This window comes from Anabrus simplex, chromosome 6 (assembly GCF_040414725.1).
Source record: "Anabrus simplex isolate iqAnaSimp1 chromosome 6, ASM4041472v1, whole genome shotgun sequence".
NCBI classification, from domain to species: domain Eukaryota; kingdom Metazoa; phylum Arthropoda; class Insecta; order Orthoptera; family Tettigoniidae; genus Anabrus; species Anabrus simplex.
Genome location: NC_090270.1, coordinates 177,951,981 through 178,024,069, shown reverse-complemented (window position 1 = coordinate 178,024,069; position 72,089 = coordinate 177,951,981).

Genomic DNA, 72,089 nt, shown 5'->3' with positions numbered 1-72,089 from the left:
GGAAACGTATTTTGAAATAACCTTAAATCAAGTGAATGACTTGAAGATGCATTCTGGAAATCTTAGTTCATTTTTCAGGGGAATATGTAAATGTTAACGTAACGATTAAGGGGACATATCCGAAGGTAATGGATTTTACTGCCACAAAGTATTGTGAGCATTGTTGTTGTTGCATTATTTGACTTTGATTGATGGAGCAGTAAATGTGCTGGGGTTAGTAAAAGTGGAAACTTCGGTCATCAACCGATGTACCTTAATCGTGTTTAGCCTTCAGCTTAGAAACTTGGATGGTCATGGGGTCATCAACCTCAGTGACTTAGAGTAGGGCCATATGACACCGTAGCATCATTTTTCCTTGCGGTCATCATCCACAATGACTTTAAAGTAACTTAGAAGTTTAGATGTCGGTCCATGACATAGTCGCAGGTCACATCGATTCAATTAAGGGTCCATGCCGTATAACCATTGTGTGGCACACACCGACTGGACCGCCTTAATTATACCCAGAGTCCAGAGTTCGTGTTACGAGGACTGGACCATAAAGAATCACTATGATGGTACATGTAGTCTCACGTGGAATCCGAATCTAAGGATTTCCAGACTTTCTTTTCTTTAATTAATAATTGAGACAATGGTTTCTAATAAGGATGCCCATCAGGCAGTTATGTCAAAGACTCACACCAGTGTTCTGGCCTGTGTAAAATGATTGTGGTGTCCAGTGGACACGATTGGATCCCAAGGATACCGATGATAAATGATTAATTCTTCAGAGATTACTTGAATAAATAGGAATAGTTTTAAACAGACCTTTCATTTGAGTAGATAGATTAGAATTACTGAATCCTACCTTTACCTCAGCAAGTGACGAAGAACCCGATACGAGCCAAGAGACAGATCTCATGAAATTTTGCTGATAGGTAAGGAAGGTAGGTATTCTTCATAGTGGACCAAAAGGGTTCAATACATACATACATACATACATACATACATACATCTATACATACATACATACATACATACATATATACATACATACATACATACATACATACATACATACATACATACATACATACATACTTACATACATACGGTTTACTGTTCTTCTAATACTAGTTTCAAATATGAAAAGAGATAATTTAGATAAAAACGTTTCTTTCACAAAGGTACGGATCTCGTGAGAAATAACATTATCCTAACGATCGTTGTCACGACCGAGGTAATTTACATGACAACAACTAGGAACTAAAGGCCTCTATCACTCATCATGCAATGCAATATATGGCAATATTTGCACAATAAACATTAGCGCACATCCTGCACCGGAATGAAAAGTTCAATAGTAGAAGAATTTTCAGCCGAAGGGGTATCTCGATCTATCATCAGGAGCATATCGACGGCCTAGAATAGAAACCTCGTAAGTCAGATTTCTGAAACTTTACAGGAGGGACTAGAAGCTCATTTGCCATCGGACGTTGTGTTCTACATGAACTTGAGTGGTATTAATATTATTGTTCCTTAAATTATTTTAATTAAATGTGTGTTTTGAAGCAATTTTGTACTTGAAACACTTTCAAACAGATTAACGAGGTTTTCATACAAATTTATGACTAGGTTTCGAATGTTCAGGAAATGTCATATTATTTTCCGCCTTCCGTCTTGTCTATTTGTTCGAATTAACCTTTTCCATCCCATGCCCGAGTTAACTCAGATCTCAGCATATCTTCCGGTGTCCCAAACACGAGATAGGTCGGATTTCTAGTAATGCGTTCTTTTTCTCTTCCAAGTTTAATTTGACGCTGTAGTTTTGTTGTTCATCATATGCTCTGTTCAGACCACGGACGGTTCATAAATTGCCTTACAGTATTTTGACTATAATTATATGCCTTGTGTTTATTATTCCACAGCTGTCTTCTGAGATGAGTGCGCAGAATTATAAAGAAATCATGAAGGAAGATTATATTTTAGATATTTTAGGGAATGATGATGAGCTCGACTTTTATGAATGTAGTGAAGATAAGTTGTAGTGAAACAAGCTGTAGATTTTTATCACGCCATTGTCAAGCTCTGATAAAAGCCAAGATAAAACTATTACTAACGTTATCATTCAGTAACTGTGTTTATACAAGGCACTTTTAGCCTATTTGAACCATTGTCGAAACATCCAGAAAAATCTGGTATTGGACATGCATAAGACAGAAAGGAAGTGTGAGTGAAAAGGTTAAGCACGAATGAGGCGTTTCTGAGTAAATTTAGTCTTATTCTATAGAACATATTTCAGTCATTTTACTTGTTTAAGGTCATATTTTTCATGGAAAAATGTACTGAACTTTGAACGTGATGTCCGATGTTGCTTGCGTAAATATATTTGTGGCATTGTCATGAAACTTGGATCTCTGGCCTCAAAGCTAAATACACTGACTGACAGAGCAAATGCAACACCAAGAAGGAGTGGTCAGAACTTTATGCCAATTGCAGGGTAGACTGACGTCACTGAGGTATGCTCATGATGTGAAATGCGCCGCTGTGTTGCGCACGTAGCGAACGATAAATGGGACACGGCGTTGGTGAATGGCCCACTTCGTACCGTGATTTCTCAGCCGACAGTCATTGTAGAACGTGTTGTCGTGTGCCACAGGATACGTGTATAGCTAAGAATGCCAGGCCGCCGTCAACGGAGGTATTTCCAGCAGACAGACGACTTTACGAGGGGTATGGTGATCGGGCTGAGAAGGGCAGGTTGGTCGCTTCGTCAAATCGCAGCCGATACCCATAGGGATGTGTCCACGGTGCAGCGCCTGTGGCGAAGATGGTTGGCGCAGGGACATGTGGCACGTGCGAGGGGTCCAGGCGCAGCCCGAGTGACGTCAGCACGCGAGGATCGGCGCATCCGCCGCCAAGCGGTGGCAGCCCCGCACGCCACGTCAACCGCCATTCTTCAGCATGTGCAAGACACCCTGGCTGTTCCAATATCGACCAGAACAATTTCTCGTCGATTGGTTGAAGGAGGCCTGCACTCCCGGCGTCCGCTCAGAAGACTACCATTGACTCCACAGCATAGACGTGCACGCCTGGCATGGTGCCGGGCTAGAGCGACTTGGATAAGGGAATGGCGGAACGTCGTGTTCTCCGATGAGTCACGCTTCTGTTCTGTCAGTGATAGTCACCGCAGACGAGTGTGGCGTCGGCGTGGAGAAAGGTCAAATCCGGCAGTAACTGTGGAGCGCCCTACCGCTAGACAACGCGGCATCATGGTTTGGGGCGCTATTGCGTATGATTCCACGTCACCTCTAGTGCGTATTCAAGGCACGTTAAATGCCCACCGCTACGTGCAGCATGTGCTGCGGCCGGTGGCACTCCCGTACCTTCAGGGGCTGCCCAATGCTCTGTTTCAGCAGGATAATGCCCGCCCACACACTGCTCGCATCTCCCAACAGGCTCTACGAGGTGTACAGATGCTTCCGTGGCCAGCGTACTCTCCGGATCTCTCACCAATCGAACACGTGTGGGATCTCATTGGACGCCGTTTGCAAACTCTGCCCCAGCCTCGTATGGCTGGCAGAGAATGGAGAACCATCCCTCAGGACACCATCCGCACTCTTATTGACTCTGTACCTCGACGTGTTTCTGCGTGCATCGCCGCTCGCGGTGGTCCTACATCCTACTGAGTCGATGCCGTGCGCATTGTGTAACCTGCATATCGGTTTGAAATAAACATCAATTATTCATCCGTGCCGTCTCTGTTTTTTCCCCAACTTTCATCCCTTTCGAACCACTCCTCCCTGGTGTTGCATTGTCACTGTCAGTCAGTGTAGTTTACGCTCATTAATGAGGTTATCTCCTGCTATTTTTCACATCTCTGTTGTGATGATGCCTTCCTCTCTGGTCCATTGCTGTTTTTAAGCGATCTCTGCTGCTTCCAGTAATTTTTTTTGGGGGGGGGGTCCTGAATCAAGATTCGACGTGGGTTTCTCGAAGTGTAGCCTTTCTTTTGGTAGATCACAAATGAGTATGTCTCAGAAGTATTCACCGAGCGAGTTGGCCGTGCGGTTAGGGTAGCGCAGCTGTGAGGTTGCATTCGGGAAATAGTGGGTTCGAACCCCACTGTCGGCAGCTCTGAAGATGGTTTTCCGTGGTTTCCCATTTTCACATCAGGCAAATGCTTGTGCTGTACCTTAATTAAGGCCACGGCCGCACACCCCCCTCCCCCTTCCTAATTGTAAAAAAACGGAAATAGTCAGGATTTTGCCGTTCTCTTTAGTAGTTGTCTCTAATGTTCCAATTGCTCTACATAAATATAAGTCTGGTAGTTGGATAGATCCTCACGGAAGGTCTTGTAGAAATTCCTGGTGCTGTTTCTGAGGAAATCCTGTTTTAGTTTGTCGTGTGAGATGGTACGAACATACATTTAGAGTGGAAAATGGTAATTACCGTCGCTCGTGATACGTATAACTGCCCTGTCAATGGTAAGACCCCATGTGGAAGGCCGAGACACCGATGGCAAAACACCCTAGCTGCAGACATGATGATTGCTCAGTTCACTCCGAACGTTACGTCTGATCTTTTGAAACAGCGTTCATCGATGCGAAGAGCGGACCCTGTACCTGCAGCAAAATGCTAGGTTGAAGAGGAAGAAGTCTGTTTTTGTCGTACGCGCGATTTTCTCTAGGGAATAGTTTCGTGGTCACTCTCTGAGTCTTTATGAAGTTCTCCCATCTTTCGTTCGTCTTACGTCCTTTCCACTGTGAAAACGCTTTGATTCTGTCTTAGATAGCTTTATCACAGATTGAGTTCCTCAATCTATGCTTCGAGTCTTTGGGGCTGTCCTAACTTAAGAGCTGATGTTTAGAGTGTAATTTGTAGGCCTGGCCAGTCCTGGGATTCTTGTTCTCGTATGTCTTGTAGAAACACGCAGGAGTTTTGTTTGAGGTATTCGGGGTCAACTCTCTTCAATCTATTAAAATTAGGCCAGGATTTGTTGATCTCACTTTGACTTGTGTTAGGTAATGGTCCGAGTCGATGGCTCGCTTACGTACGTGGTGTTTTGAATCTCGCAACATGGTCGATACGGAATTACCTTAGTAATGAATTAGGCGACTTCCAGTTTTTCGTTTTGTGTGGAAGTCTGGTGAAGTTTACCTCTAACGCAATGTTTGTACTGTAATCGAAGCAAAACACTAAACCATACAAATTCTCCACTGCAGAGAATGTGCGGAGCATTTAATAATTTGATATTAAAAGGGCATAAACATTGACTTCGATTTTAAATTTTCAAAATGTCTTGTTTTGATCAAAGAACTGTTCATAATATAAAATCCGAATGTCGAAATTTGTAGTTATTTCAGCTCATATATATATATACTGTAACAGTGCTCTTAAAAGAGATATTTCTACTTTTGTTCATTCTTACCAATACGGCCATTGCTGTAAAGATAATATCGTAGCTCACTGAATTTTAATTTAATAATCTTCTATAAATGATTGTGCATGTTATTGTAACATTATATAAGACTGTTTTTATTTTACCATTAGTTTAGTCTTTAGATTAGTTTATCTTATTTTTGTTCCTATTTTATCACTTTGTAATATATACAGTAGTCTGCTGTAATTGGAGCGTTGTTCTGTTGTAGACTATATTCAATAAATAAATAAATAAATAAATAAATAAATAAATAAATAAATAAATAAATAAATAAATAAATAAATAAATAATAAATAAATAAATAAATAAATAAATAAATAAATAGATAGACATGTGTCTTGGATTGCAGGCTTTGCAAAAGTCTGTTGGGTGTTCTCTGTTCTTGTTCGTTTTCCAATGTGCTGTGTCATGTCCTAGGATCCATCTGTATTTTGTTTCTCTGCCAACCTGTGCGCTGAAGTCACCTAACAAGATTTTGGCATGATGTGTTGGGACATTGCTGGTGCTCTCCTCAAGGAGTTCCCAGGAGTCTTCCACCTTCTTCTAATTTATCTTATTGCCATTGTTTATTGAAGCACGGACATTAATCAAAGTGTACGCTTTGTTGCTCAATGCCACAGTGTGTACCGAGATTCTTTCAAAAGGGGATGTTAAGTCGAGTAACTTTGTTATAGTTTTTCTTACCATAAAGGCTGTCCCGAATTGTGGTAGGTTTCCTCTGATTTGTCTGATTTATCTTTGTATATTCTCTGGTTTTCTGAGTCGAAATCGTTTTTGTCTTAGAGGCGTGTTTCCTGTAGTGCAGCTATTTAAATGTTGAATTTGTCTAGGGTGCCTCCGTGAGTTATTTGAGTTTTCCCGTTTTCAATAAGGTGTTTACATTGATTGTACCTATGAAGTTATTTTTCTTGGGACGAATAAATTTAAGAAGTTCCGATTCTTCTGCATGACGTTCACGATCCCCCGAAATCCGACGATCGACAGAGACCAGTCTATGAGAATCCGGGGCCTGAAATAGTTGCTGTGATAGCGTATGTTCCGTCGTGCCAGATTTGCGAGTTGGCATTCCACTGTAAGAGTAGTATGATCACGTGGTTACAAATCGATTGTTGAGATTGAGAGGTGCCTCTTGGTGTTCTACGGATGAAAACTATTTTACGGCTGGCTCAGTGTGTAGTCAAATAACCCTTGTTAATTACCCAGGCTCGGAACTGGCAACAGCAACCATTGAACTAATGAATCCCCCAGTAGCTACTCTAGGAGGCGTTATTATTATTATTATTATTATTATTATTATTATTATTATTATTATTATTATTATTATTATTATTATTATTATTATTATTATTATTATTATTATATTGCACCAGGGGTGAACCTTCCCCGGCTATTTAAACTGTGCGCTTTCTCCATCTCTGACGGTGATTAAGAACTCTTAAGAGTTTGTAAAACTTGTTTCTCCGTTGACTAGATGGCTCTGGCATCTATTTTCTAGCGATCTCTGGTGGGCTAGGCCCCAGTTAATCTACTGAGAATCGTAATTTATTGTAGTTGGTAAAACTTTTTACTTGATGTGCCGAAGTTGTCAACTCTACACCCGGTTCCTCCTCTAATGTAATCTGCCTATCACATGCCTGTAATGAAGTTTTCTAACCAATCTGAACTCAGGTTAGTGAAGTGAAACTTAACCTATCAGCGCTCTGGATTCTAATATAGTCTAGAACTTTCCCTTGAGCTTCTATTTAAGCTGAGCGCATTAGGGCCGTCTTGTCTGATATTGCTCCGGCGATTGTGTGCGCGACTTGACGAAGGTTAAAGTAGGCATGGGGCGGCCAGCTTGAAGAAGTTCTAGAGCTAACAGGCAATGGCAGAATAAACCTAAATATGTGATTGTGCTGGCGTGTGTTCTGAGGGGAATATTTCAGCACCTTTCTTTAAAATATGCAATGTAGGTCCTTCTGCGTAGTTTTCGGACTCAATTTATATTCCCGACTGGGAAAATTATTTACTGTAAGGTAACACGAGTGGTTACCCTCGGAACCATCCCCTACTATTTTTGACCTGGGTGACTAAAGCTTTTCAACCTCTAAATTTGGAAATTAGCCTCGGCCTTTAAATGTTCCCCTTTCAGCCACCCCTTTTTTGCATGGAATTAGCCTCTGTGTTATTGGACCTTAAGCCTACTTAGGTTCTTGTCGTCTCCAGAATTTCCTTTTAAGAAGTGCTGGTGTTTCACCTCCTTGCCTTTTGTTAACGGCCTGTATTTGTTGTAAACTTTTTTCCTTCGTAAGGCCTAGTAGGATGGGTGGTATGCCTCTGTATATGCATTATGGTTTTGTGGGTAACCGTGTCTACGTTTAGGTTACTTGTGGAACAGTACTCCAACTGTTTGTGAAATTGAATAAATAGTAAGCCCCCCATGGGGCAAACTGTTTCTGAACACTATGAAATGGTGTCACCGAATTGGTTACCAGTGTTAATTGGAAAGTTAACAAGTGACATATCGCTTTATTTAGGCTGGTCTCTATGTAATAGGAGCTCAGACTCTATAATATTGTCTCTGTCAGGAGCATGCTCTTCCATATGCAAGTTAATAACTGGGAGTTTCTTCCCATTAAACTTGTACCTGATTAAGGACTTCTAAGTCCGCTGTATTGTTGGAGCTGACGAGCTCTTTGTTATATGTTACTACTCTCAAGTAATTTTTCAACTCCTATGTTTTTCTAGTTGTTGTTAAATCATCAAACTACTCTATTTGGATTTTAAGAGCGGTAAGAAATAAAATTTCCAATGTTTGTTAGAGTAATCCTTATTCTAAGTGGTCCCCTATCCACAAACTCACCCCACGCGCTTCCTTACCTCTGTGGTTCACGATAAATCCCTGTAACATTATTTTTACAGTCAAACCTCGTTAATCCGTACTCTGATAGACAGCGCTTCGCTTAATCCGGACACAAGAAAAACGCAGGAAAGAAATAAATACTTTAGAAGACGAATAATGTAAAGTTTTAAAATTAGCCGGAAGTCAATGATCGCATTCGTCACATAGTTCCATGGTGGTTAAGGTTATTTCCCCATTGTTGTAGATACACAATGCAGTTAGTGTTAACTTAAGTGCATCTCGTTCTTATACAGTACAATACTGTATTTAAGGTGTTATCATTATGTCGTTCACCTATTCAAGAAAAATTAGGAATAGTAGAAAAACTTGAAAAGGGTGCATCCATGTCCGATACCCTACAAAAAAACTCTCTTTGATATTAAGAATGAATGTGAACTGGTGACATTTGCACTAAAATAAACAAAAAATGGAAGTGAAGCGAAGCGAATGAGAAAGTCCGCAGAGCAAACCCCGAAATGATGCTCGCGTACTACGTTTGACAGGACTGGAAATCAGAGGAACTGAAATACTGATAAGGCTCGGCACACATTTTAGGTGAGTTACGACTGGCTTTCCATATTTTCAAGACGCCATGACTTAAATAACAAGTAATTTGTTTAGAACTATGGTATTTAAATGTACTATAATAGAAGTGTTGTGTTGCGCTAAATGGAGTTTTAATGCAGTTTCTGCTGTTCTTGTGAATTACTTCAGTTAATCCGGTCAACATATCCCTCAGTTATCCTGGATTAACGGGTTTCTACTGTATTATGTTCCAGGAAACTGAAGTTATGAGAAAAAGCCATGAGGTTCTTGTCAAGTTCAGCTCTTCTACTGGTTTTCTTCTCGGCGTTTAAGAATACCAGGGAGCAGGACTTTCCATTGCCAGTTGCCATCGAGCTGGTAATCGCGATACAACAGTATATGTTCGCTGGATGTTTGTTCCTGCTGCAAACAGAGTCAGGTAATTACATACTTACTTACTTCCTCTTCATCGATTTGGCCAATAGCCTGTTCCGATTTCAGAAATCATTCATCTCTTTATAGGACTACCAATATCTCTTCTTCCCCTAGAATGATATTCCAGGGCAAGTTTTGGGATGTTCTTCTTATCCATCCTTATAACGTGATTTTTCCTATTGATCCTGTTTTGGAATATTCTTTCATTCACTGATAATATATGTAATTGTTGTCTTATATCTTGATTTCGTATTTTATCTTTTAGGGAGTATCCTTTCACTGATCTTAGGAGTGTCATTTTAGATTATTGTATTTTATTCCTATAGCTTGTTTTATCCACCCATGTCTCGCTTCGATACTTGTTCTACTGGTCGATTGCCAATTACTATCTTCGCTCTGATAGAATACTTCCCTTGCCATGCCATAACTTTGGTTTTCGTTCTGGATAGCCGAAGATTATAACTTTTACAAATGGTGTTTAACTGATTTATTGATTTCTGGAGTTTAGCTTCATCATCCTGCAGGATAAATTGATCATCTGCAAAGAGCATAGCATTTATGTATGTGTCTGTATTCAATTTTTTCCAGGGTGCACGGTTCGTTTCCAGTTTCTGGTTACTTCATCTATATATACGTAGGTCGAGTCATAAGTCATGGCAACTATTTTTTCTCGCGAACAGGCTTCAACACGGAAAATCTAAGATATGCATTTGGAAACGTACGGTATGTACTTGCGTATGATGCCACTAGATGGTGTATGTAAACAACAGTGTGGGTGTAAGCATGCCCGCAAGTTCAGTGTGTGAGTGAGAGCGTCACAAAATGAAAGTCAACAAGCAGGAGCAACGATCGTATATTAAAATAGCAGTTCTCCGCGGCAGAAATGCACGCCCATGTGACTATGATCTAATCCCCAAAGTCAAGAAGCTATTACGTGGACAACGGTTTGCTAACAAAGAGGACATCGTAACAGCATTTCGGAGAGAGGTGTCACACGTTAGCGATACACACGCAGCGAATGGTATTCAGCGCCTGCTCCACCGCTGGCAACGCACAGTGGAAACCTTGGTGATTATTTTGAAGGTCTATAATCAGTGGAGACCTGTCCTTTGTACGTAGTGTTGTGTATTTGCTGTATATATATATATATATATAATTGGATGTTGGTATGTTTGAAGCTAATAGACTCAAAAACTACTGGACCGATTTCGCTGCAATTTTCACAGTTTGTTCTTATTACATCTGAGAGGGATTACGAAGTGGTTTGAACGAAATCTGATTGGTAGTTCGGCACTAAGGGGTGAAAAATAAAATAGGGGTAGATAAGCAAACCGCAAGACAAGTCCAATCAGCGGGTTGCTTACCCAACAGTATGTGAAGATTATGATGTGTTCCTTAAAACTTATTTCTGCTTTTATCTGGAAAAATTATTGTAGGTGCAAGAAACCCCTAGTACCCCTAAAGAAAGGGGATGAAACTTAAAAATCCGAAAATGACGATATTAGTGACGAATTCATAGTCTTTAGGGTAGCTGAGATGAACTGTGACACTCTGAATGCCGTTTAAGTCAAAGTTCGTTCCCAATCGGTATGGTAAACATATTATGACTTACTGTTTGGGAAAGAAAATTGTAGGGTAAGACACACCTACGGGGGGGATCGTACAACTGAGGGTGTTACAAACGTTAAAATTGGTATTTGGAATCTTCTTTAAAAATAAAAATTTTTATTGTTATTTTTGGAAAATCCATAAACTATATTATCGGTAATAAATTTTCATAAAATGAATGAAATGGGCAGGCAAAACATCTTCTATATATATAAAAGTGGATGTTGGTATGTTTGAAGCTAATAGACTCAAAAACTACTGGACCGATTTCGCTGAAATTTTCACAGTTTTTTCTTATTACATCTAAGAGGGATTATGAAGTGGTTTGAACGAAATCTGATTGGTAGTTCGGCACTAAGAGGTGAAAAATAAAATAGGGGAAGATAAGCAAACCGCAAGACAAGTCCCATCAGCGGGTTGCTTACCCAACAGTATGTGAAGATTATGATGTGTTCCTTACAACTTATTTCTGCTTTTATCTGGAAAAATTACTGTAGGGGCAAGAAACCCCTAGCACCCCTAAAGAAAGGGGGTGAAACTTAAAAATCCGATAATGACGATATTAGTGACGAATTCATAGTCTTTGGGGTAGCTGAGATGAACTGTGACACTCTGAATGCCGTTTAAGTCAAAGTTCGTTCCCAATGGGTATGGTAAACATATTATGACTTACTGTTTGGGAAAGAAAATTGTAGGGTAAGACACACCTACGGGGGGGGGGGATCGTACAACTGAGGGTGTTACAAACGTTAAAATTGGTATTTGGAATCTTCTTTAAAAATAAAAATTTTTATTGTTATTTTTGGAAAATCCATAAACTATATTATCGGTAATAAATTTTCATAAAATGAATGAAATGGGCAGGCAAAACATCTTCTATTTATATAAAAGTGGATGTGGGTATGTTTGAAGCTAATAGACTTAAAAACTACTGGACCGATTTCGCTGAAATTTTCACAGTTTTTTCTTATTACATCTAAGAGGGATTATGAAGTGGTTTGAACGAAATCTGATTGGTAGTTCGGCACTAAGAGGTGAAAAATAAAATAGGGGAAGATAAGCAAACCGCAAGACAAGTCCGATCAGCGGGTTGCTTACCCAACAGTATGTGAAGATTATGATGTGTTCCTTACAACTTATTTCTGCTTTTATCTGGAAAAATTACTGTAGGGGCAAGAAACCCCTAGCACCCCTAAAGAAAGGGGGTGAAACTTAAAAATCCGATAATGACGATATTAGTGACGAATTCATAGTCTTTGGGGTAGCTGAGATGAACTGTGGCACTCTGAATGCCGTTTAAGTCAAAGTTCGTTCCCAATCGGTATGGTAAACATATTATGAGTTACTGTTTGGGAAAGAAAATTGTAGGGTAAGACACACCTACTGGGGGGATCGTACAACTGAGGATGTTACAAACGTTAAAATTGGTATTTGGAATCTTCTTTAAAAATAAAAATTTTTATTGTTATTTTTGGAAAACTATATTATCGGTAATAAATTTTCATAAAATGAATGAAATGGGCAGGCAAAACAATATGACTACGGCAGGCATATCAAGATGAGTTATCTGACCTATTTATAAGGAATACTGTGGAGCAGCGCACGGGTCCACTAGTATACCATAATAAAACAATGTTTACCTGTGTTCTGTCACTTTCCTACGAGAATCTCCTCAAGTCAGAATTTGTCTTCAGGCTTTATGCATAAGTACATGCCTTATATTTCCAAATGCATATCTTAGGTGTTGCATGCTGTCTCCTGTTCGCGAAAAAATTAATTAGTTGCCATGACTTATGACTCGACCCTCGTATACTGAATAGTGTTGGAGAGATGCTGCATCCCTGACGTACACCTTGATTAATTAATATTTCTTCCGTTAGTTTGTATCCTGGAGCTAACACAACTCTCGTCCTATTGTACAGACTTTGGATAACTTGAATAAGATGTTTAGGGTATCCATTTTTTACTATTATATTCCATAACTGTTCTCTATCTACCCTATCAAGTATTTTCATAGTCGAAAAAAGCGACATAAGTATTCAAGTTAAATTCTCTTCCCTTCTCCAGTATCTGTTTGAAGCTAAATATGTTATCTGTACAGGATCTGCCTTTTTCTAAATCCACATTGTTTTTCCAGTAAGAGATTGTGTGCAATAATCTTAAGTCTATTGTTTATTATTTTAGCATGTATTTTATAGCCAATATTCAATAAAATTCCTCGATAGTTACTGCAAAATCTTCGATTTCCTTCCTTGAAAAGTGGTATCATTTTAGCTTTCCTCCATTCTTCGGGTATACTTCTTCTTTTCCAATAAAGATTAATTAAATGTAACAATCTAAATTTAAGAATGATCCCACTGTATTTGTATAACTCCATGCTTTTCTATTTTTGAAGGATTTCAGAACAGTATTAAGTTCTTCTATATCTGTTAGGTAATTACATCTATTATTAAATGGTATTTGAAGACACATCGTTTGCATTCTTGGAATTTGCTTTACGTCACACCGACACAAATACTATAGGTCTTATGGTGACGATGGGACAGGAAAGAGTTAGGAGTGGAAGGGAAGTGTCTGTGACCATAATTAAGGTACAGCCCCGCCTGGTGTGAGAATGAGAAACCAAGGAAACCCATCTTCAGCGGGGCTCGAACCCACTATGAATGCAAGCTGAGAGCTACATGACCCATTTACTCGGTGATTATTGTTTTAAGATGATTTACAAATTGGCAACTGCCCTCTCTTTACAATGATCAAAAATGAAAAGAAAGGGAAGGGCTACAAAGGATGTGAAAATAAAAGAATCCCTAGACTGTGCAAACTTAATGCAGAGAAAATGAGTTTTATTTATTTCGTATGGCATGAGGATACATTGTTACAATTTGGTTACTAACTATATTTATATATTTGAGCTCATCAATATCTGCATTGCTGCTAAAGCTGAATGTCCAGTTTTGTTAGCCAACTCACAGCTTCATCACTGGCCTCGTGGATATCCTTTATTATCCCACTGAATCTTCGGAGTGGGCACTCTGTGACGATATGTTGAACGGTCTGAGGCACATCAGAGCAGTCGCAATAAGGATCGCTGGTAATCTTCCACTTGTGTTTCCAGAAGTTGCATCTGCCATGTTGAGTTCTGATCCGATTAAGTGATGACCAGATTTTTCTGGGTAAGTTGAAACCAGGAGGTTGCATAACTGGATCCGAAATTAGACCTAATCTGTCAGGGTTTGAAGCTGCCCACCCATAGCGCCAGGCAGTGTTAGTATGAAATTCATCTTGGACTAGCCTCTTTCCTAGTAACCAAGAAGGTTTCCTAGATTTCAGCCTGAGATCTTCACGTAGGCAGTCTTGATGTATTGGTAGAAGAGGATTGTCACAGCATTTAACCCATTCTTTCTTCAGTGCCATTTGTCTTCGGAGATGAGGAGGTGGAATATTTGAAAGAACTGGTAACCACTCCAAAGGTGTGGATTGGATGGTTCCTGATATAGCCCTCATTGTATCGTTTAACTGAGTGTCTATCATCTTTGTATGGGCACTGTTGAGCCATACTGGGCAGCAGTATTCGCCTACAGGGTATACTAACGCAAGTGCTGTAGTTCGGAGGGTGGATGCAGATGGGCCCCAGCTTGTTCCTGTGAGTTTGTGCAGGATGTTATTGCGGGTTTTGATCTTGGCAGATGTTTTGGGTACATGTTCGCTGTAAGTCAAAGATCGATCCAAGGTAACGCCTAGATATTTTGGATGAGGATTGAACTTCAGTATATGACCTCTGAATTGAACCTGAGGGGCATAATTAGCTTGTCTGTTGCTCAAATGAAAGCAGCTGACCTCTGTTTTTGTTATGTTTGGTTTCAGTCGCCAGGTTTTGAAATAATTATCAATTCTGCAGAGATCTTTAGTGAGTGTGGTTTCTGCTCCAGAAAAATCACTAGACTGGGCTGCCAAACAGATGTCGTCAGCGTATATAAACTTCCTAGCATTAGTTGAAGGTAGATCTGCTGTATATACGTTGAAGAGCAATGGGGCTAGTACCGATCCCTGTGGTAATCCGTCACTCAGTTTGTAAGTTTTACTTATGTTGCCATGTAGGTGAACTTCCATCATTCTATTAGCCAACATATTATTCAGCAGGGTGGCAAGCGTCTTACAAGGGATTAACTTCAGGAATTTGAGGATCATTCCTTTTCGCCAGACTGTGTCATATGCTGATGACAGATCTACGAACACTGCTACGGTCTTCTTTCGATCTTGAAATCCCCTCTCAATATGGGTGGTTAGGGCTAACACCTGGTCGGTACAGCTGCGGCTTGGTCTGAAGCCAGCTTGTTCAAGTGGTATGTGCTCTAGAAAATGAGTTGACCAAGGAAAGATGAAAGTGAGGAGCCTGATAAAGTAAGTGGAAACAATGCCAGACACAGCTGGGGGAACCATGGTCGACAACCCTCTGGCTCCACTTTAAGTTGTCTTTTACGACAGGCAGGGGGTGCCGTGCATATATTCTACCACACCTACGCACAGGGGGTTGTCATGGTGAAGTTCAACCTCGTGGTGAGACTGCGAACGTAAATGTAAACATTAAGGTGGTTTTACACTGAGGAAACTAGTTTAAACCTAGTTGTCCGCAGCATGTGATTATTGGTTACCACCCGCATTGCAATGCAGCATGTACAGGGAGTAATCGTTGCAGTATGCTGTAACCTCTTTACAACTAGCGCTACTGGTTTTCTCCAATTTCTGTGTCAGTTCGTGCAGAGGTGCCAGTGCGGACAGTAGCTGTTGCGGCTTAAGTTCTGTCAAATACAATAGAGACAATATGCGACACTTCCGGATTTACTTTGTTAAAATGGGAGAAAATTCGCAAGTGGCGCTCCTAGTGGCATGACCTGAAAATTCGCGCTAAATTCAAATATCAGTGGAAATGCATATACAGAAATGGGTAAATTAATTACATCTAGAAAGAAAATGTTGCTAAAATATTAACTTCGAAGTTGCTAAAGAAATTCTGGATACATGAATGAAGAATTATTTAACAGGTTATTATTTTAAGATTGAAATTAGACATATAATCAAGATGTGAAATGGACTGCTGTGAAAGGACTTAATCTTTCATTTATGCATTAATTTTTTAGCTTTAGCATACCTTCCTGAACTTTCACGGCTAGTTTGTCTTTTTTTTTCTGATTTAAAAGCATTGTACATCACATTAGGACACTTGTCATTAAAAATACCGGCACATTCCTTAAACACATGATTCAGTGAATTTACATTTAAGATCTGGACAATTTTCCTTTTAACTTAAAGCCTACTAACAGAACGAAAATATATAAATTTAGCCGCAAAAACATTCAAAATTTCCCTATAAGCAATACTTGCCATTACATTAGGGTAAAGCTTGTATCATCATCAGTCATCACATTTCTTAAATCACCCATATTTTGTTCAGTGCTTGACAACGCATTACGGCATTCCAAATGGGGTAACTTGGAACACAACCAGCCACACATATAACATATGCATTTTCCTGAATTAAATCAAAACCCACTGATCACACCTACAACAACACATCGGTATTCAAGGTTAACTGCTGCACTCATACAATAAAATAAGCTTATTATACTTTAAGCTAGTTAAAATATGGGTCGCGCAGGTCAAAAGTTTAGGAAGTAGCCCTTCTATAAAAATATCTTTGTAACTGGAAGAATATATATGCAAACACAGTATTTACTTACATTTTCTTGTCACGAGTGAAACGGAAGAAAGACCGCGAATTCTTCTGCACTTCATAGTTATTGCAGCCAAACGCAGCACATATCCATCCACTCATACTGACAGGATATATAAAGGAACGACACACGCTACTATTTACTTATGTCAACTTAATGCAAACGCATAAATAACCACAAAAGCTTCACAAACAGATACACGTGCTCTTATGACAGAATCAGTCATTCTCAGGTCACTCCACTAGATAGAGCTCTAATCGCTGTCCCTCGATATCTCGCAGAGCGTCGCGTATTGTCTCTACTGTATTTGGTTTTGTTGAACAGGAGGAGGAAGCGCGTTCGGAGAAGGATGTGATGCAAACATATATTTGTAAAGAATAGTTTACGCTACAATGACTTCTTGAATAAACTTGTTGCTAATGGCACTTGCCTGCTCATACATTTTACCCATGTGAATAAATAGGACTAGGATTACTTTCAGAACAATGTAGCTCCACTCATTTCAAAATCCGATGACAATTTTTTGGACAGTATAGGCCATCAGGAAATCGCACAAAATTCTCTTTTCGTGGCATTCTTCAATGAGAGACTTTGTTTTATTTGGATCCCAACTCATCTTGCCGCATTCGACTGGGCAACTGAACCCACCATTGATGGGAAATTGATGCGAATCTGGCAAAGTGGCGCCGCAAGCCGCATGCGACTGTGCTGCTACCCAACTGAAAACGAGCAACCTGCAGCATGCTATCGTGCTGCATGCGACGTAATTGACTTTGGTTGCCTCAGCATAGTGGTGGTGGCGGTGGTGATTATTGTTTTAAGAGGAGTTACAACTACCACCGGACTGAGCCAGGATCGAACTCGCCAACTTGGGCTCATCTGAACCACTCATACCGGCATAGAATTTCTGCCTTTGCTAATAATTTAACGTCGCATTTACACAAAAAAGATTTCCGACTACTCTTGGATAATGGCTGTCTTGAGAATGGTTTTCCGCAGTTTTCCATTCCTCTGTACAAGGGCGAATGCCGGGACAGTTCCTAGCATGGGCCACGGCCGCCAACCCTCTCATCTTCTCTGCACATTACCTTCTCCGATCTGAGCGGATGACCTAGATGTTAGGCCCCTTTAAATAGCAAGCATCATCCTTCTCCGATAAAAATCTCCAGGCCTGAGAGACGGCGTCAACGTCTAAGAGGCCCGCCTCCCCCTTCAGGGAAGGAATGAAAACATTTAGTAACTTAGTAGTTGTCTCGGATTGGGAAGGGCTAGAACTGGAGAGCAAGTTACAGGCCTGGCATTTGTCTGGTATGGAAACGGGTAAAGATGGAACATCTTCAGGCTTGCTGACGGTAAGATTTGAACCCACCATCTTTCGAATGCAAGTTAATAGCTACATGGCCGTACTACTCTGTAAATTAACAGCCTGGTGTTACAACTAGGGATGGGATTTTGGTGAATTGTCATTTTCTCTCTGGTGACCCAAAAACATGACTATAGCCTAATATTGTTTTATGGCAAATTACGACATAACATAACAATTCTTGAATGTCTTGCTTTCTTGGGCCATTAACTTTTTTTTTTTACAAATAGGGTATTTTTTTTCTTACATCAAGAGCTTAAATAGTCTTAGGCTTATACTTAACGATTTATTAAAACTATCTTTTCGTATAGGTCTATTTAGCCTTGGGAGAATTACATCAACAAATGCTACCACAAAACAGTTACAAATTCAGTATAAAATGTATAGGATAAAGGTATAACTTACTGTAGTACGGTGGAAACATGGCTAAAAGTGCCAAAAAGCTGCAATTTCGATTGGAATCTTCCACTTTCTGTGGTCATAGTTGATACCCAAAAGTAACTTTCCAGATAGGGAGCTACTAGAAAATACGTGTAGAACACCAAAATGGTGGCCATTAAAGATGGCGCCATTAGCCGCCGTATTGGCGCACTAAATTGTTTTGTATCTCAGCTCCTAATGGTCGGATTTCAATTTCATTGGTTTTTTTAGATCTTGTAAAGAGGACACTCTTTGCCCCTATATATTTTTTCTCTACACCTTAAGAGTTCTGCACAATTTTCAAAAACTTGAAAATTTCACTGTTCTCATGAATTTCATAGACAAGCTAGTTTTTAATCGTGCTCGATATCTCTTTTTTCACAGAAAAGAGTTTATGTATATGGGGGGGGTTCCGTACATGTACTAGTTTTCATAAACAACAGCAATGTTAATTATTTTTAAAACATTTATTACTTTAAGGAAACAATTTTTTACAAACAAAAACGACTAAATACTAAGAAAAATGTATGTAAATTAACTGCTTCTATACAGCTCTTATGACTCTGCATCACGCAATAATCTTCAGCTTTCAGTTCATCCCTGGGGAAAAAGTAATTTTTATATTATGGCATTGGATCAATAAAACAATATGATCTTTAAATAGTGAAACGAATGTAAAAATAATCAATTAAACACATACCTTCTGTTGTATTTATTGCTGTGTTTTTGACCCCCAGTGCAGTTCATACAAAGTAGCGTGTGTGGAACCTTGGACTTTGAACAGGAGTACCGTGTACAACATCCGTAGCAACTACACTTAACCAATTTTCTGCAAGCTGCCATAATAAAAGGAAGAAAAGATCAGACCGGTATCTACTCCCCAGCAACCATGGTCCATCCCCATCCCTCTGGCTCCGGAATGTTGTCCAGCACTGAGCACGCACGACCCCAAAATTGTCCTGTCTGGTATGCTGAACGAAGACAATGCTGCCTTAGTGCCTTTTTTGTTGGAGTGTGTGGCAGACATTTTAGACTACAACCTTTTGAAGTAAAAATAAGTTTTCTAATATCTTTTCTGTCAAAACAGATGTAGTCTAGCCACTCCTGGTCCATTTTTCACTCAGATCCAAATTCTGAAATTGGCATTTCGAACAAGGTGGTTTGGTTTGCTTTTGGCACAGTTGGCTCCTTCGAGGGCAATGTCACAGGTTTGACAGCTCTGGCACTTTTCTGTTACTGTGATCAATACAGGAAATATTCGTAACAATTTCATGAGTTTCACCGACCTCTACTTTGTAGGAAATTTGTAAGGAAGTAACTTAATTGAGTCCAGCCTGAAGTTGTGCTGCTGATGATCAATGTTGTCGGACGTACCTGTCATGAAAAGACCATGAAGCAAGTTTGAGGGGAAAATGACACCTTCTTCTTAAGTTCAGAAAATATCTAAGAGTTGTTGTTATCACCCTAATTCTGTATGGTGGTACTGAGAGGTCTCTTTCATGCATGCCTTCAATTATTGTCTTACTTCATGTTCTTCCAAATAACACACAGGTCCAAGTATAATGGAACAGGTGGTTCATGACGAACAATGTCGCCTTTCGGCATGCTTTCACTGTGGCTGAAAACCAGTGGCGGCTGGTGGTATATGAAGCTGGGTGTTGCACCAAAATTTTCAGTGTCACATTTTTATACCTTACAGAAACAACAAGAGGCTCTATTATCGTCAAATAATGAACTACATTCCTACTAAAACTGAGTCCGTCTCCGTAGCGTAACGGGTAGTGGTATTAGGTGCCGTCTTCGGGGGCAAGGGTTCGATTCCTGGTACAGCCAGAAATTTAAAAATGGCAGGAGGGCTGGTCTGTTGTTGAAATGGTACATGCAGCTCACCTCCATTGGGGGTGTACCTGAAAAGAGCTGCTCTACCTTGGGATGAGGACAAGAGTTTACTTTACTTTACTAAAACTGAAATGTATCTGGCAATTTCAACCCAGGAAACAAGAGACTAAATATACACTATAACTACAGTTACTCTCAATAATAATGGTTTTGGCTTTGCGTCCCATTAACGACCTTTTTACGGCTTTCGGAGGCGCCAAGGAGGTGGAATTTAGTCCCGCAGGCGAATCGAACCTGCCACGGTGGGGTCAGAAGGCCAGCGCCTCAACCGTCTGAGCCACTTAGCATGGCACAGTTACTTTTGCCTCACTTGAATTGAAAATTTGCCGTCCTGTTTTTCATTGAAGCAAGATGTTGGTAATACTGTGGGTGGTCTGGTATGACGTGGAAAAGAAATTACCCAGCAAGTTGGTCGCGCAGATAGCGTCGCGAAGCTATGAGCTTGCATTCGGGGGATAGTGGGTTCGAACACCACTGTCGGAAGCCCTGAAGATGGTTTTCCGCGGTTTCCTATTTTCACACCAGGCAAAAGCTGTGGCTGTGCCTTAATTAAAGCCACGGTCGCTTCCTTCAAACTCCTAGCCCTTTTCTATCCCATCGTCGGTGCAACGTAAGGCAAAAATTGTACATTTAAAAAATGAAAATTAAATTACTTTTGCGAGAGGAGAGAAAATATGAATGAAGTAATATCCACAGAGTGGCGCTATCTAACGGGGATATTTGGAACTGTTTCTCGACAGGGGACTTGGTAGTCTCGTGCAACTCCTGAGACCGATACTGGCGAGCATGCTACCTGATGCTATGCAGACGCGTGTATTGGTCTGCTACGAAACATTAGTACAGCAAACAACCAAAGATGGTTGATTTTAACATGTTTCCGAATATATTTTAGGTTCATTAAACTAAAACAATAGAAGAAAAGACGATAAAGGAAGTGTAAAATACAACAATATCACGCACCGCCCCTGTTGAAAACTATTAATTGGCTGATAGTTAAAGAAGGCTGGATTGCTCTAGTTGTGTTCTCCGCTGAAGTGTAACCACACTAGAGACAGAAGTTCTGGAGGAACGCTTGTAGTCTGTTGATCATTCCGGTGACCATCAAACGTTTTTATTTTATTTTACTGCGATATTTCTTCTCTAATTTGTTCACAGCATCATCATCAAGGTTTTCAGAATTAACATTTAACATTTTGATAAATATCACCATGATCTCGGTACAGGAAGAAATCTCTGCCTGAAAGTTGAGCTTTCAGCTGTAGGAAGTAATCGAGAATTCTCTCACGTAGACGGGCAGTAGGCTATGTGTATTTGGAACGTCTTCACTTACCACGCCCAGAAGATTTGCAGCTAGACTGTTTGTATAAACAGGAATTTTGACTACAATGTCATGTTTTCAGATTCAAAAGCCTGGAATTGTATCTCATTAAGCGTGCGACGGAAGCAAAGGCCACACTTTCGCAGATAGAGCTGACATCTTCCTCTTTTACTCCGCTTGATGTTCTCAAACAATTTGTCAGATTTGTATATCACTTCGAATAGTACTTTGCTTCTTTGACAACTAAATTGTCACCCTATAAAATCTACACCATTCCACCAATCTGAACCAAATTTTGTATACTTACCTTTTAGGACCCCACCTACAAGAAATTTTAATATCCCTCTCCATTCCCTAGATTTAGGCCCTTTGGCACATTAACATAGGTTAATATACGCGAAATATTCAATTTGTCGTACAAGGACAAGATAAAGCTCATTTTAAGCCTCACGACGCGTACAACAAAACTCAGTGGGGCCCTGCAGTCCCCGAAAACCATGTTTTAAGGGCCGTTTTGGAGATATTGGCATCACACTACCCCGCTCTAGGAACTGGATGAAGAAATGACCAGCAGTAACCATGGCAACGTCAGCTCTAAGATTCTGCAGTAGAATACAGGCCTGGTGTTCGAAGTAGGCACGTACGTAAATGTACGCTAGGCCAAGAAGAGATTCTGCTACACGTTTGACTTGTCTCGAAAAAATCACTGTGGAGGGTCAGACACGCCTAGGGGTTGTGGTCGGGGGAGGGAGTGAGATATATAAAATTTTCGAAAATAGGGGTGAAACCATAGGTTTCGGGGTCGCTGAGATGAACAGTGACACTCCGCATGTCGTTTGAGTCCAAGTTCAGTCCCCATCGGCATGAGGGTGAGAAGGGCTGAAAAAGTCCAAAATGGCCCAGTTCATGAATTTATGTGTGTGCACCCCTCTGAGCGCTAGTGGAAAGGGGATGAAGTATAAAAGTAATAGAAAACGACCAAGATTAAAGTAAAATCCACAGTTTTCGGTGTCGTTGAGATGAATATTTACACGCCAGATGTCGTTTAAGCCCAAGTTAACCTGCATCGGTACGGGGGGTGAGAGGCGGTGAAAAAGAAAATATCCAAAATAACCGAGATTATAGATGAATGTATGTTCCAGCATAGCTTTCAAACAAATAAACAAGCAAACGAACAAACAATGACTGTGGGGGCAGGACTCCCCTAACACCGTGATTCTTTGGATGCCGTTTAAGTTATAGTTCAGGCCCAGTCGGAATAGAGGTTGAGAAGGGTTGGAAAAATGAATGTCCAAAATGACCCAGATTATGGATGTATGTGTTATATTCCAGCATAGCTCTCAACTAAAATTTGTGCACACATAACTTATTATACTATCTGGAAAAAATTACGTGGTATAAGACACACCTAGCACCCCTGGCGGAGGGGATGATACAAAAAGTCGAAAACGACGAATATTACTGTCGAATCCATAGTTTTCGGGGTCGCTTAGATTAATACCGACACTCGGGATACCTTTCAGTTGAAGGTCGTACCCCATCACAGCTCTCAACCAAACTCGGTACGGATAAGAGTTACTATCTCGAAAAGATACTGTAGGGGATAGTCAACCCTGGGGGAAGGGAGTAATATGTAAAATAATGAAAACAGCCGATATTAGTGTCGAATCCATAGTTTCCTGGGTCACTGAGATGAATAGTGACACTCCGCATGTCGTTTAAGTCCAAGTTCAGCACCCATCGGCATCGTGATTTAGAAGGGGTGATAAAGAAAATGTCCAAATTCACCGAGATTAATGTTGTTTACACAGTTTTCGGTGTCTCGCGGCTGATTGGTGACAATCCCAGTAACAGTTGGAATTGTCTCCTACATCATATCTATAGGGGCCGATGACCTTAGATGTTAGGCCCCTTTCAACAACAAGCATCATCATATCATCGTCATCATATCTATAATGCGACGCGTAAATACATTACGCTATAACATATTTTCATTATTGTTTGAAAGGATCAACTACTTCCCAAACAATCTGGGCTGCCACAAAGAAATACTTTAAGGCAAAACAAAATAATTAATTTCACACCAAAACGTACAATATACACATAACAATATTTTTAAATTTACAAATTTACTTAACAAAAACACTTGAAACAGGTATTTCAAATCCTAAAAGTAAAAGGTGTGAAAGAGATAATTACCAAAATTGTAGATGTACGTGTGTACAGTATCTTCCAGAATAGCTGTCAACCAAACTTTGTATAAATACGAATTACTATCTCAAAAAGGTACTGGAGGAGTAAAACACCTTGTAGCAAATCTAGGGGAGGTAATTACGTACAAAAATAATCAAAAACGACCAACATTAGTGTCGAATTCATAGTTTTTGTGGTCGCTGAGTTGTATTGTGGCACTCTGGATGCCGTTTAAGGTACCAGTTCAGCTCCGTAGGCATGGCGAAAAGTGGTGATGAAGTAAATGTCCAAACTTACTGAGATTAGTTTAATTAACGAGAAACAAAATTATCTATAACACTTGAAATTAAACACATAATACCTTCTAAACTACAAAATAATTCTTAATCAGTCAACGTCACAATAACGAAATCTACAAAAGTTCTCTTCACACCTAATTAACAGGTAATAAAATACCTAAAAGTAAACAATCAAGAAAATGCCCGGGCAGTGCCGGGTATTAAGACTATAGCTAGTTGCATATAAAACATCTTGCATTTTAATAGATAATTTTACACGGCTCCAATACCTTGTTCTGTTTTCAGTTTTTCATTTTGTTCTGATGGAGTTTGTAGACTATCTTCAGATGACATATTGGGCAAGAACTATGAACGTTTGCGTTTCTTTGCCCTGTCAAGTTTTGTTTTATTACGTTTAAGGGCACACTTTTTGAGTCACTTTGCTTTGTTGTTTTTTGTTTTTGTTTTTTTTTCGAAATTTTCCTTTTATTCCCTCTCGCTCATTTAACTTTTGTAAATCCAAACCATGGGGCATTGCACCTAGATTCTGAAATACCATTAAATGTTCTGCAAGCGTCCTGTAGCCAGCACAAACAAATGATTCAACAGTATGTGTGGCAGGACAAATACAAGTCTTCATCACTAGACTTTTGACACAAGCAACATATGGTCTGATGTATGTATGGCACTAGGAGGAGAGTTAATATGTGCCAGCCGTAGACGTCTTGAAGCCATTCTCAATAAGTTTCACGCCATAAGACCTAACCGTGTCGGTGCGACGTATTCCAACTTGTAAAAAAATTAAAAAAATAAAAAAATAAAAAGCATTTTCAAAACTGTTCAAAGTAGGTTCAGTGTTTAAAATTAGCAAACCTTTATAATGGAATGAAAACAAATTTAAGAGAACCCACAAATCATCAAATTACAAAAAAAGAACCGCTAAAAATGTTTAAAAACATTTTTTTGAAAATTGTGCAGAACCCTTGGTATAGAGATAAATGTATAGGGACAAAAAGTGTCCTCTTCACAAGACCTTTCAATCAAACAAACAAACAAACAAACACACCGAACTCGATAGTTGCAGTCGCTTAAGTGCGGCCAGTATCCAGTAATCGAGAGATAGTGGGTTCAAACCCCACTGTCGGCAGCCCTGAAGATGTTTTTTCCGTGGTTTCCCATTTTCACACCAGGATAATGCTGGGGCTGTACCTTAATTAAGGCCACGGCCGCTTCCTTCCCATTTCTAGGCCTTTGCTATCGCATCGTCGCCATAAGACCTATCTGTATCGGTGCGACGTAAAGCAAATAGCAAAATAATAATAATAATAATAATAATAATAATAATAATAATAATAATAATAATAATAATAATAATAATAATAATAATAATAAACAAAAACAAAACAATTGATATCCGACCATTAGGAGCTGAGATGCGAAACAATTTAGTGCGCCAATACGGCGGCTAATGGTGCCAAATTTAATGGCCGCCATTTTGGTGTTCTACATGAATTTTAAAGTGGCTCTCCATCTGAAAAGTTACCTTTTGGCATCAACTATGTCTACAGAAAGTGGCACATTCCAATCAAAAAGCGTAGCTTTCTTTACAGTACCCACCGTACTAATATGGGCGTCAATAGAGGAACTACTGTATCAGTAGGATGGTACGTAGAAAGCGTAGCGAATTGGAACGATGGTAGTTCCTATTCAGGAGAAAACACAGAATAAGTTATTTTACTATCTATAAAGTTTTCAACAACTCGATGCAAACTGTGTGCCCTAATGACATTCGTCCAGTATGGCGAACTGTTGCTTTTGTAACAGACCTACATGGTGAAATAGCTGCACGTTGCAAGTGGTGAATTCTCTGGATTTTATTATACTTCCAAACCCGATCCGTCCGATCGGCGAACGCTTACATTTAGCGCATAGATGTCGTACAGAACAATAATATCGTTCCAGTAATATACTTTTCCCTCAGTCCGCTATAGATATGTCACAAACACAAAATTTAATTGCACTTTGTTTTTCTTAAATGGGGCCGATGACCTAGATGTTAAACCCATTTGAACGACAAGCTTCATCATCATCATCATCATCATCGTCTTTTCTTCAAAAGAAAGTTTTCTAAGAATGCTCAGCCCGGTATCCTCTCGTTTAAAGGAAGTATCACAAAGAGACTGTTGACTACCATGTTCAGAAGACCAAATATGGAACTACATAAACGGTAATATAGGTACGTGTTTCCTTTCAGGAGATCTCAAGGTACAAAGACAACTGCTCCAAATGCAAAGTGTACTGAGTGAACGGGGAATCCCATCAGCGGCATTGGTACTGGAACTGGATAATATCATTGAACTGCAACATTGTCGCCGAAATAGACCGCTAATTGTGGTTCAGCCTGTCGGTACAATAGGGGATCGTGTACTTGATAAGGTAAGTCCCACGGCGAGATAGTACTCAAGTCACTTGATAAGACATGTATTCTTCTACAAAACCTTTGGCTTAAGAAGCTGATAATTTCATTACTTTGCCATTTAAGATAAATCATTTCACCACCACCACAAAGCCTAGGGCCTCGGATTGTCTTATTCTTCATAACCGTAGGTGACATACATGAGAGTAATAATAATAATAATAATAATAATAATAATAATAATAACCCCAAAGAGCTTGAACCAATCAACATGATCAAAGGCCTTTTCCAGGTCTACACATTTCATATACATGGCCTTGCCCTTCTTAATTCATTCACTCAAGATTAGACGTAGAGTCAGTGTTACTAACGCCGCCCTATAGTCTATTGTATTTCTTTTCGGCAACGATAGTGCCACGTATCAAACATTTGGAACTTTCACCCATTTGTTGAGAGAAATTCGTTTTCTTCCTAAATTGCCTCCAGCATTAAAATTCGTGAGTGTATCACGCGTATCGGCTGCGTCCGTGTCCATATTGCAAGATTAAAGAAACGTGAGTCAATCACTTACTTCAGTTCAATCTGTGCAACGTCTCAAAACTCTACTGCGCAGTCGCAGCACTACGGTACTGTATGCCCTGTACCCTGCTGTAGCGAGTTCCCCTCCATGGGCACCGCTGCTCTATTAGTAATTTCTCCAGATCTTCAGTGGACTCAGATAAAATAACAGTATAGTACTAACAAAACAAAACAGACTCCACGGCGCTACATTCCTTATGGACGCGACCATTTCCCCCTAAAACCATATTCTCATATAATGTATTTTCCCCAACATCGTTTCCCCCAATAATCAAGTTTTCCCATATGTATCAGACTTTAGAGCAATTCATTTCAACATTATTGACAACCTGAACATAAATCACAACGTGAAAAGGCCCTTTTTGACCCGAAGGTATAATTTTTATAAAACATTTTCCATATTGTTGCCATTTTCCATATTTTTCCATGCTGGAGAAGAATGATAAGTTATATTACAAATTAAGACAATTTTTGCATATATTTATGTGTTCTAGGTCGTCGATAATCGTTAACTTTTCTCAGTTTACTTGCCTTTAATAGACTAATTTCAACTGTTATTACACAACGTTTAAATAATAATAAATTTCACATATCGGCGCAGTCCTTCAGGTTTAAGGGCGACAAACCACTTTATTTCACTTGATGAGATTTTCTAAATCATTTTACATTCCTTTAAACGGTTCGTTGAGATCAAGCCTACAATAATGACTGATGTCAACTCGTACGTAAGTGTGCCACGAGAACTCACAATAAAAGATAGTGTACAGTACTACACGCGAACCTTTTCTTAGGCCCGATTTTTACGGGGTGAGGAGTAAGGAGGGAGCGCTGCCAGTTCCGGTTATACTGCCAACTGAATGGAAATGAAATCTGAATTGATCGATAATATTTATCATCTTACGTTAACAACTGTATCACACATAAGTTACATTATTTAACATTATATAACATTTCTCGATGCGAATCTTGTTACTAGCATGAATTATATAGTTTGGCTTTGCTGTGTAAACAACAACAGTACTAGTTCGTAAAGTGTACGCCAGATGTCGCACAGCGATGAATAAGCGATTCATAGTTTGTGTTTCAAAGGTTGCCAATATGGATGTCGAAGATAACCGAGGTCTACCGATTCAGCACTAGGTAGCTCAGGGCTAGTACCATGAACAAAAAGGGAAGAGGGGAAGGTAATCGGGATGCCGTAAGTTTTATGCGTGATTACGTCTTTAGCGATGGGATTTTAAACGTAAGATGTAAGAATGAAGAAATGCACTCACGTTTAGTAGTCAAGTATCATTGTATTTATAATAGGTCTATGGTATGAGAAGTGCGATAGAAATGGCATACAGTTCACATCAGTGTTCATTGCACTAGATTAAGAGAAGTATCGCCTAAGGTGATAGTTGGAATGTGTTTCAGAATGAACTCCTTTTGCATATAGTCGGCAAGAGATCTTGTCTGTGTGATGCCAATGTTGAAATCACTCATGAGAATGATAGGTATGCTTCTGTGCGGCTTCACAATCCTCTTAACAATCTCCGAGCAGTGGAACAGTATCCATTTGTTCGTCGGGGAATTCATTACGAACTACCTCGAAATGTTTCTCTTTCACTGATGTCAAATCTTTCAAGAACCACAGTCCACTGCAGATCCCACACTCGTATCCGTGCGGAAAAATCTCCTAAAAATTTTCACTTGCCCACTTCCGCTGTTCCGACGATCTCTGAAATGGTACTTCGGAATATATCGCATCGTATTCACTAGCTTGGAATACATTGATATACTTGTCAACACCCACTGGCTCCGGCACAGATGCGCCAGAAGTGCTCACTTCGTTGTCGAATTGCTGCACCGATTCTGAGCTTCCTTCGCTCTCTGCATCGTGTACAGCTCTCAGCATTGGTATGTTTAGGCTTGATCTCTTCGTCTCGATGCACTCTATCGCTTGCTGTCTGTCGCTTATACCCCCATACCATTTGCGCTTCATATGCCTCGACATTGTGAATGTAGGCTGACTGAACAAAAAATGAGCCATCCCTGGAGAAATCATTACAAACATTATTGAATACGTTTAACTCCGCCTCTGGACTTGATATCCGCCTGGATTCGATTAGGGAGTCAGTCTACAAGCTTGTGCAGTCACGTCGCATCCAGGTTAAGCCACTCGCTTAGGATTTGAACGTGCAATTCTACCAAATTGCTGGGGTGCTGATGTCGGCGATTTAGCCGCTGTTCCAGTATGTCCCACAGATTTTCAATGGGGTTCAAGTCGGGTGATATGGCAGGCTAATCGAAATGTAATTCTACAGGGGAGTGTTCATAAAACCAGACACATATATGCATCCAGCCCGCTGTTGTCAGCTTGAAAAATTGGGGTATCAGTAGCATACTCATCACGCAGATGTTGACTGAAAGGCAACACCTGATCATCCAGAATGTTTAAATAAATATGCTGGTTCATGTTGGTGGTTACCTCAGAGAGCGTGCCCAATCCATGATACGAAAAACACCCCCGAAACATCTCCAGCTTGAATCAGACCTTGCACATATCCAGGATGAAATGCTTTATTTGGCCTTCCGTGCACTCGAAAACGTGTGTCATTCACTGGAATACAGGCAAAAATGTAATTCGTCAGACCACACTGCGTTCCGCCAGTCAGCTACTGTCAACGTTCGATGATGTCCAAGTAGTCCATTGAAGACGCGCAACTTTATGTACTTATGTGAGCAATGTCCTCTTGTGAGGTGACCATCTCCAAATGTTCATTGCATGCTGTTCCCGTCGCATGGTTCTCTCGTTAACCTTCGTTCACTGACATCTGCAGTTCCTGTCGGGTTTGGAAGCGATTTGGATTCACAAGCCGTGAAAAGTGTCTCCGGTCCTTCTCAGTCAGGATCGTTTTCCGAGCACAATTTTGACGTCGTGTTTCGTGGCCACGTGTAGTACACCATTGCTTGTTGACACGTTGAACAGTCCGCTGCAAAACACCAACAAATCCAGCAACTTCACGCACCGGATGGCCATGGGCACGGCCAAACACGATTGCCCCGTTTTGACACTCTGTCAAATCCGTACAGCTACCCATGTTGACATGCATTGTCCACTTGAAACATCATCAATGTCTCACTGATCGCTACTGCCTTATGCTCTCGTAGAGGCAGTGCGCGTGCGGTTGAGCATGGGACTCGTTCGCTGCGCCATCTGTACAGGCTTAACGATCCATCGGTGCGTCCGCACTAGGGTGACATTTTTTTTGACCGGTGAGCTTATCTCTTCAATCAACACTCGTGAACTTTTTCGATTCAACTCAAGGTCATATCGGACTTCACTGTGCTGCGACTCCTGAGAGTAGCCACCTCGTAAGCACTGAGAGTAAACTTATTGGTTGCAATAGTAATCTTGATGATTATGATGACGGTATTTGTTGTTTAAAGGGGCCTAACATCCATAGTAATCATCGTGCGCTATCGTTGCTTATATGGCCCATTTACTGGCACGTTAAAGAACTCCCGCAGGACAAATTTCCGGCACCTCGGCGTCTCCGAAAACCGTAAAATAGTTAGTGGGACGTAAAATCAGTAACATTATCACTTATATGGCCGCTCTCCCTTGCACTGCATATGGCTCGACATTGTGAATCTTTTCTTTTCACACAACTTCACTCATAAATTTTTCCTATTGTTACGTGTTCAATCGACTGCCAATTCGGCATTCCTGGAAGGGATGAGTTAGCCAGCCCAGATACCTTCCAGCCGGCCTGATGACATGCCGCGGCTTCTCATCCTATTGTGCTTTCGTCTGGTTTCCCCGTGGGCGAAGGCGAAACGAGAATGTTCCTTCTCTAGCCGCATCGCGAAGATTCCAGTACTTCATCAACAGGAATATAAAATGGAGGCTAGTCGTAAATGAATTGTTGTTGTTGTTGTTGTTGTTGCAGTGTTCAGTGTGTGGTGGGTGTTTCACCAGTCAGTGTCAGTCTCACTTGGAGAGTTAGATAGCAGTAGTGCGTCTGACGTCAGAGTTGGTTGTTATTGGAGTGAGTCCAACAAAGAGTAATGTTAAAGTGTGGTCGCTGTTGTTTAGTGGTGCTGTGTTATTATCCTGCCAAGTATATGTGCTCAGTAGTCCACTGTGTAGAACAACAACGTTGACTGTGAGATAATTGAACTGATTGTGTTCACTGTGTAAGTGACGCACTCTCTGGAGTCGAAACAAGGAGAGGTCGTCGTGCACTGTGACTGCTGACAGACGGTGTGTTACAACCTGTCAGCATGCAGCTGCTGTGTAAAGCTACTGAGCATGTAAAACGAAGTGGAAGTGAGGCCTGTACAAGTGAGGCAGACTACCTACTGTGAGGAGGTCAGAGACTTTGTAAATAGCCACTAATTAGGGAACTGTTGTCATCCATTGCGAGTACAATCATAAGTAGTGTGTATACATACATGTACTAATTGGGTCATCCTATATTAAATTAGATCGATAAAACATACAGTGTTTTAATCAATAACACTATTTAACTTGTCGACTGCTGATTATTGCACAATTGGTTCGTTAGGAATCGTTTGATATCACTGTAAATGTTGTCCAGCCATATGACTGAATGGTCAGTGTGGTCGCCTTCAGTTCAGAAGCTCCCAGGTTTGGTCCCCGGTTAGTTTGGAGATTTTAATCGTAAATTATTAATTCCATTTTCTCGGGGCCGGGAATATTTTACTGTCCTGAATATCAGTGCAGCTCACACACCATACACAGCACTAGCCTCCACCACAATAACACGCAGTTCCCATACACAGCAGATGCCGAGGGTCTGCCTTACAAGGACAGCATCAGGCTAGCAGTAGCCACACGAAACAACTGTTCTATCACTTCGAATTACACCGCCTCGGATGTCATGCAACCCGCTAATTCGTATTTCAACTTACCCACTCCAACTTAAGATTATGTTAGATACACTGATCCTTCAATTGTCGATTATCATTTATTTTATTGGAATACATCATGTAGTTTAGAAATTATTGGTGTGACAAAATCCGCTTGAAAATGGTGTGTCACTCGACATTCTGGGATGGCAACCAAGTACTGAGCTGAAGTTACAGACATGTTCGTGCCAAGCTTGAGATCCACTGGTTTAAAGCATCACTTAAACACGTAGTCACAAGGCTTGATTCATGTTATACAGACCTGTTAATATATTTGGTTCCAGGTGTTCTCGAATCCTGAAACTTTTCCATGTCAGCATCGCTGGCTGTTGTTTTCCCAGCAAGAACTTGCTCAAGTGGATGCACCTTTCAACTGTGAAGTCTTGGTCGCTCACTCAAAAGGAAGGGAAGTTCAGATTAGTGAACATTACCGTGTTAGTCCTGAGCTTCCTCATCAGAGAAAACTTTGGGGGACGTGGAGTTTACATCATGGACTGCGAGGACCCCAACTATCCTTCTTCAAGCGGCGCTCTGACCTGAAGGGAGTGCAACTTCGAGTGATTGCAAGTGATGTAAGTAACAATATTATATACTCCTTCTCTACTAGTACTACTACTACTACTACTACTACTACTATTATTATTATTATTCGTTATTGGCTCTAACTCGTTACCAAGTATACGTCTTCTACAAGCAATATTCCTCATACTCGGTTTTGCTTGTGTACATGTTTCTAACGACTGAATAGGCTATTTTCAACATGAAGCATGCGTCCATACAAATTATAGTGAATGGGTGAGGAAGGTGCGGTGGATTTTGATGGAGCTTACATATTTGACGCTCGGCCTGTTCATCTGCAACGTACTCCTTGTATCTGGAAACTTGTAGTGTGTACACAGCGGAGCTCTATGCCATCTGTGAAGCTCTGCGGTACGCACTGTGCGATGAGCGCTGGTACTTTCTTCTGTGTACTGACTCCTTGAGCTCGCTACAGTCTATTGATACCTGTTACCCTCGGCACCCTCTGGTGGAGCGGTTCCAGGACCTGCTGGCCGGATGTTCGGATGCTGGCACCAGAATCACGTTTCTGGGGTTCCCAAGCCACATGGGTGTAGAGGGAATCGAGTTAGCAGATAAGGCTGCCAAGGAGGCAGTAACAATCCCCCGTTACCTTACAAGGTTCCAGCAAGTGTTATTCGCCCTCAGCTGAGACGTCTGGTTATGTCCCGTTGGGAGATGGAGTGGCAGGCCAATCCACTTCCAGATAAGCTGAGAGCGATTAAAGGTACAACGAAGATATGGAGGACTTCCCTTCGGGCTTCTCGGAGGGAAGCAGTGGTCTTATGTCGTCTTCGGATCGGCCACTGTATCCTGACGCACTCCGATCTATTGAAAGGGTAACCCCCTCCGGTGTGTACTTGCGGCGATCATCTTACCATAGTACACATCCTTACGGAGTATGTGGACCTGGTCGGTTTGCACCGTAGCCGAACTCCCGAGTACCATCTCCCTCATCCTGGGCGTTGACGAGCAGTCAGCAGACCTCGTCATCGGTTTTATGAAGGATAGCGGTCTTTCTTATCCGTTTAATACTGCACTTTGTCTTAGTGTACTTGTGTTAACTGTGCTTTTATCCCTTTGACTCTATTTTAGTCCTTTTCTGCGTATTTTAATGTGTTATTTTAATTTCTGACCTGAATTATATATATTGGAACCTTTCCCATCAACCCCCATAGCTCATGGGACCATGTGACGATGCAAATTTACCCCGACCGTCTCATGAACACAGGGCCATGCACCACAGAAATTAACAGTGAAGGGACCGTTTCTGTCTAGTGACAAATGCCGCCTCATTTGGATTGAAATGACTAATCCGAACACATGAGATGACAAATGCCCTTAGGACATAGCGAGGTCAACCGCTACCCTTTTGTTCCAAGATATGAGCACAAGCCTACAAATTACAACCAACTTTAATCTAACTTACAGGCATAAAATGAACGGAAGAGATAAGGATTCGATTATCGGCAAAGATAAGCAAAAATCAAAAATTTAAGTTTTCTATAGGTTTAATTCACTCTCGTTGCAACATATAATTAACACTTTACAACCTTAATGATTACATTCATTAATTTATATATAAATATATTTGACATTCGATAAAACAATGGGAAAACCAATTCCTCGCTGTCATTTAAGTAAACTTTCAGTCCACACCTTCACAAGTGTTTCTATGTGGACTATTGAAATCACGGTGTCGAATTTCACTTAATGACCAAACAAACCATACATGTTTTAATTAAGCACTTGAGTGTTCCTTCATTCGGTTCAACAATTTGAAGAAGGTTGAATTACCTTTCTAAAATTTTAACTTTGTATAACTGGTTTTGTTGTTGATTGACCCTACATTTCATTTCAGCTGTTGAATACGACAAAAAATTACCTTTCACAATATCATAATAAGGAGCCTCCGTGGCTCAGACAGCAGCGCGTCGGCCTCTCACCGCTGGATACCGTGGTTCAAATCCCGGTCATTCCATGTGAGATTTGTGCTGGACAAAGCGGAGGCGGGACAGGTTTTTTCTCCGGATGCTCCGGTTTTCCCTGTCATCTTTCATTCCAGCAACACTCTCCATTCTCATTTCGTAGCATCTATCATTCATTAATATATCACTTTGAGAGTGGCGACCCCATCGTAATAACAGCCTATATATGATTCATTCATTGCATCCCTGACCCGGTCACTGACTGGAAAACAGGTTGTAGGTTTTCATTTTCAATATCATAATAAAACATTTGACTATTTACAGTGATAAGTTACGACCTTGCGAATGCGAAATATACCCCCGGGAAGACACCCAATTTACATATTCAAAACACTGATTTACTTTGAGATTAGTCCTAGAGTGGCCGCCTAATTTAAATATAGCACGGATAAGTTATATGCAAAATATAAAATAAAATAAATCAATAAACAAATTCCACGTAATCACAACATAATCCCACAAATAAGAAAAGTAAACAGAACTCTGATGAAAACGAATCACCACATTTGATGAACCAACTCTACACGTCATAAGGGTCTCAACCCCTTCACTTGAATAAATCTACCAATGGATTCTCACGAAATCTAGCTCCAATAAAACAATGATTATCAAACATCATATTCAAACACTTCTACCACCTAGAAGGGAAAAACATATAACACACATATTGGCTGCATTGTTATTTACACGTTGTTGTGTGACTAACGGTCCTCATCGTGCCTCCAAGGTTCGAAGTGGTGGCCTCGGTTTCGACATCATTAGGGACCGTATAAAACAAAACCCTAGCTATTGCGACCTTATGGATAACGATTAAATATTCCAACATTAATTTCATCATAACCTCATACACATGTGGAAACAATTAAAAATACATCTACCACTAAAAGTTGTATTGTCATGTCTGAGAACCCTTATTTTCTTTCACAGTCTCCCTTTTAAACGCCTCTACCCCTCGGATAGACCGCCATAAATCTATTTGGACAGCGCTCACAACACAGGACCAGAACCTACTTAAAACAAACTTCTTCACAAATAAATACATTCTCAATGCATCGTCGGCCGCTAATTATTTTAACGCAACAACACTGATGCAGTTATTAATATGCTAAAATCAGCTCGGGCGTTCATCATATCCTATAAATATTTCTCAATATCATGCCGCTATATAATTTCAATATATTTCAACCTCGCAGAAGGCCAGGGTTCAGACACAGTTCCTTTCATCGCATGATTAACGTGGGTTCCCTATCTCGCAGGCTAACATTTACCATTACCTCCAACAGAGATATAAGAATGTATATTTAAAATGAAGTGAATCTACTGTCAGTAAATCGGCATTTAATATCAAACCAAATAAATTAACTGTAATTAAAAATAAAAATAAATAAAAAATCACATGGGCCTAACTAATGTTAGCTCCAAGCCTATACACTCCCCACATATTAATTACGTAATAAATATTCATAGTGACGATACGGTCACAATATTTGTCTATATATATTGTACCAGGAAAAGTTGTTGGGCTATTGAGCATGGGAAAGGTCTCAATTAGTGTACGATCCTTAGGAGCCGGTACAGAGAAGGGAGTTCGCAGGGCGAAATAATAGATGTTGTTTTGCTAATAAAATTTATTCAAAATCTAGGTGCAAAAATAACCCCCTTCTTATCTCGCATTTAAGACTCAGAAAATGACTTTAAAATGTGTTTTTTCATGTATGGTCAACTCAAAATTGAAATTCGGAAACTCTCTGATATGAATAAAATTGAAAAATAAACTTATTTCTTCATGAACTTCATACGTTGAGTGCAGTTCATAAGTCTTTAGAAGTTCAAAAATAAATATTTATTTTCATCAATAACACTCATATGAAACCTACAGTGTTTCTAAATGCATGCCTAAAGTCAGTTAAAATTATTAAATTTAAATTCATAAGTTGAATGTGGTTTCATAAGTCTTTATAATGTGCAAAATAAACACTGGTTTTCATAAATCACTCTTATATGAAACCTACAGTCTTTCTAGATTAATGCCTAAAGTCTTTTTAAATTATTACATTAATTATCACACGAAAATGAACTTTTATCAATTGGCACTTGTAATTGATCGTTAACATAGCACTTTAAAAAAAAGATTTGAAAATGCGCCTCTTAAATAAGTCAATGATTGTCTAGTGCAATTGTTTTTAAAATATTTGCTTGCTTTTACCAGATTAAAATGCTAAATGCACTCATATCACCTGAGTTCTGTAGGCCGGAACTGGTGAATGCGGCTCCGCGAGCAGCAACTGGAACTCCAACAATGTTGTCAGCAATAAGTCGAACCAAGTACTACCAATGTCGTACCATGTTCTATATCCCTCGATGAACCACGAATTACATTCCTCGTTGAACCACGTACCACCTCCAACATCGTACTATGTCCCACGTCGAGTCAGGTGTTGAGTTGATAAGAGGCCTCGATCAAGATTTCTGGTGTCGTATAATGTTGTTGACATACGAAAAAGTTCATTTGACACTGGATCGTGAGTGTAAAATATAGCACTGTCTGGTTAATTGAATATTTGCAAGTCAAAAATAAATAGCATTGCACTTAGAATCATGTGAATTTTAACTCGCAATTTATAACGAGCACTTTTGAAACACAGTCTGTTGTCTAACTTCAAAGTAACGTTCAAAAATAGTTGTGGATTTTAAAATGAATTAAAGCACAGTCCGAAGTGTTTGAACACATGACACAGTTCAAAGTATCCACAGTTTTTAAAAATTCACACTTCTTAGATAACATGAGTTTTTAAAGACACAGTTCATATAACGCAAGATATTTACACTAGAACACAATGTTCTTGACATTCATAACTCATTGTATTGATTTTGAAGCAAAACTTAAAGTTCACAGTTTATGGAAATAGCGAGTGTAAGCCCAGTCCATGTCCTATACACACACACGATGAGTTTAAGTGTCTCTAGCTATCATAAACACAAGTCTTAAGAAAGTTTTCAATGGTAATTAGATTCACTTAAGTCAGCATTTTTAAAAATGACATAAAATGTCCTTAAGGTTTACTCAGTTGTCTGCTATCACTTTTCAAACACTAGTCATATCTGAGAAAATTGTTCACCTTCGGCTATGACAATTACTGAGTTTCTGATTATCAAAATATTCTTAAGTTATGTGAAGTCATAGTTCAATGTTAAACACACGCAGAAATGTTATTAAATTCGGAGATGCACCGATAATAATAAAGTTCAAATCGTCACACGCAGTCTTTTTCCAAGTCCGTAACACTGTATCTGAGAATGACAGAGTTCAACTTATGCACACTGAAAATTTTACAAGTCCACAACACAGCAGAAAATTTATAAGTGTCGTCTTAATACACGGTGAAATTTTCTAAGTCTTTCAGTAAGGCATAAATATCATCACTCCGACGGATCACTTCGCGTAACACGATACAGTGACAGCACCATCTCACATGGTCGAGTTGTGTATTGTAACTGCCTGTACTCACCTGAACCTGAACCTCGCGCTGCGACTGCTGCCGCTTGAAGAGCGACAGCTGTAGAATTACTGACCGATTGGGTCCTTACATTCCATTTTGATATAAGGCTCATAGACCATGCAACCGATGGTAGTGTTTGGTACTAAACTAATTTAATTTCGTATAGTAGATTCTTTCCTGGTGACCAGGAGTGTTCAAGGCTCATTAAAGTCCATTAATGAGCATCGACTGCAAGTGTTTTTGGCCTACTGGTCATTAGGTGATATGGATCTCTAGCAGCAATTCATTGCCATTTCTATGAAGCCTATTGTTCCTAGGTATCGCTATACTCGTGCTGGAGGCAGCAGTCCTCCACAGCAATATAATAATGCATTTCATTTTTGCCTGAATGGTGAAGAAGTTGTTTGTAAAACATTTTTTAAGAACCCGCTAGATATTAATGATCGGCCAATCGGAACAGTTCTGGAGAAAGGTATTAAAGTTGCGGAGATTCTAATTGAGGCAGATAAAAGAGGAAAACATTGCAAACAGAAAACACTGGATCCATGTACACATGCTGGTATTCGGGGCAGCATATTGAAGGTACACCTAAAATTGAAAGCCATTACAGCCGGGCTAACAATTCAAGACAATTTATAGATGGAAGCAAGTCACTTTCTGATATTCACAGAGATTATGTTGCCGTCTGCAATGAAAAAAAAGAATCTGATGCGCGCTATGCAGTGTTTCATCATGTGTTCACATAAGAATACAATTTATCTCTATTTTTATGTGCCTAAGAAGGATTTATGTGCAACATGCATTGCCTATGAAAACTCTGATGATGAAGAAAAGGAACATCTGAAAGGGAACTATGATGAACATTTGGTTGAGAAAAATTTGTCCAGAACAGAAAAAAAATATGACAAAGACAACGTTGACAATATAGTAGCAGTATATGACCTTCAGGAAGGGAGGGAAAAAGGAAATGAACAGTGTTTTGAGTACTTCAGGTGAACTCATAATAGATCCCAGGGAATCACTGGACAGGTGGAGGGAATGTTTTGAACATCTTCTCAATGTAAAAGGAAATCATCTTGGTGTCGCAAACAGCCAGTCTCATGGGGAGAGGAAAATGATGTTGGTGAACTTATGCTTGAGGAAGTGGAAAGGATGGTAAATAAACTCCATTGTCATAAGGCACCGGGAATAGATGAAATTAGACCTGAAATGGTGAAGTATAGTGGGAAGGCAGGGATGAAATGGCTTCATAGAGTAGTAAGATTAGCATGGAGTATAGGTAAAGTACCTTCAGATTGGACAAAAGCAGTAATTGCATCTATCTATGAGCAAGGGAACAGGAAGGATTGCAACAACTATCGAGGCATCTCATTGATTAGTATACCAGGCAAAGTATTCACTGGCATCTTGGAAAGGAGGGTGCGATCACTCGTTGAGAGGAAGTTGGATGAAAACCAGTGTGGTTTCAGACCACAGAGAGGCTGTCAGGATCAGATTTTCAGTATGCGCCAGGTAATTGAAAAATGCTACGAGAGGAATAGGCAGTTGTGTTTATGTTTCGTAGATCCAGAGAAAGCATATGACAGGGTACCGAGGGAAAAGATGTTCACTATATTGGGGGACTATGGAATTAAAGGTATATTATTAAAATCAATCAAAGGCATTTATGTTGACAATTGGGCTTCAGTGAAAATTGATGGTAGAATGAGTTCTTGGTTCAGGGTACTTACAGGGGTTAGACAAGGCTGTAATCTTTCACCTTTGCTGTTCGTAGTTTACATGGATCATCTGCTGAAAGGTATGAAATGGCAGGGAGGGATTCAGTTAGGTGGAAATGTAGTAAGCAGTTTGGCCTATGCTGACGACTTGGTCTTAATGGCCGATTGTGCCGAAAGCCTGCAGTCTAATATCTTGGAACTTGAAAATAGGTGCAATGAGTATGGTATGAAAATTAGCCTCTCGAAGACTAAACTGATGTCAGTAGGTAAGAAATTCAACAGAACTGAATATCAGATTGGTGATACAAAGCTAGAACAGGTTGATAATTTCAAGTATATAGGTTGTGTGTTCTCCCAGGTTGGTAATATAGTAAGTGAGATTGAATCAAGGTATTGTAAAGCTAATGCAGTGAGCTCGCAGTTGCGATCAGCAGTATTCTGTAAGAAAGAAGTCAGCTCTCAGACTTTGCTTTACAGAAGCGAAAGCTGGGTGGACTCAGGATATCTTATTCATAAGTAACAGACATGAAAGTAGCAAGAATGATTGCTGGTACAAACAGGTGGGAACAATGGCAGGAAGGTACTCAGAATGAGGAGATAAAGGCTAATTTAGGAATGAACTCGATGAGTGAAGCTGTACGCATAAAACGACATTGGTGGTGAGGTCACGTGAGGCGAATGGAGGAGGATAGGTTACCTAGGAGAATAATGGACTCTGCTATGGAGGGTAAGAGAAGTAGAGGGAGACTAAGACAACGATGGTTAGACTCGGTTTCTAACGATTTAAAGATAAGAGGTATAGAACTAAATTAGGCCACAACACTAGTTGCAAATCGAGGATTGTGGCGATGTTTAGTAAATTCTCAGAGGCTTGCAGACTGAACGCTGAAAGGCATAACAGTCTATAATGATAATGCATGTATGTATGTATGCTATGTGTGGGATGAGTCAAATGGTAATCAGGAAGTGAATGAATTAGGTTCATGCATGTTAATGTATTTAAGGCAGAAAGCTAACCTAACTGATGGTGAAGTTATCTTCTACTCTGATAACTGTGCCAGTCAACAGCAAAATCAATTTATGTTGGGCCTGTATTTTTATGCTGTTCGTTCTCTTGGAATAAAGTCCATAACCCATAAATACCTCATAAAAGGACACACTCAGAATGAAGGAGACTCGGCTCATTCTCTGATTGAGAGACAGATCAAACGCCAATTGAGAGGTGGACCTATCTATACCACTGAAGGGTTCATAGCTGCTATTCGAGCTGCAAAGAAATAGGGTGAACCTTTTCATGTGCACGAATTATGCCATGAGGATTTTCCTGATGTGAAACACATTGCTTCTATGGTCGGTCCTCTTAATCTGACCGCAGTGAAACTGACAGATATGAAAGTTGTCAAAGTGAAGAGTGATTCTCCATATTCTATACTTGTGAAGAAGTCCTACAATGAGGATTTTCAAGAAGTACGTGTAATTAAGAAAAGGAAGATGATTGCATTTCTTTGCAAAACCAGTCCAAGTTCCTAAGAAGAAAGAAGACCTCCAAGATTTACTGGCAAAGAATTTCATCCCAAAGGTTTACACACACTTTTATATGTTCTTGTAATCTGAGTGATAATACAAAAGCACTGACATCATTTTTAGTTCACTTTTGAAGACCCTCAGCAGATGCCTATGTTTTGTTGTACAGCATGATACTATTTCAGTATGTTAGGAGACATGGACACTGGCAACATAACTATTGCCAATATGATTCCAATTTCTGTCAAGAATGTCACATTTTGATTTATGTCGTACTTTAAACTTAATGTTTGTAGCAACAATGACATAAGTGTGCGTGGGGTCTACTCTGAGGCTGATATTGTCTTTTTGGTAACAGCTAAAATAAATTTGATGCACTCATAATTAATCCAATCATTTATTTTGTCACATATTCAAACATGATGTTTGTAAATATATTTGTCTTGAAATGGTAGCCCTTTAAATCTTTCAAATGCTCCTCCTGAAATCTAACTGTTTTTTAGTTATGATGCTGTTGTATTTAAGGAGCGAAATATATAGGTATCACATAGTACAAATACATAGCATATGTGTCTTTTTTCTAGTACATGTTCCGTTTCTTATGGGAGACATCTTTGCTAAACATACATTCACAAAATATGACATAGATATTAAAAATTATGTTACAACACATATTTCCACATTTCCACATTACCTCCTCAATCTTATCAATGAGAATATGCAGTATTCGGGAGATAGTAGGTTCGAATCCCACTGTCGGCAGCCCTGAAAATGGTTTTCCGTGGTTTCCCATTTTCACACCAGGCAAATGCTGGGGCTGTACCTTAATTAAGGCCACGGCCGCTTCCTTCCCACTCCTAGCCCTTCCCTGTCCCATCGTTGCTATAAGACCTATCTGTGTTGGTGCGACGTAAAGCAACTAGCAGAATGAGAATATGTTGAGGATCTATTAATTCATGCCCATAAATTTCTAGACATTCTAAAATATTTAATTTTATCCCTTTTGGATGCATACGTAAAATGGTGAGAGAATTTTGTATGTTTGATACTTAATATCCTATGTCATGTAGATGTGCAGCAACTGCTGATTTTTCATGCTTACGTAGGTAGCCAAAGTGCCGCTTTGTATTTGCAAACTCTGATGTCAAATCCTCTTCCAGTTTGTCCAATGTAAAAAAACATTCAGAGTTTTTATAGGTGATTTCATAGACACCAGTCTGTTTGAATTTATCTGGTGCATTGACTGAATGTGATAGAGTCCGCCTGGTGACCATGATTCTTAACGCATCTAGTATATATGATCTGTCACCGTGGCTAGCCGGTTGGAGTCTCGTTGGTCGAATGTTGGCCAGCAAGGTAAGAGAGGTGGTAGTATACACTTTGTAATCACTAAATTGCAGGCCAAAAGCCTGGATTCCATTTTAAATTTCTCCGCAGTGTTCATATGGAGCTGTTGATGGTGATTCATCCATCAGATGGGGATGTAAAGTCTTGAGCCGACACCTTGGTGCTATTTGACAGGAGAAGGCTATGTGTTGGCACTGGGTTTCACCCTCTCCCTTCTTACTATCATATATCATGTCATTCATTTCATCTCATTAACTCGTCTGATGAGTCTGACATCAGGAAGGGCATCCAGTCATAAAAACTCACTACGAAGATTCATCTCACTTCATACCAAGGCCTGTAGAGTAATGGGACAAGGGTTGGACATACATTGACTGAATATGGTAGAATCTGACCCAAATTGTTGATGGATGAGAAGCTGATGAGTATTGTACATTATCTATCTTGAGGGCTCTGCCTTTTTGGTGCAATACTTTTCCAATGTATGGTATGCTGTGATATTGCATATCTTGTTTTTGGTGTTCATTTTCTTGCATTGATTTTTCTGCTATTTTCTTTGTGATGTTTCTAAGTATGTGGATTGTATCCAATTTTTGTGGCCATTTGCTTTATGAATTGAATTTCTTTAGTTGTACATTCTTCAGATAATGGTCATTTTAATGCTTTTTAGCATAGCTCAAAGTATTGTCTTCTTTAGGTTGGCTAAGTAAACTCGTGTCCCCATCCCGAGGTGGTGCAGCTCTTTTCAGGCACACCCCCAATGGAAGTGAGCTACATGTACCATTTCAACCACATACCAGCTCTCCTGCCATTCTTAAATTTCTGGCAGTACCGGAAATCAAACCCGAGCCCCTGAGGACGGCAGTTAATAACACTAACTGTTACACTACAGAGACGGACTTAAGGTTGGGTGACATGAGGAGTTATGAATGGTTGTAGTGGTTGCTGTTGCTTTTTCTGTAAATATTGAATATGTGAGTCTCATTCATGATTGTGATGGTAAGGTCCAGCAAGTTAATATTGATCTGCCAGTTTCATGTTCTATAATGAAACTGAAGATTTTTAAAACACCTTCCTTCTTGTATCAATGAAAGAATACTTCACTTTCTTGGAAATATTGTGAGACGACCTGGAGAAAATCTAGAGAAGTTGATCATGGTAGGGAAGGACTGCAACCAGATGTATGGGACAAGTGAAGACTATCACTGGTTTATCTTCCCAGTGTGCCCTGAGGAAAACTGAAGATCGTCCAGGATGGCGGTGCTACAGCAGAGATGTGACCAGCAAAGACAAAGCCAGTGGGATCACGACACTCAGAAATGTGTAAATCGATTAGTGATGATGATGAGTTGTTATTATTATTATTATTATTATTATTATTATTATTATTATTATTATTATTATTATTATTATTATTATTATTTTCTTTCTTGCAAAACGGCCAAACTTAGGACCACGCCAATACCACTTCACTTCCTTCTTATCATCCCTTCTTCCTTCCTCTTTCTCCACAGTACCTTCATTCTTTCAGAATGTTGCACTCTTCTCTCTTCAGTCCATCTTCCCCCTCTGCGCTCTTTTTTTTCTTCCACAAGAACTTTTATGTTGGAAAGTCTTTTCCTGAATTGGTCTCTATCACAACATTCTTCGTCTTCAATTCCTAACCTCTTGAGTTCTTCCTTCATCTGCTTGGCATATCCCCCCTGGCTCTTCCAGTAGTATATTTTATTAAAAATTTGTTTATTTAACCTTGCTGGATCCATTCTGACCATGTGTCCATAGAACTGCAGCCGTCTTTTCCTTATTGTTGTTTCCAGGTCTTCTGTTCTTTTGTATATCTCCTTATTTGATCATAATCTGTAGTTTCCCTCTACCACCCTTGGGCCGTAAATCCTCCTTAATATATTCTCCTTTCAATCTTTAGTAGTTTTTCCAGGTTTGTTAGTGTTGCTGTTTCCACCCCACACAGAATCACTGGTTTTACCACAGCATCATAACGTCTTAGTTTGGCATTAATGGAAAGATTCTTTTTGTTGTAAATGGCTTTGGTGGTAGTATTTAGCCTTTCCAACTTAAGTCTCCTATTTTCCATGGCCTTTTTATCCATCCCGTTGCTCCTGACAATCTCTCCCAGGTATTTAAACTGCTTTTTGACCTTCACTTCGCCATATTTCATCTTCATTGTTCTTTTCACATAATTCCTGTCCCTGCTCATCACCTCTGTTTTTGTAAAGGAGATATTTAAACCTGTTTTCTTGGCTATAGTTCATTTATCTGTGTTATTGCTTCCTGTTCTGTCTCAGTGAAGAGTGCCAAATCATCAGCAAAGGCCAAACACTTGGGTTTGACATGTTTATTTTGACTACCTATTATAGCACCTGAGTCATTATGTTTCCACAGTGTTTTCATTACCTTATCCAGAATCACGTTGAACAGTGTTAGTGATAAGCTGTCACCCTGTCTCAGACCTGTTTTTTTCTGGAAGTGTTTGCTGTTTTTGATCAATGCCATATTCCCTCAAAATGTCCATCAACGTGTCTCTATCTATTGAATCGCATGCTTTCTGAAAGTCAACGAAAGATATGAAGATGTTCTTTGGTCACGCATTGTAATATTTGATTATCATTTTTAGACTCAAGATGTGATCCTGGCAAGAGCGCTCTCTCCTGAAGCCACCCTGATACTGTCCCAACTCGTGGCTAATTTGCAGTGTCAGTCTGTTCAATAGGAGTTTAGAAAAAATCTTATACGTGACAGATAAAAGTGATATTCCTTGGTAGTTGTTGACGTCTGTTTTCGGTCCCTTTTTATGTAGTGGATGTATTAATGCCACTAGCCAGTCTTCTGGTATTTTTTCATCTCTCCAAATATTCCGGAACAGTTCTGTCGCTTCAGTGACAAAGGCGTCATTGGTTATCTTCCACAGTTCTGCTATTACTCCATCTTCACCAGATGCTTTGTTGTTCTTTAGGGAGTTTATTACTTCCCGTACCTCTTCCTCATCTGGTGGTTCGGAATCTGGGTTCTGGATTGTGTCCTTCTCAATCTCCAATTTTTCCCGTGGCGATTCACAGTTAAGGAGGTCTTCAAAGTACTTTGCAAGGATCTCATTGTTCCAGGCAAGAGTTCCATCTGTTTTCTTGAAATGCAGGCTCCCTGCTATATAGCCTTTGATTCTATTTTTGAAGGACCTATGGAATAATCTGGTATTGTTTTTCTTTAAGTTCTCATTCATTTCTGTGAGTTCTGCCCTAAGGTGTTCTCTTCTGACGATTCTCAGTGTTTGGTATGTTTGTTTCCTTATTTCTCGTGATTTTTCCAAATTTGTCACAGTCTTATTCTTGTTCCATGATTTCCACGCCTCAAATCTTTCTTTGATTGCATTCCACCATGCATGATTGCTTCGATGTTTTGTAGATGCTAATTCAACTGCTGCCTCCTGCAGATTTTTTGTCACTTCATTCCAATTTTTTGGTACCTGTAGTTTTTTCTGTATTCTTCCCTCTTTTCTTGGATGAGTAATTCATGGTCAATTTTTGGCACTCTATTGCCATAGGTATGTGTTTTTTGTCCGGGTATGAAATTCATCTTAATCTGTGATAAGTAAATGGTCTGATGTTACATTAACCGCTTTTCTAACTTTGACGTTATGAATTTCCGTATAATTGTTCTTGGATATCACTACATGGTCCAGTTGAGTTTCGCCTAGCAAGGGGTCTGGTGATACCCATGTTTTCTTTTTGCTGGAGCGTGCTTTGAAATGGGTAGATATGAGTTTTAAGTTGTTCATGTTGCATAAATTGATCAGTCTTTCTCCGTTTTTATTCATCCTGTTGTGTGCCGGGTATTGTCCAACTATTTCAATATACTTCCTTTCCCGCCCCACTGGTGCATTAAAGTCCCCCAGGAGAATTTTGATGTTATTTTTTAGGATCTTGAGTATTACATCCCCCAGTTTGTTCCAAAACTCTTCAACCATATTGGGGTTCTTCCTATTATCCTCATTTATTGGTGCATGAGCATTTGTCAGCGTGTATTTCTTATTTGTTGATTTGACCGTCATGAGCGATAGTCTTGAGTTTACACTCTTGAAGTTGACTATGGTGTTTAGAAACTTTTTGTTTACTACAAAGGCTGTTCCCAGTTGCGGGACATTTTTCATGATTTTTTTTCCGGCCTTTCCTTTGAAGATTCTGAACCCATTTGATTCAAAGGGATCTTCATCCATGTACCACATTTCCTGGAGAGCCAGTATTGAGATGTTGAGTCTATGTAGCTCTGCTGTTAACTGTTTCAGTTTTTCAACCTGAATAAAGGAGTTGATGATGAAAGTTCCAAAATAGTATTTTCTCTTATTCTTGAATTTAGCAATGTTCTTGTGGTGTTCCGATTCACTCACAAGCTTCAAAATGTCAGGCACCCTGGTATCCAAAAGCTTGATTTTGTCTTCAGGGTAATTTAAATCGTAAGAAGCTTGTTCCATGATATTAATGCCTTAGAGGGCCACATGATGTTTTCTGGCGAAAGGCAGTCATTTCCTCCTACCTTAAATAGGTATGGTTTTCCCGCCAATACTCGGGTGGCTAATTGCAGTGGTTACCCACTGGGCAATGGGGTCGCCACATCCCTGCGTCAATTTTATTATTATTATTATTATTATTATTATTATTATTATTATTATTATTATTATTATTATTATTATTATTATTATTATTATTATTATTATTATTATTATTATTACTACTACTACTAGCAAATGTACCCATCCTTCACTACAGTATTCTGCATTGTATACGAATATTGAAGTAAAAACTGCACATTGTTTTAAAATTGCATGTCACTTAGCGTTATCTGAGAAACAGCATGGAGAGGTCCCCATGTGTTGCTTCCAATGTAAAGTGTTTATTACGGATTTGTGATGATAACAGCAGGCTCAATTGCCTACTGCCATTCACAATCGAGTTGGGAAGTTTATATTATAATTGCAGGCTCCATTGCTTACTGCGCAGTTACAATTAATTTGGGGAGTTTTCGTTCCAATGGCAGACCCCCTTTCCTACTTCCAGACATATTACAGTTGAAGAGTTTCTATTATAATGGCAGGAAACTTCCCTACAACCAGTCAAAATTGAGTTGTGCTGTTATCATTATAATGACAGGCCCCTTTTCCTACTGCCAGCCAGCTTACTGCCAGTCACACCAAGTTGGTGAGTTTCCATCAAAATAGCAGGCCACTATGCCTAATGCCAGTCACATTTTAGATGGGTACATTTGTTTATAATTGCACGCACGCTTGCCTACAGCCAAACACAATCGGGTAAGGGAAGTTTTGAACAAAACCGCAAGCTCCCTTGCCTTCTACAAGTCAAATCGAGAAGTGAATTATTCATCACAATGGTAGGCCTTCCTTATTAACGCCAGTTACACAGAAAATGGAGAAGGATGCCATTCTTACTGCCAGTCAAAGTCAGTGTGGGGAGTACTGATTACAATAGCAGACACACCCTTTCTCAATCGCTACAAAATCGACATCAGTGAATAAAAATAGATCAATATACAAGACAGAATCAAGGAAAACTATCAAACACTGGTAAAACAGAACATCGCAGAAATACCCAATGGTACAATAAATGAGAAATGGATGGGCCTTAAACACTCTATCATAGAAGCTGCAAATCAGGTAATAGGAAAAACGACGAAACAAGCACGAGAACCATGGGTTACAGATTATGTGCTTGAACTTATAGAGGAAAGGAGGAAATTTAAAAACTCAAAGAGTGAAGAAGGAATCAGAAACTATAAAAGACTCCGAAACCTAGTCAACAGAGAAGCAAAGAAGGCTAAGGAAGAATATATAATGAGACAATGCAAAGAAATAGAAGAAAGAATAGAGAAAGGAAACACAGAAACTGCTTATGAATTAATTAAGAAACAATTTAGAACAGTCACTGGCCATAGTAACAGCATATTAGGTGAAAATGGGAAACTGTTGTCTAAGAGCAAAGAAGTGGGAGAAAGATGGAAGCGATACATAGAAACATTATATGAAGATCCTACTGACATAAATGACCTTGAAAATGAAGACAACATAACAAGTGATCAACTGGGACCCTCTTTAACAAAAGAAGAATATCTTAAGGCTGTGAAAGAATTGAAACCTAATAAAGCGTCAGGATGCGATGAAATAACTGGAGAAATTATACAGAGACTGGATGATTGAAACACACGGCTATATTTTTAAACTGATTACGGGAATATATAAAACCGGCGAAGTTCCAGAAGATTTTAAAAAGTCTCTCATAATCCCTATACCAAAGAAACCTGGAACTCTAAAATGTGAAGAACATCGCACCTTGAGTCTATTGGTGCACATGTCAAAAATATTGACAAGAAGAATACACAACCGAATAAGCAATAAAATTGAACCACATTTGGCTGAAGATCAGTTTGGATTTAGACGAAATAGAGGCACACGAGAAGCTATTCTAACGTTACGACAGGTTATAGACAAAATGCTAGACATTAGAAAACCTTTGTTTATTGCATTTGTGGATTTAGAAAAAGCTTTTGATAATGTGAACTGGAATATGTTAATGATTATGACTAGTGTTGGTCTAGATTTTAGACGAATAGTATATGAACTCTGTAACAACCAAAGAGGCATCATAAACATAAATGATGAAGTATGGGAGGCTTACATAAAGAAAGGAATATGACAGGGATGTAATTTGTCACCAGTGCTGTTCAACCTGTATATTGAGAAAGGCATTGAGGAATGTAAAGAGGATATGGAAGGGATAAAGATAAATGGAGTAGAAATCAAAATGATAAGATTTGCTGATGACATAGTTGTCATGGAAGAGAACGAAGAGAAACTACAAAGTGCATTAATAAGAATGAATAAGAAATTGAGAGATAAGTATAACATGAAAATTAATACAAAAAAGACCGAAACTATGGTATGCAACTGCCAGCATATTGCAGTTGACATCAGAATTAATGATATACAACTGAGGCGTCTAGTATCAAAACCGGCCAAGTCACTCAAGGCATATTTTTCAATATGGACGAAAAACCTGTAGAGACAAAGCAATGATGGTCAGAAAAGATTCTTTTTCACAGTTATATCCTTAATGGTTTAATATTTAAGTTCCGCTGTTTTGAGAAATCTAACTCATAATTAACCCATCTTTTTTGTTAATTTAAATTTTGACTTGGCCGTTTTTGTTGCAGTTTTGTACAATTTCACAAGGTATGAAAGTAAATCTTTCAGTTCTCCACTCAGAACAATATCCACATTACAGCACACAATAATGACAAAATACGAGCACACCGGAAATAGGATTGCTTTGGCGCCAATGACGGCAAGAAGCCCGCGAATACGTAAATCAGTGTTGCAAACGAACAAAAAACAAAATATAATGACTTCAAAGAATATACATTACAAGGAACGATTTTGCCTACTGGTATTATCACATTGTTGCTTAATGTAACAACACAAGATTCCAGACAATAATGCTGCATCGTAAAGATTGTCGCTCGTTCCTTGACTTGGCCGGTTTTGAATTCACTGGCTGCATGACTTGGCCGATTCTGTTGCACGACCGAGAAGACATAACATGAAGACATGGATGATTTTAAAGCATATTATTGTTTCACCTGATAGTGCTATACTTCTACTTCGAATTGATAACCTTAACTCATTTTCGTAAATTTTGTGACTTGGCCGGTTTTGATACTATACGCCTCAACTAAGGCAAGTAAATGTCTTTACCTACTTAGGAAGTAAAATCACTCCAGATGGCAAAAGTTCACTCGACATAAAGAGCAGAATTTCCCAAGAAAACATTGCTTTTTACAAGAAAAGGATACTACTTACATCAAGGAATTTAAATGTGGAGACCAAGAAGAGATTTATTAAGTGCTCTGTCTGGAGTGTGGCCTTGTATGGTTCAGAAACGTGGACTATTAGTGCAGGTGATAAGAAACATCTGGAAGCATTTGAGATGTGGTGCTGGAGGAGGATGGAAAAGATCTCATGGACAGCAAAACTCACCAATGAAGAAGTTCTTAGATGAATATGTGAAAAAAGATCATTTTTAGCAACAATAAGAAAGAGAAGAGACCAATTAATGTCATGGAAGGAATGATTCAAGGTAAAAGAGAAAGAGGAAGACCTAGACTGCAATAATGAAGACAGATCAGAGATGACGTAGGAACAGGCTCATATGTGGAAATGAAGAGATTAGCGGATTACAGAGAAGAGTGGGAAGACGAATTGCTGCCAACCAATCTTAGGATTGAGAATTGAGAAGAAGAAGAAGTAGACATACGAAAGTATGTACTTGTTTACAATATTGCAGACCTTCATTTACAGATTAACTGCTGTAAACGGTACATCATACCGAGAAAGGATTGTACCATAAGACGCCGCATTTAGCGGCCTAAATGGTTGTTCTTATGATATCTCATCTATTCATGGGTCAGACTGAGTTAGAAACATTGAATAGGGTAAAATTTGTGTAAGATTATCTCACATTGCATTGCTTTTTGGATAATTAAGTGACAGATACATACATTCCATTTGGCTCACATATGGCTACTGGGTGGGCCAATTTTCGTGTAGAGTTGGATGATTCTATCTTTCCTATAAGTGATGGAAAGTATGAATTATGTATGTGAAAAATCCAAATTTACTTAACATTGAGAAATAGAGAAAAATCAAGCGTAAAAGGGATACAGATACGACAAAAAGTCATAAGACCAAGGTTGTAGATCACTCCAAATTGAACGGGGATTGTGTCATCCATTATGTGATAAGACTTCCCGTAGGTCTGAACCATCATTAAAAGTGCCTCCATATTTCGATATTCTTCAGGGATAAAAAGGGAAAAATTGAAAGATCTTGGAAGTTTTCCGTCCGTTACAGGCTAAAACGTATAATTTTGCAAAATTTCAACATCCTTCTTCGACTGGCAGATTATGCCGCAATCTGGATTTTTGGTGAGGAGAGTAAAAATTAGGACTGTCAAGAAACTAAACCAAAAAAATTTGCAGATGGTCACTATTACCCCTTAAACATGTAGCTGTACAAAAATTTCACCAAAATAGTCAATGTACAGGCACACACTCATTACGATTTTATTTACACAGATAGATAAGGAATATCCTCCCGGTCACCTTTTGGGCTATATCCGCTGGACTTAACGTGAAAAACGGACCGTTTATGATATCTTCCTTATTAATCCTCCTGCCAAATGCACATGAAAAAAGTTTTAGAAATGGATTTCCATCAAGTTTGGTCGATTTCCAGTCTGATTGGTCTTGTACTGTGTATATTGTGTAAGAATAAATCACCATTTCGGTTCCCTATAAACTGAGAGTCCATTCCGGGAACATGACATGTTATTGACCATTAACACCTACCATTGGACAGGTGGATGCTAAATATAAAGTTTGACTCATATATCTTCAGTAGTTTTCAAGTTGTAAGAAATTCGCTTTACACGTACTCGCTCTTGAGTTAAGTCCTATGGGACTTGTACCGGGAAAACTGTCCGTTAATGATATCTCCCTTATTAATCCTTGTATTGAAATTATGCACATGAGGAAAAAGGCTTAGAAATTAATTTCCATTAAGGCAGATAAATTTACATTAAGTTTGGTTGTGTATATTTTGTGGGAATGCAAAATCATGGTTTCAGTTTCGTATAAACCCCCAGTCAGTTCAAGGGTTTAGAAACAATATTTGCCCTAAAACCTACCAAGGACAGGCGGATTCTAAATATCAAGTTTGGTGTAAATATATCCAGTAGTTTCCAAGTTATAGACAAACAGACAAACAGACACCAAAACTGAATATATGCAGATGGTCATTATTACACCTGAAACGGATAACTGTACGGAAATTTCGCCAAAATAGTCAATGTACAGACACACTCTAGAAGTGCAGACCTTTATTTCGAGTGTTACTGCTTTGAAACTGTACGAAGTATCTACAAACGGATTTCACCATCAGACGCCTCTTTCAGTTCTCTACATGCTTGGTCCTATGACATCTTCTTGTATCTCCTATGTTTATGGGGTAGATTGAGTTAGTGTCATTGGGTGAAATTTTGTACAGTTTTCACATACTACTTTATGATACTCAAGTGACAGCTAGAATCATAAAATTTGGCTATCACATGGCCACTGGTCATGTCAATTTGTGTGCCAAATGTCATGATTCTACCTTTCCTATAAGTGTGCCAAATGATAACATATACGTGTAAAAGTACAAAATTAACTTGAATCGAGAAATACAGCTCTATTTAACATATTAGGGATAGACATACGACGAAAAGTCATAGGACTAAAGTTGTAGATCCCTCCAAAATAAAACGCCATTTGCTTTCAGATTTGTGATACGACTTACTGATTAGCCACTAATTACCCCGAAACAAAGGTCTGCACCGTCGTTAAAATTGCATACATATTTCGGAATTTTCCTGGGCCAAAAGTTATACATTTGCATAGCTTAGAATATTTCCTCAAAGAAAAGAGTGTCCAGCTTTCGGGATTAGCACTCGTATACATACGGGGTAATTAAGGAAGAAAATAGTACAGTTTAGAAAGTTGAAATTAATAGAAAATGGATTATAACTGAGGACAGCCGGATGACGACACATATGTAAATACCAAGTGAATGTATTGGAAAATTACATGCTCTCAATAAATTATGCCGGTGTGAGTTATGAATATAAGAAAGCAGTAACAGGAGAGAAATCTAGGCGCAGGGATTCTTAGGTAATCAGACAAAAAGATGAATATTTGTGTTATTACTTAAGCTATTCAAGGACGGTTATAACCTCCAATTATATTCCGCAGAATGGACGATTGAAGACTCTCTTGCTTTCTACCCAAGGAAAACCACGAATTTAAAGGAATGATGAGGAAAATGGCAATACGTTACTTCCTTGCTGGCAAGCAGTCAGAGACATTGCCATGGTAACCTATATATTCGTTGTCGGTTTGTCGGTCACTCAATGCAGAGCATGATATCGGCAGAAAATAGTAAATTTCTCCATCATTTGAAAAGTAAGGTAAATTATGAATATAACAAAAGTTGTTTATAATGAAGAGATGTTTCACATACGATCCACAGAGTTTACAGAAAATCAATAGTATAAGAGAAAATGGAGGAAAACCGTTGTGGTTTCCCTATAAACCCCCGTCTATTCAAAGATTTTAAAATGATATATATACTGAAACCTTACCCGGGATGAGTATACTCTAAATATGAAGTTTGGTTGAGATCTATCTAGCCGTTTCGACGTGATGTTGGAACAGACAAACAGACAAACAGACAGACACGAAAAGTAAAAACCACTGATTCGGTCTTGAGTCGACCTAAAATGGATAAATATATGAAAAATTGGCAAAACAAAAGAAATTAAAGACAGCAGACCCCCTACAACTTTATTTATATAGATTATTATTCAGTGAAAATGTAGCAAGTTACATCACGATGTGAAACACTCACTGCTTTATCATTTATCTCCACATTTCTAACATTTCAGGACCCCCCATTTGAACGCTTCCATGAACTGAAGAATGGTGAGGTAGAAGGCAGAGGCTTCTTCGTCAAGGTGTGGGAGGAATTGGAGTCAAAGCTGAATTACACGTCAGTATCATCACAGAGTAGTTACAGTAGTTTGTTTTTTAAGTTACCGTACCAAAATCTTAGAGTAGATTTCAGCTATTCATCTTCATAGCTGACTGTATAGACACACTTTCTATTATTCTTCTTCTTCTTCTTCTTTTAGCAGAGCCTGGCAATCAGTATGGTGATCTTGATTTTGGATGCAGCGGCGCAGACATAGTGCTTAATCCATACCGGTCCATGACATTCTTCAGCTACGAAGTTCATTGTCTGTCAGGTCTCCTACATCCTTTTATCCTTACCTATATGAAAAATTACAGGATTCTCTGCTTGTTATTCCACATCATATAGCCTAAATATTCTAACTTCCACTTTTTGATGGTCTATAAGACTTCTGCCTTCTTTCCCAGCCAATTCAACACCTCAGAATTCTGGATTTTATCCGTCCATGAAATGCAGAGCATCCACCTTTAAAACGTCTCCAGTCTCTTGTAGAGAGCCTAGGAAAGTGTCCATTGTTCCATTCCATACAGTAACTTTAAAGATGTAGGTGCAGGCCAACCAAATCCTAAGGTTCAGTTGAAGGCTGCAGTTGCTAGAGATTCCCTCATCTGCATGAAGATGCTCCTCGCACATTCGATATGGACCCGTATTTTTTGGCTGCATTCACAATGCTGCTGAAGATAATACCCCAGATACCAGTAGCGGAAAACCCTAGTGATGGTCTCATTGCCGAGAGTGAGCTGCGCATGGATATCTTCCTGCTTACTGATGATCATGAACTGGGTTTTCTTAATATTTGTCTCCAATCCTCTGCTGTTGCAAGCCGTGTTCACTCTTTCAACATAACAGAAGGTATTCACTCACTCCCCATTGATATTGATGCTTAAGTTAGATGGCTCCTTCAGAACTTCTGCGAGGATAGCCCCTGAGTAAATGTTGAAGAGTAGAGGTAATAATACACATTCTTGCATAACATTGCAGTGAATTTCTACTGTATTTTTCCTGGCAGGTTTTCCTCAATCTTGCCTGTTGCTTTCGGGGCCCAGTATAAGTAAGCAATGATTCATCTGTCTCTGGTGTCAAGTCCGAGGTTCTACAAGATCTTCCCATGCTCCACTTGATCATAACATTCGAGCATGCATCCAAATGCACTTCAAGGGAATTTGTAATAGCGTAAGACATGTGAGGACAGACATCAGCAGGATCAAAAATGAAGCTATTTGGAGGGAGCTATTTCTTTACATTAGCATGACAAGATGTTCATCCTGGCTGAACTGCACTAGCCTGCTACCCCTCCTTTTTCTAATGCCCAGACCAAATGAGCCAACCATGTTGCCCATTCTACCTTCCCCGATTTTTGCATTGAACTCTCTGAGAATATTCAACTATTCTTTCTTTATGAGATCCAGCATGCCTTTCACCTCCACTTCTACATCTTCATTTTCAGTCGTGGGTGCATACACCTGTATGATGTTGACATCAACTGTACAGACCTGGAACTGCAATATGACGACTCAGTGTGGGTATGGTACTAAGTTTCTCACAGTGCATTTCATGGCTTATCACATGATAACAGCCACACCTGTATGGTGAGTGAGATCATTGTTCCCTAGACTAACAAGTGAGGGGCAGCCAGAATGATCTGGAAGAGGAAACTGCAATATCCAATCTCAAGTATGTTCTCACTCTTAGCTCTTTCCTATACCATCGTCACCATAAGCCCTCCCTGTGTCATTGCAACATAAAACAAAGATTGAGGCTGAGGAACGCAAGTCAGCCATAAGTGAATGCTGAGTCAATCATAACACAGTCCAGAGCAAGTCAGTCACTCGGAAAACAGAAGTGTGTCACCAAGGAGTGAGACGGTGTAGACTAAGCAAAGCAAAGTCCAGAATATCATCCAAAATGTTTTCTCATCAAAGCACGGAGTTGTCCTTACCTGCAGATCACTTATATCTTGCCTCAAGTATCAAACACTGGACGCAATCTGAGGTATTGCCTTGAACTGTTTATCACTATGTTGTCACCCTGAACACTAGTGCAGCCCTCTGACACTTGCACAAATTTGTGAGAATTATTTACTGTACTCACACCTAACATTTTTCTGTAAAGAGTTTATCACTTTCAGACTGTAGAACGCTGGTGGTTTACCTTTTTTACTTGGTGTTGTTCGTACCCTTGTTCTTTACATATGCAATCAGCACTCAGATGTCTTGTCGACATCATAAAAAATTGACAATATTTATGAGAAACCTTAAGCATTGGGACTTAATATTGTTAAACTTAAATTAAAATTATCCACTTGGGTTAGTTGGTAAGGCTCTGTAAAACAACTTATGTTAATGTTTATCAGAGGGTCTGCCTCACCAGGCTAGCAATAGCCATACAAAGTTTCTACTGTCCCTATTGTCTGGGGTCTCTGTGAATTTTCTTGAAGCCAGAAATATAACACTAATGTTTTGGCCATACCCCAAATATACTAGAACTTTATCACCAGGTATACAAAAGCAAGCTCACCTCAAACAGCAGTAGTTGATGTTGTGTTGTTGTCTTGTGTTGAGGGGAGTATTGAGTAATCCATTATGAGTCATGAGCTGAGAGGTCGGTGTGAAGAGAGGTCAAGTGAGTTGATTGTGCGAATTATCCGGAGTCAAGCCAAGTGTATGTGTTGCGATAGCCAATGGATGAATGTTCGAACTTGACTTCATGAAACTGCTGTGTAAAGTTACAGTGGTGTATGCGTGTGAAGCAAAATGAATGTTGAAACCTGTCAATCAAGATTACAGAGGATCGCCATTCCAGGTAAAGACTGCCAGCTTAAGAACTGCTGTGAGGACAAAAGACTTTTGAAAATAGCCAGTGATTAGTGAAGTGTTGTCATTCATTCTCAAGGAAAATTTTGTCAAGTGGTCAAGTGAGTTGATTGTTTAAGTAAAATGATGATATTAGGTGTGTGTGATGTTAATTTGCATGGGGGTGTGTGCATGTGCTAGTTGGGTGATCCTAAATTAAATTAGTTCAATAAAAATGTCAGTGTTTTATTTGCAACAAAATAATTATTTTGTATGGTTATTGCTAGCCTGGTAAGGCAGACCTTCCAATGAAGGTGGCCATCTACAGTGTATAGGAAACTGCATGTTAGTGTGTTGTGTGTTGAGTGCGGTGTGCAATTTGTAGGAATGTTGGTAATGGCATAAACACTCAGTCCCTGAGATAGGGGAATTAACCGTTGAAGAATAAAAACCCTCGACCCAGCTAGGAATACAAGATGCTGACCACTCAGCCATGGAGCCAGACCCCATGATGATGATGATGATGATGATGGTGGTGGTGGTGGTGGTGGTGATGGTGATATTGGTGATATTAATAATGGGATATCATCTTGGTTATCTTTTCTTTGTGTTATACAGTATGTAGGAATTGTCCCTTAACTTGTGTTGCAGCAAAGTCAGTAGTAGGGTAAATAATTGAAATTATTCCAACCTGGAACTGCAACACCCTCCCCTGAAAGTACCAGCAGAACTCTAATGCTGACGGATGGAGATAGTCAGAAAAGAAAGGAGGGAGAGAACAACTTGCTCAGCTCCCAGCACATCACAAGAAAGAACAACACACATTGCCAGCTAGATAACTGACAAATTATTATTTTCACCACTGCTGGAGTTGTGCTGCCAAGTTGTGTTTAGCTGTCTTCTTCACAGGTTTTGTATCATATTAAGCAATAGCATAGATGACCCAAAATTTATAAGATAGGCCTATTGTTCCAGTACGGTTTTTTTTTTTTTACATCACACAGTCACAGATAGGTCTTATGGTGACGATGGGGTGGGAAAGGCCTAGGAGTAGGAAGGAAGCAGCCGTGACCTTAATTAAGGTACAGCCCCAGCATTTACCTGGTGGGAAAATGGGAAACCACAAAAAACCATCTTCAGGGCTGCCGACAGTGGGGTTCGAACCCACTATTTCGCAGATGCAAGCTCACAGCTGCACGCCCCTAACCGCACGGCCAACTCGCCCGGTGTTCCAGTATTTCTGGAAGGAAACTAATAATGAGGATTATTGCTACAGGATAATTAATTGTATCTTTAATATCCAATTGATGGAGTTTCCCCGTTCTTTCATCAAGCGTGACTTACTATGCTCCGCTACAAAGTATGTTCCTTAATTGCTTAATGTTACTGTAATCATTCAATTGTAAACTCAGTACTTAAGCCTGATTTAATTTGCATGTTGTTGTTCACAGGACACATTGGAGGTATACTGAAGATAACACTGGAGGTTCAAAGCAGACAAATGGATCATGGAGTGGAATGATTGGTCAAATTCGTAGTGGTCAGGCAACAGTGTGTGTCAACCGCATGAGTATGACAACAGCTCGCATGGAAGTGATAGGCTACACTCTGCCCATTGTTATTACAAAGTAAATGTTACTTGTATTAGTATTATGGTATTACACTACAGAACATGATCAGTGTGCTTTCAGATAGAACTAGGGAGGGAATCACAGACCACATAACGAGGGTAATGACTTTACAATAGGTTACTATGTGAAAAAATAACTATGATGTGTCCATACCATTTCCAGACTCAGAAAGAAGTCAGTGGTTGATATGAATAAGTGAGCATATTCTTTACAGTATGTAGTTTGAAAGTTTGAAGCTCTGCTACAAATGGTAGCATTACCCATTATTGAATTTCCAGAGCTATTTTCAGGTGGTTGTGCATTTCCTTAGTGGCCAGGGGTGTGTTAAAACAGCATTGTAGGAGAATAATGTGAATGTCACCAAACAAACAGTTTATGCAACATCTATTCACTTCCATTTTACATTTCATGTTCTTGGTTAAAATTATGGGTTTTTTTTTTATTACAACAATTGAGGAAAGCATTTGCAAACTACCTCACTCCTTATCTTGCCTAGTATGCCTCATTTTGATGCTGCATTGGTTTTTGCAGTCTCCCTATAACCAAATAACCTTTGGTGGTGTTGTATGAGGATCCAACCAGCCTCTGGGCTGATGACCTGACGGAGAGAAAGGTATAATAGGATGTAATAACAGGTGCCTCAAGAATTCATGAAGATATTTTGACTTTGAAATACCAATGAATCTTCACTTCAATGACGGAACAGAGAAACTGGTCACAAACAATAATGACAACTCTGAGTTACTTTTTTTCTTTTGGATTTTGCTTCACGTCACACCGACACAGAGAGGTCTATGACGATGATGGGATACGAAAAGCTTAGGAGTGGGAAGGAAGTGGCCATGGCCTTAATTAAGGTAAAGCCCCAGCATTTGCCTGGTGTGAAAACAATCTTCACGGCTGCCAACAGTGGGGTTCGAACCCACTATCTCCAGGATGCAAGCTCACAACTGCATGCCCCTAACCGCATGTCCAACTCGCCCTGTGTAAGTTACCAAATATTTCAATGTACTTCTAAATTGTAAAGAGCCTATCGAAAATTGAAGTACTCCCTTTGGTCTGATACTAGAAATGAATCTAGTATGGTTAGTATCCCACCTCAATCAGCCTTCACTCCAGAAGAGTAGATAGAAGGCACATTAAATTTGCATTTCTCCAAAAAAAAAACTCCAAGCGTTACGCATTTTTTGCTTGTCAGTGTAGTTAATGGAACATAGAGCCAGTAGTGTTATTATTAGAAAAACAACTGCTTATTAGTCATCAGCTTCCCCTCTAACAGAACAAAATACTAATTACAATACCAATTAAACCTGCCCTACAATATGAAGCAATTGACTATACAGTGTGATTAAGAAATAATATGCAGTTTGTCATAGGTAATTAAAGGCATTTACCTAGCATATCCAACGGCCGTAGCCGTGTTGAAACACCGGATCCCATGAGATCTCTAAAGTTAAGCAACATTGGGCGTGGTCAGGAGTTGGATGGGTTGCCACGTGCTGTTGGTGGGGGTAAGGGAATGGAGGAGCAGAAAGGAACTGGCAACGCTACCGCACGTAAACTCCGGCTCAGGAACACCTCTGCGGAGGTTCGGACCTGCCTTTCGGCAGAATAACCCTTACCTTACCTAGCATATTAAAAACCAGATTGCCATGAGACTCCTTTGACCTCAAGTCTAACCAAGATAAGTGGTACCGAGTGAGTTGGCAGTGCGGTTTGAAGCGAGCAGCAGTGAGCTTGCATCCGGGAGATAGTTGGTTCGAATCCCACTGTCGGCAGCCCTGAAGATGGTTTTCCATGGTTTCCCATTTTGACACCAGGAAAATGCTGGGTCTATACCTTAATTAAAGAAACAGCTGCTTTCTTCCAACTCCTAGGCCTTTCCTATCCCATTGTCGCCATAAGACCTATCTGTGTCGCTGCGACGTTAAGCCTCTAGCAATAATAATAATAATAATAATAATAATAATAATAATAATAATAATAATAATAATAATAATAAGTGGTAGAAATTGATTTGAAACTGGAAATGAGAGTGATGGGGAATAGGAGACCCCAGGAAGGATCAATTCCACCTACTCTTCTTCCACAAATTTATCATCCAAACTTTTAAGTCTGGTGCACAGCAGCAAAAGACCAATAGAAAAGCTGAATACTCCCTCTAGTCTGATACTAGAAATGAATCTAGTGTGGTTAGTATCACATCTCAATCAGCCTTCACTCCAGAAAAGTAGATAGAAGCAATCACTAGGATGGCCTACTTAGATGATGATGATGATGATGATGATGACGACGACGACGACGACGACAACGACAACGACGACGACAACGACATTAATAATTCGATCATAGACTAGCAGCATAGGAGCAATTGAATTCAAGTTAATTTGTAGAGATCACAAAACAAACATCCAAAATTATTAGGGCAGAGAAACATAAATATGACAAGATGCAATTGGAGGAAACAGATGTAGATTTTGAAAAGAACAACACTAGAGAATTCAACAAAGTATTTTGAGAAAAGATACATGGATACAACCAATGAATCTTCACTTCAAGAATTCAACAGAGAGACTGGTTACAAACAATAACAAAAACTGTGAGTTACTTACCAAATAAGGAACTTCTAAATTATGAAGAACCTAGGTATCAAAAGATTACATTTTACCCTCACTACCCTCCTTCAGAACCATCAACTTTACAACAGGTACAACAATACCTTGGCCAAATGAGAGATAAAAGGCACCTGGAGAAGATAGGATACTAACTGAAAAGTGGAAACTAGGAGGTAAGTTGGCAGTTGCTTTTTTTCTTCTTTTGGCTTTATGTCACACTGACACAGATAAGTCTTATGGCAATGATGGGATAGGAAAGAGCTAGGAGTGGGAAGGAAACAGCCATGGCCTTAAATAAGGTACAGTCCCAGCATTTGCCTGATGTGAAAACAGGAAACCACGAAAAACCATCTTCAGGGCTGCCGACAGTGAGTTTCGAACCCACTATCTCCTGAACACAAGCTCACAGCTGTGGATCCCTAACTGCACGGTCAACTCACTCATTAGGTGGCAGTTGAAGCCATACACAAAGATATCTAAGATTTTTAGGAAAAAGGAACAAAACCAGGCCCTAAACCACCCCTTACACTATAATGGGCGTAAGGCACACACAAAAAATATATATATATCTAGGAGCCGATGACCTTCGATGTTAGGTCCCTTAAAACAACAAGCATCATAATCATCATCATCATCATCGTCGTCATCAACAAATTTATAGAAGTATTTCATTACAACCAATGGCTTACAAAATTCCCCCAAAAGCATTATTAAGCTATCTAGAAAAACAAGCAGAACACACTATCGGCAATTACCAAGACAGATTTAGAAAGGTAGATCTAGTCGAGAACAGTGGTGATTGTGATTATTGTTTTAAGAGGAACTATAACTATAAGAGGGCAACCACCCTCTAGAGCAGTGGGTTTGAGACTCTAGTTAGGGGGACTCCATTGTTAGGCATGTGAGGAGAGGGTGTGTAAAAAGGGCACCAGAGTAGAGTGTAGCACAGGAATTAGATTAATGCAGATGTTGAGGAGAATAGAACGAAAGGAGGAGGGTAAGGAGAAGGTGGTAGTTCTTTACGTTGGAATCAACAATGTAAGGTAAGCAGGTATAGGTACCAACAGAGGTGGGGCTGTGAGGGATCTGGTTAATGCAACACGGGGGAAATTTAAGGAAGCTGAGATTGTTATCAGTGGAATACTGTGTAAAAGGGATACTGACTGGAAGGTGATCAGGGACTTAAATGAAACTATGAGGGAAAATGGGAGTCAAATTGCTAGATCTTAATGGGTGAGTAGAAGATAGGGAACTGTGCTGAGATGGCCTCTAGTTGTGGTGCGTAAAAGTTAGAAGTTTGTTTAGAAGGATTATAGGAAGGTACATTCAGGGAAATGGGATGGACTAGGGAGCAGTGATAAGAGTACAGGGAGCTGGAAGTCAAGTAAGGATGGCTTTAAAATGTTAGTATTAAAGTGTAAAAGCATTGTAAAGAAAGGAATAGAAATAAGCAATTTAATAGGTATATGTTTACCAGATATTGTAACAGGAGTTGAATCATGATGGAGAAATGAAATTATGGACGCAGATATTTTATCACAGAATTGCAGTGTTTATCATAGAGACAGGATAGGAATGGTAGGAGGAGGCAGAAGAATTTGTAAGATATGAAAAAGTTAAGGGTGAGAAACATAGAAACAAAGATTTCACAGAATAAATTTATGAAATTGGATCCATCATTTTGAATTGTCCTGTATTCTAGGTGTAAGGCTCATCTCTAAAGATAACAGGCAACTTGATGATTTTGGGGTGTACAGACCTGGAAAGGGTGGCACTGATGCTATTGCAGAATTATTAGATACGATAATCAGCTATGTGGGGAACAACACAGAAAGGAGTATTATTGTAATGGGTGACCTCAATTTACTACATGTTAACTGGGAAGGAAAAATGAATGACAGAAAGCATGACCAACAAAGGGTAAATAAGTTAATCAGCGAGGGTCAGCTGAATCAGAAAGTAATAGATCCAGTTAGATGAACGAATATTCTAAATAAAACCAGCTGATTTCTATAGGGAAAATGAAGTATAGGGAAACTGGTGTAAGTGACCACAAATCTGTTTCTGGTAAATAAAAATGTAAACAGCCTATGGCATGGGTTTAAAGCAATATTGTTGAGGAGTGTGAAAACAGATATGTACCTTTAAAGGTGATCAGAAATAGTAGATACTCACTATATTATGGCAGAGAAATAAAGGCATTAAGAAGGAGGTGCTGGTTGGAAAGAAATAGAGTTGTGGAAGTAAGGAGAAATTGAAAGAACTTGGCAGGAAATTCATCTAGTGAAGAAGTCAGCTAAAGAAACATGATGGAAAGCATAATTGGCAGTCAAACTGGAAGGGTTAATAGGTACTTTAAGGCAGAAACAGGTTCCAAGAAAAACATTCCAGAAATCATCTATATACTGTATATAAAAGAACATGCCCTGACTGACTGACTGACTGACTGACTGACTGACTGATTCATCATCGCCGACCCAAAACTACTGGACATAAGGAAACAAAATTTTGAGGATACATTTATATTATTATGTAGGTGCTCGCTAAGGGAGGATTTTTGGATATTCCTTTGCTAAGGGGTGAAAAGGGGGATGAATTTTTAAAATGAGGATATCTATATCTCAAAAACGTAACAGTTTAAAGACGTAAAAGTTGGTATTTGGAATCAATCTCCTTTAAAAATAAACACATATTTTTTTTTGTTTTCAGAAAATCCCATTAAGGAAGGGGGTGAAAAAAGGGGGAAAAGTGATTGAACACCTTTTATGAGGAGACTTATATCTCAAAAACTGAAGATGTTAAAAAAAAGAAACATGCATTTTTGTATGGCGGGGGAAACCAACTTAACGGGCAGGGAGTGGAGTGAAAAAGAATGTTACAGACATGAAAATTTGTATTTGGAATTTTTGTGATTTTTGGATAATCCAATGAATAGGAGTGAAAAACGGAGTGAATTTTAAAAAATATATATATCTGCAAATTATCTCAGATATGTAATATATTACAGATTTGAAAACTGGTATTTGGAATTTCCTATAAGAATAAAGAAACATAAATCCTTTTTTTTGGAAAATCCACTTAAGGGGAACAGAGAAAGGCGGTGAATTTTTAAAATGAGCATATCTACAGTATATCTAAAAAACTTAACATGTTGCCGACGTGAAAATTTGTATTTGGAATCTCCATTAAAAATAAGGAAACATGTATTCTTTGGTTTTTGGAAAAAACCATTAATGGAGTGGGGGGGAGAGAAAAATTGAAAAATTAGCTGAATTATTTGTATGAGAATATATATATATATATACACCAAAAGAATCTAAAAATGTTACAAACATGAAAACCGGTATTTTGGCGTCTCCTTTAAAAATAAAGAAACACGCATTGGGGGGGGGGGTGAAGGATCAACTTGGTAGAGGGAATGAAAACTGAGACGAATTCCATTTACGAGGATACATATATCTCGAAAACTAAAGAAGTTACATTTGTGATAATTGGTATTTGGAAGCTCTTTAAAGAAATGGGTACTGTTTGTTTTTGGAAAATTCACTTAATTGGGAGTGTGAAAGGAAGTGAAAAAAATTTAATTCTTTTTCTGAAGAAACTTATAGCTCAAAACTAAAGGTTACAGACATGGAAATTGGTATTTGGAATCTCCTTTAAAAATAAAGAAACAGGCATTTATGGGTGGGGGGGGAAACCAACTTAACGGGTGGGGGGTGGAGTGAAAAAGGATGTTACAGACATGAAAATTTGTATTTGGAATTTTCTTTCAAAGTACAGAAACATGTAAACATGTCTTTGGAAAATCCACTTACGGGGGTGAATCAATTGAAAAATTATTTGAATTCTTTGTATGAGGATACTTATATCACAAAAACTAAAGATGTTACAGATGTGAAAATTAGTATCTGAATCTCCTTTAAAAATAAAGAAACAAGCAATTTTGGGGGGGGAAATCAACTTGGGGGCAGGGGCGGTAAAAAAGGCGTTTAGTTCCTTTTTATGAGGATAGATACATCTCAAAACAGAAAGATGTTACATCGTGATAATTGGTGTTTGGAAGGTCCTTTATAAATAAAGAAACAAGTATTTTTGGTTCAGAAAATTCACTTAAGGGAGGAGGGTGAAAGGAAGTGAAAAAATGTTATTATTTTTATGGAGAAACTTATATTTCAAAAACTTAAGGTTACACATGTGAAAATATGTATTTGGAATCTCCTTTAAAAGAAAAGAAATACGCATTTTTGGAGCGTGGGGGGGAGGGGGGAAATCAACTAACAGGCTGGGGTGAAATAGGAGTTGAATTCTTTTTATGAGGATACTTATACCTCAAAAACTGAAGATGTTAGAGGCATGAACATTTGTATTTGGAATCTTCCTTCAAAGTAAAGAAGCACGTGTTCTTTTGTCTTCGAAAAATCCACTTAAGGGGAGTGATTGAATTGAAAAATTATTTGATATCTTTGTATGAGGATACTTATATCTCAAAAACTACGAAGGCCATCCGGAAAGTGGTACCCGTTTGCACAATAAAGACACAGGATTAAATATTAACAGATTTATTGGAAAGAGCATACTTTACACTACTTCTCCACATAATCTCCAAGCAAATTTAGGGATTTGTCATAACATGGGATGAGTTTTTGTATTCCAGCATCATAGTCCTCCACCGCCAGTGTATTGAGATACATAGTCATGGCTCGTTTAAGTTCTTCATCACTCTAAAATCTTTTTCCCGCCCAAAAGTAAAGCTTCGTAAAGAGATGAAAATCCGAAGGGGCCAAGTCCGGGCTATACGGGGGATGGTCAAAGGTTTCCCACTTGAATTGCTGCAAAAGTTGTGTTATCACTTCTTCATGAGGCCTGGCGTTGTCATGAAGGAGAATGACGCCTGTAGACCGCTACGGTAGCTGTGAAGGCCCTTCAGGAACTCTGAAAAGTGGTGGCAAAAGGGGCTCTGGTTAAGACGCAGCAGGTCGTTATGCTACTTAGGTTCCAAAATGGGTAAAATATAAATATGTAAATAAATTCAATGTTAATTTTAATCTTATACCAGTTGTATAGTATTATTAGACGTAATTTCACATACCGTACTGTATATGAGTTGACTATGTTTGTAAGATATTATAAGTAGAATTTTGTAAACAATATAAATTTATTAAGGATGATGTGTGTGTTTAATAGAAAAAATTATTAGCGTAAATTGTATAATATTGTATTCTAGGAAAATTTTCTTCGTCTCCTGTTAATTTAAAATTTAGTGCTTGACAATAATGTATTTTAGTGTACCATTTGCCACCGAGGTAGACACCTCATTTGCAAATAAAGAGATTTTGATTTGATTTTGACAATAGACCTCGCCGTCGATTTTGTATTGCCTGCCGTAATTTCTTTAATGTTTCACAATACGCATTAGCATTAATTGTGTCTCCACGGGCCATAAAATCAATGAGCAGTACACCTCGATAATCCCAGAAAACGGTTGCCATGAGTTTCCTGGTGGACAGAACTGTCTTGAATTCTTTTGGTTTGTTTGGTGAATAAGCATGATGCAACTCCATTGACTGTCGTTTACTCTCAGGTGATGCATAACAAACCCATGTTTCATCCCCAGTAATATTGCGAGTCATGAAAGACTCTCCTTCATCGGAATAACGTCCCAGAAACATCAGTGCTGCAGCCATACGCTTGGTTTTGTACTCCTCTGTAAGCATGCGAGGGACCCATCTTGCACAGATTTTTGTGTAATGCAGATTGTTCGAGACACATTAGGAAAATGTTCACAGAGTTCATCGATTGTGATGCGCCGATCGTTCCTCACGCATTCATCTACTACGCTCAGCAGTTGGTCTGTAATGACAGATGGTCTCCCTGAACGCTCCTCGTCATGTGTATTCCCCCTCCCCAGGTTGAAGTTGCGACACCAGCGCCGAACAGACGACTCGTCCATCACATTGTCTCCATACACCTCCATTAATTGGCGATGAATATCACAAGATCAAACGTATCGTACATTAAGAAATTTAATCACGGCCCTCACTTCTCAACTGGCGGGGTTCTCAATTTGTTTAAACATTTTAAACGATCACAGATACAACACAGGCAATGCTAGCGTCATGCAACCTCGCACAGAGCAGGCAGACAAGCCACTGACGCGGTCTGACCTTGCCCAGCGGCTAGCCAAGTCGTCAGCGCTTCATGCGGCACTAACGGGTACTACTTTCCGGATGGCCCTCGTAAATATGTTAAAGACATGAAAATTGGTATTTGGAATCTCCTTTAAAAATAAAGAAACACGCACTTTTGTGGAGGGGGGAATCAACTTCACGGGTAGGAAGGGTAGGGGTGAAAAAGAAGTTGAATTACTTTTATGAGGATACTTATATCTCAAAACTGAAGGTGTTACAGGTGTGAAAATTAGTATTTGAAATCTCCTTTAAAAATAAAGAAACACACATTTGTTTTCTTCAGAAAATCAATGTAAGAGGTGTGGGGTTGAAAATAAGAAAATAAGGAGTTGAATTATGCCTATGAGGATACTTTATCTTAAAAACTGTCCGGTTCCATGGCTAAATGGTTAGCACGCTTGCCTTTGGCTCCAGAAGGTTCTGAGTTCGATTCCCAGCCGGATCAAGGATTTTACCCTTCATTGGTTAATTCGAATGGCTCGGGGGCTCGGCGTGTGTGCCGTCTTCAGCATTAGAATTCACTCTTATAGACGCGCAGGTCGCCTATACGGCGTCAACTCGAAAGATCTGCACCAGGCCTCTTCAGAGGCCACACATCATTATTATTATCTTAAAAACTGAAGCCTTTACAGACATGAAAGTTGGTATTTTGAATTTCCTTTCAAAATAAAGAAACACGTATTTTTTTGTTTTTGTAAAGTCCACTTAAGGGCCTGGAAATAATTGGAAAAGAGAGTGAATTTTTAAAATGATTACTGGTATATCTACATTTTATGTCAAAAACTTAACATGTCAGAGACAAGAAACTTGGTATTTGGAAAGTCCCTTGAAATATACAGGAACATGTACCTTTTGGTTTTTGGAGGAGGTACTTAACGGGGAGTGAAAAGAAGTGAAAAATATTTGAATTATTTTTATGAGGATACTTATATCTTTACAAAAACAAAAAATATGTGTTTCTTTATTTTGAAAGGAAATTCAAAATACCAACTTTCACGTCTGTAAAGGCTTCAGTTTTTAAGATAATAATAATAATAATAATAATAATAATAATAATAACGTGTGGCCTCTGAAGAGGCCTGGTGCAGATCTTATAAACATGTATTTTTATTTTCGGATTATACACTTATTGTAGATGGGGTTGGGGGAAGGACTGATCAAGGGGTTAAATTCTTTTTTGGGGATACTTGTGTATGTCTCAAAACTGAAGATGTTACAGATGTGGGAATAGGTATTTGGAATCTCCTTTAAAAATGAAGGAACATGTATTTATTTTTTCGACTTGAGAGAAGATTGTTTCTCACATATACAGTTCTATGTCGCATGGTCATCTTAGCCCCAAGACGTAATACCACAAACATGGTTTACAAAAGATTTCTGGGGTAAATGAAACTCACTTTTTGGGTGAGTTTTTATACTTTATGAATTTCCAGATAATGTCATAGTACAATGCTGCGGAACGATTACTTTGATCAAATTACGAAATCCACGTGAGTGAAGCTGCAGGTAATTGCTAGGTAATGAATAAGGGAAGTACATTTGTGAGGATTTACAGTAGGCAGAAGTATTCAGTCAGCAGTATATAAAGATTGTTGGTTACAATGTCAGTGTCAAGGTAGAGGAGGTGACTAATAGTAATAAAGCATTGAAATTTATCTATGTTAACATGGATATTTAAAATAAGATACAAAATCTGAAAACTAGAAAAGCAGCTGGGATTGATAAGATTTCTTGGGATTACTAAAGTTAATGGGTTGGAATATAGTACCATATCCGAAGTACTTATCTGATATCTGTTTGCATGAAGGAGCTATTACAAATGAATGGAGAGTTGCTATAGTAGTCCCGGTGTACAAAGGAAAGGGTGATAAACAAAAAGCAGATAATTACAGGCCAGTTAGCTTGACATGTGTTGAATGTTAGGATTGACAAAGCATTCTTTCTAATATTATATCAGACATGTTTGCAAAATTATGAACTGGTTTGATAAAAGGTCTAGGAAAAGTTAATCCACCAAAGCTCAACTTGGAGGATTCCAGCAAGATATTTTACATTTAGAAGGTCAAATGGACTCTGTCACTATTAACCTATGCAAGGCTTTTGATAGGGTAGATCACAGGAGACTACTGACAAAAATGAGTGCAATTGGACAAGACATAAGAGTGGCTAAATGGGTAGCTATATTTCTAGAAAATAGAACTCAGAAAATTATAGTAGCTGATCCTGTAATCATTAAGAGGGGAGTTCCCCAAGACAGTATTATTGGATCTTTATGTTTTATTATTTATTTACATAAATGATATATAAATGATATGAGTAAAGAATTGGAATCAGAGACGAGGCTTTTTGCAATTGATGTTATCCTGTATAGAGTACCGTAATGAATAAGTTAGAAATTTGTGAGCAACTGCAAAAAGACCTCAATAATGTTGTGAGATGGACACGGGTAATGGTATGATGGTAAGTCAGGTTGTGAGTTTCATCAAGATGAAAGTATTTTCGATTTTAAGCTTTAATTACTGTACTGATGGGGGTGAAAGTACCTCATGGGAATCACTGTAAGTATTAGGTGTTAGTAAAGGAAGATCTTCACTAGGATAATCACATAAATAGCTGTTACATATCTTTACATATGGTTTTGAGGGTATTTAGGGGTTGTAGTAAAGATGTAAAGGAGATGGCATATAAGTTTCTGGTAGGACCCGAATTAAAGTAATGATATGGTTCCAGTGTATGGGGCCCTCACCAGGATTACTTGATTCGAGAATTGGAAGAAGCCAAAGAAAAGCAGCACGGTTTTTTCTAGATGATTTCCAGCAAAACAGTAGTGTTAGCAAATGTTGCAGACTTTGGGCTGAGAAGACGTGGGAGAAAGGAGATGAGCTGCTCGAATAAACAGTAAGTTGATATAGATGTTGATTCCCATAGGGAATCAGAAATATTTGTTCCGAATGTGTAAATTTATAATACCAATATAAATGGTCCGTTATTGGACATTATAAATTTTCCAGCTAACTCATTCCTGGTTGCCAGCGTTTCACCCCCGTGTGCTAGGCTGGGCTCATCAGTTGGTACCTAGCACACCTACCAAGACGCTGGCTAGTGCATACCGTGGAGGCCACTGTGTCCAATAACGGACCATTTATATTGGTATTATAAATTTACTCATTCGGAACAAATATTTCTGATTCCCTATGGGAATCAGCATCTATATCATCTGATGGCCAAGCAGGCATCAATTTTTGGTAGTGGGACAAAGTGTCTCGTAGTGCATTGGCACTGCCGGTGGCTACAATTAAGCTAATAATACCAACATTTTTGCATAGTTCTTGAAGGCATTATAAGTTCAAAAGGTTTTTCAGACCATTTTTTCAAGTTTTCTATGTCTATACATGGAATCTGTAAAGTATGGTCACACAAAACATCACTCAAGAGAAGGCTCCTTTTACTTTCTCTCACGTCAGCCAGTCTCACGAAGGAAGCGTGTGAGTTAAGAGCGTACATAACACAGGTCTGCAATCAAAACTCTGGTATGATGCACCTGCCTTCTCTTTGCCTTCTGAACTTTAAAATATAGTACCGGTATGAGGCTTTTCATTTTCAGTATGAAACTTTATTTTTTTTCGCCAAGGTTGCAGGCATCCGAGATGAAGTTTCTTAGGTCCACAATTCAGAAAACCAAACTGGACAAGTTGAGGAATGATGTGGTTAGGAAGGAAGCTGGGATTGTTACATCATTGTTAGATAGAATCAGCATGTCCAGACCGGGGTGGTTTGGGCATGTAATGAGGATGGAGCCAACAAGGACAGCATATGTTAACTTGGAAACAGATGGTGGGAAGACCATGAACCCACTGGATGGACATTGTAAAGATGGACATTGCAGATCAGGGAAGAATGCTGGAGAACGTCATTAACAAAAGAACGTATCTCAATAAGACAGAATGGAAGAGGCTCGCCAACAGTACCCGGGAAACTGGAACTGTGAAACGATGATGATGTTCTCTGCTTCAAAACCAATAGCCGTATGTGAAGCATCAATGTATTGTGTTCCTTCTCCCACTCTATTCCTCTAGTGCTGACTACTACAAGTTTAACACGTTCCCTGCGGCAGTGAATTTCGATGACTTAATGTTACATCGTATCGGCCCACCGGTGACCCGATGCTGCCTTTAGTTATTATCGGTTCGGGTCACCGGTGACCTGACGAATTTGACTTTGTTTACTCCCTAGTATGAAATCCTAAACAATGCAAGTGCACTTGTTGTGTGCGTTATTGTTGAGGAGACATTCCAGCGTATTTACCTGTGCGACAGTGTTCCGATTCAACAATTGCGTGAAACAGAAATGACCCCGGAAATAATTGGGTCACCGGTGGGCCGATCAAAACTAGCAGTATGCCTCGATCCTTTGCTTCAATTGGAACACTATGTTGCCATTAGTTAACGGAAATTCGTAACTAGGACGTAGTTACTTACTTCGCAATTCTGGGAAGTTCGCACCGACGGATAAGAGTAACATGTTTCGGGGCACATGGTGACCCGAACCGCACGGAACGTGTTAATAGTGAGTATTTTTATTCCTTGTTTAATAGTGTG